Source organism: Desmodus rotundus, chromosome 2, assembly GCF_022682495.2.
Source record: "Desmodus rotundus isolate HL8 chromosome 2, HLdesRot8A.1, whole genome shotgun sequence".
NCBI lineage: Eukaryota > Metazoa > Chordata > Mammalia > Chiroptera > Phyllostomidae > Desmodus > Desmodus rotundus.
The window spans coordinates 90,664,360-90,734,672 of NC_071388.1; the positions used below are offsets into that span (position 1 = coordinate 90,664,360).

General features: G+C 38.3%; 1 protein-coding gene and 1 pseudogene across 1 annotated transcript; one reads left to right on the forward strand and one right to left on the reverse strand.

The window, feature by feature from the left end:
- Positions 1 to 8,018: 8,018 nt before the first annotated feature.
- CD200R1 (CD200 receptor 1) lies at positions 8,019 to 44,764 on the reverse strand. Its single transcript, XM_045186057.3, has 8 exons — positions 44,444 to 44,764; positions 23,156 to 23,236; positions 17,744 to 17,791; positions 14,632 to 14,949; positions 14,266 to 14,514; positions 10,675 to 10,777; positions 10,132 to 10,174; positions 8,019 to 9,428 (listed from the first exon to the last, which is right to left on the reverse strand). The coding sequence occupies exons 1-8, from the start codon at positions 44,505 to 44,507 to the stop codon at positions 9,330 to 9,332; spliced, it is 1,005 nt and encodes a 334-aa protein (XP_045041992.2). The 5' UTR covers positions 44,508 to 44,764; the 3' UTR covers positions 8,019 to 9,329.
- A 17,969-nt stretch (positions 44,765 to 62,733) lies between these two features.
- Positions 62,734 to 63,117, forward strand: LOC112320467 (non-histone chromosomal protein HMG-17 pseudogene; annotated as a pseudogene).
- Positions 63,118 to 70,313: the final 7,196 nt, after the last annotated feature.

The following is a 70,313-nucleotide window of genomic DNA, read 5'->3' on the forward strand; positions in this document are numbered from 1 at the left end:
TTGAGTTCACAGTCCATTTTAATTAACTACCAATATTTGCATCCAGTAAACTTTCAGAAAGCAATGGATCCCAGAACGGTCAGAATACCCAGAGAGAAAGAGACTGGTGCACAGAGTCCAAGGTGAGGAATAAACTGGAGGCTCAAGACCTTTAAATACAAACACAAGTAATGCCTTAGAGGTACATGCCTGATTGACAAGTTAGTCTAATCTACAGTGTACTATTGGTGTTTAATAATGCTTTTTGCTCAAAGCAGCAAAGGAATCTGGAGAAAGTTAGGTGTTCACTTTTCTCTAAAAAACTTTTAAAATTTCTAGTGAAATTTTGCCTAAATTTTCTACAAAAGTTCATTGAAAAAACAGTCTACAAATAAAACATCAAATATTAGCATTCTGATCAAAAAATTTTGACCAAAGTGTCATTTAAAATTCTTTAAAAAGTTTTATTCTTAGTAAATAAATATGATTCTATACAGGGTGGTGCAAAAGTAGATTTACAGTTGTGTGTAAGCAAAAAAGACATGCAAGATGAGATTATTGGAATAGCTTTATCGACTATGTGTTTTCTGTACTTACAACTGTATACCTGCTTTTGCACCCTGTGCAAAAGAACCTCTGAGATATTTTGAAATGTTTCCTGATATGATCCATAATAATTTTTAAAAAGAAAAATATCAAAAGCTACATGAAGATCTTGCCTTCCTCATTACTACATGGGGCCCCTACTGTTCCCACCACGTCGCTAAAATTGCTTTTGTGGCAGTCACCAATGACCCACTGATTGACAATTCAAAAGATATTTTAGATTCTTATTCTACCCGACCATTTTGGGAAAGTTGAAACTTTTGTTGCTTCCTCCCTCAAACTCTTCTCTTAGTTTCCAATAATTTTCTTTCAACATTGACTGCATTGTCTCTTTTATTAGTTTCTCCTGTGGGGCTCACCCCTGAAAAATAGGATGTTCTATCCTGTGCCCATTTCTCTATGCAACTCAGTGCCCTGCCTTGAAAAATTTCATTCATCCCATTGGCTTACTTATTATTTATGGGAAGATGATTTGCAAATCTGAATCCCACTCTCACTTTCTATGTTTCAAACCTGTATTTTCCAACTCATCTCAAAAACAAACCAAATTCAAACAAATCACCTCCACTTTTTTCCTTGCAGTCCTTCTGTAACCAGTGGCATCATCATTTACATTGCCTACCACAAAATACCCAGTTTTCAGTAACTCCTACTTAACTCCTATATTTAATTGATATAAAAATTCTCTTGATCACACAACCAAAATATATTCTAAATATATTACATTTATGCCCAAGTCTATCCCTTATCTCTATCCTAGACTATAAAAAATAGCGTCCAAACTGATCTCCCTGCCACTAATTTGTTTTAATCCTAGTTCACAAAAACCATATAAAATCTCTTTCTGATCATGTCATTCCCTTATTTGAGATTCTCCATTGCCTTTTTGTTACCTATTAGATAAAATAAAAACTCCTTAGAATGGCGTAGGAGGCTTTTTACAATTGGGCGTTGGTTTATTTTTCAAGCTTTATATCTAAACTAGAGATTGAAAACACTGGGCAGATCTGAACTACAGATCTTTATATTCGTTTTGAGCTCACACAGTATTTTTTTAAATGAGAAAATTTTACGTCACAACCTGATGTCAAGCGCTTTTGAGAAACTCAAAGATCTGGCCACACTGGGCCTTCATTTTCTAATAGAAATCATCTTCCAGACCTGAAAAGTTAGATTACTCTTGTGCATTCTCTCACCCTTTCTAAGCAGCACGGCTCTAGCTCACGGCAGTGCCTGTGGAGCCCACATGGACACTCGCCCGCGGCAGCTGTCGGGCTCCTCAAGTCCTGAGTGCTGCTGCTGTAGTCACCACTCACTCTCCCCATGCTGATTTCTTCCGAGTAATCTCATGAATCTCTGTTCTGTATATGTAGTCATCTTTATTTAAAATGCCTTCTTTTTACTTTGTTAGCCTAATTAATTCTTATCTATCCTTCAACTCTCGGTCAAATTTCATCTCTTACATAAAGTACTCTCTGGATTCCTTCCACTCCCATTTACCAAATAAGGGTCACTGTCCCCTCTATAATTCCATAATTCCACCACCCCTTTCCCTTGCCTATCCCCACCTCCCACCATTTATCCTACCCCCCTTTGGCTTTGTCCATGTGTCCTTTATACATGTTCCTTGATGACCTCTCCCCTTCTTTCCTACATTATCCTCCTCTCCCCTCCCCTCTGGTTACTGTCAGTTTGTTTTTTATTTCAATGTCTCTGGTTATACAATTTACAATAGCTAAGTGTTGGAAGCAACCTAAGTGCCCATGGGTCAATGAGTGGATCAAAAAACTATGGTACATTTACACGATGGAATTCTACACAGAAGAAAGAAAGAGCTCCTCCCCTTTGCAACAGCATGGATGGAACTGGAGAGCATTATGCTAAGTGAAATAAGCCAAGCAGTGAAAGAAAAATGCCATATGATCTCACCTATAAGTGGAACCTAATCAACAAAACAAACAAGATATAACATTTCTAAAGGTTTTTGTACTTTATAACTAAGCTTTAAAATACATGAAATGAAAACTAATAGAACTGCAAGGAAAAATAGGCAAATCCACAATAGTCAGAGATTCAGTGCCCTTCCTCAACCACAGAGGTAGACAGGAAATCAACAAAAATATAGAGGAGTTGAACAACACTATTACCCAACTTGACCTAATTGACATGTACCCCAACAACAGAATATATATACTCATGGAACATTTACCAAGTTAGTCCTCTGCTAGGGTTATCAATCGTGTCTCAATAAATTTAAAAGTTCTCAACTCATACAAAGTATGTGTTCTGACCACAAAGGAGTGAAACTATAAATCAATTATAAAAAGATCTGGAAAACCCCCAAATATTTGGAAATCAAGTAATACATTTTTTAAACAATTCATAGGTCCCGGAGCAATCTAAAGGATTTTTTACAAGGTGTTTTGAACTGAATGAAAATGAGAACCTTCACAAGAGACTGTAGCACAAATGGCTCCCTTGAATGAAATACTTAAAGAACTATTACCAATTAAACACAAACTCTTCTTCTAGAAAACTAAAAAGGAGGCAATACTCTCTGTTCTAGTCAGCTCAGGCTGCTGTAACAAAATACTATAGACTGTATGACTTAAACAACAGAAATTTACAAATGCTCCCTTGACTTACAGTAGAGTTAGGTCCCAATAAACCTATCATAACCATGGTTTTGTTTGAAACAGCAGCACTGAGGTCAGCATATCTTTCACCAGGTACTAAAGCACATGGAGATAGAATAGAAAGAATACTTCGCCTTCGTTTAAACATTGACCCTACTGAAAGGGTGGAAGAAAAACCCAAAGAGGAACCTAAAGAAACAACAAATGACACCACAGAAAACACAGAGCAAGAAGAAATGGATGCTGAAACAGATGAAGAAGAACTAGAAACAGCAGAGAAATGTACAGCTGAAAAAGATGAATTATAAGTTACACTCACACCATTTGGATCCTATGTGGAGAGGGAATGTGAAATTTAAGTCATTTCTTTTGCGAGAGACTTATTTTGGATGTCCCCGCCACCCAGCTCCCTTCTCCCCTGCACTATAAAATGTTATAATTGTGGATCACAGGAAGAAGAAGGTGTTTTAGTTGATTTTTTAAACATTCCTCATGAATGTAAATTTTTACTATTTAACTGATATTCTTGGTGTAAAATCTTGCCATGTGCATAAAAATATAAAAGATCACAAATTAAAAAAACTATTGTAAGTCAAAAATGCATTTAACCTGCTGAACATTATAGCTTAACCTAGCTGGTTTCTACAGAATGCATATCACTTTTGCACCATTGTAAAGTCTAAAAATCATAAGTTAACCATCATAAGTCAGGGACTGACCATCTGTATTTCTCACAATTCTGGAACCTGAGAAGTCCAAGATCAAGGTGATGAACAATTTGGTTCCTGGAGAAATCTCTTTTTTGGGCGTGTATATGGACTTCTCACTGTGGCCTTACTCTAGTTCCTCTTCCTCTTCTTATAAGGACACTAATTCCATTAAAAATAGCCCACCCTCATGACCTCAGCTAAACTTAAGACATTCCAAAGGCCCCATCTCCTAATACCATTACATTGGGGGATAGAGCTTCAACATATGAATTTTGAGGGGACACAAACATTCAGTCCATAAGACTACCCCAAATCATTCTATGACACCAGCCTTACCCTGATACCATATGAAGCCAGAGAAAAATATTACTAGAACACTACAAATTAGTATCCCTCATGAACATAAATGCAAGTATTCTAAGCAAACTTTTATAATCTAACAATATATAAAAAAGGATGATACAATATGTCCAAGTGGGGTTTGTCCCAGAAACACAAGCTGCATTTAACATTTAAAAAATCAACATTACTCACCATATTAAAACCTAAATAAGAAAAAAAATTTGAGCATTACAACAGATACAAAAATAGCTTTAACAAAATCTAACACCCAGTATTATTAAAAACTTACAAAATTAAGAATAGAAGAAATATTCTTCAACCCAGTAAAGGACATCTACCAAAAAATACTCAACTAATAATATTTTTAATGGTGAAAGTCTGAATGCTTACTTCTAAGACCAGGAATAAAACAAAGATGTTCACTTTCAGTACTTCTAATCAAACTTCTCCTAGAGGTTTTAACCAGTTCAACAGGTAAATGAGATATTGTGATTATAATAAGAAATATATATTTGTTTTCTGGCACAGAAGCTCTAAAACCCTTGTAATTTCCTGAGTGATAGGGACAGAAGAGTGTCTTTTATTATTCATACTAAGTTCCTTTAGGTCATACATGAGTTGATGTTAATGAGGTGACTTTGATTTACCTTACTAGCCTCAGGATGGGAGCTGGTTGACAGGGGAATCAACCATTTGATTACAGGGCTGGAAATTTCAGGCCCACACCCTGACATTCAGGAATGTCAAATGAGGAAACAAAGGAACATGGCCCAAATGAAAGAACAGAACAAAACTCCAGAAAAGAATTAAACAAAATGGGGATAAGCAATCTATCAGATGCAGAGTTCAAAACGCTGCTTATGAGGATGCTCAAGGAACTTATTGAGAACCTCAACAGCATAAAAAAATCCAGTCAGAAATGGAGGACACACTAATTGAAATAAAGAACAATTTACAGAGAATCAACAGTAGAGTGGATGAAGCTGAGAATCAAATCAGCGATTTGAAATATAAGGAGGCAAAAAACAACCAATCAGAACAGCAAAAATAAAAAAAGAATACAAAAAGATGAGGATAATGTATAGGAGCCTCTGGGACAACTTCAGGTTTACCAATATTTGCATCATGGGGGTACTGGAAGGAGGAGAGAGAGAGCACAAACCTGGAAACCTATTTGAAAAAACAATGACAGAAAACTTTCCTAACTTGCTGAAGGACATAGATGTGCAAGCCCAGGAAGTGCAGAGAGCCCCAAACAAGATGAACCCAAAGAGGCCCACACCAAGGCACATCATAATTAAAATGCCAAAGGTTAAAGACAAAGAGACAATCTCAAAGGCAGCAAGAGAAAAGCAGTTAGTTGCTTACAAAGGAGCTCCCATAAGACTTTAAGCTGATTTTTCAAAAGAAATTTTGCAGGCTAGATGGGATTGGCAAGAAATATTCAAAGAGATGAAAAGCAAGAACCTACAACCAAGATTACTCTACCTAGCAGTGCTATCATTTAGAATCGAAAAGCAGATAAAGAGCTTCCCAGACAAGAAAAAGCAAAAGGAGTTCATCACCACCAAACAAGTATTTTATGAAATGTTAAAGGATCTTCTTTAGGAAGAAGGAGAAGATCAAAAATATGAACAATAGAAAAGCATTAGATACTTATCTATCAACAATTGATTCTGAAAAACAAAATAGACAAACAAGCAGAAGAAAAACATAATCATAGATATAGAGAACATTTTGATGGTTGCCAGATGGGAGGTGAGTTGGGGGGATGGGTGAAAAAGGTGAAGGGATTAAGAAGCATAGATAGGTAGTCACAGAACAGTCACGAGGATGTAAAGTACAGCATAGAGAACACAGTAGCCAAAGAACATATATGCATGACCCATGGACATGGACAACAGTGTGGGGATTATGTGAGGGAGAGGGGAGGGCTGGGTGGAGAGTAGCAAAGGGGAAAAACTGGGACAACTGGAATAGCATAAGCAATAAGATATAATTTAAAACATAAAGTGTTAATAAGTAAAATAAGTAAAATGTCACAGGAAAGTTGAAAGTAAAGAGACGGATGATGACATACCAGGTAAATACTAACCAGTAAAAGGCTGCACTGAGCAGCCAAGGTGGTGAGAAAAAAATAACTAACCATTTAGCTGCAAAGAATGTGATTAGATGATGGTCTCAAATTGTTTACACCTTCATTTCGGCTTTTGAGTTGAGGCCAAACACTTTCCAGCCAATGACTAAGCGTGAAGAGGTATCAGATTTGACTGTTTCTGCTCATGAAAGACTCTTCTTAGACTCAATCTTTGCCCCAGGGTTTGTCATTGGTTTGGCTAAGACTTTGACAGTTTCATATGGTGATAGGCTCTCTTTCTTCTATCCTTCTTCTTCCCTTCTTTCCTTTCACAGGCTTCAATCACGTAGCATCATGGCTTTCCCTCTCGTATCCTGCTTTCTGCCCCTTTAATCTCTCACAGGTATAACTTCGCTCCCACAATTAACCTTTATCACTATGGACTCTTTTAGCCTCTGCTAACTGATACACCTGGTCTAATCTCTAGATTTCTCTGATTGAACAAGTCAAAAAGTGGATTTGGGAAATCTACATATAGTAGTCCCCCTTTATCCAAGGTTTTGCTTTCCTCAGTTTTATTTACCTGTGATCATTTGTAGTTCAAAAATATTAAATGGCAGATTCCAGAAATAAACAATCCATAAGTTTAAGTTTCACACTGTTCTGAGTAATGTGATGAAGTTTTGCACTGTCCTCCTCCATCCCTCCCAGGACACCCCTTTTCCCAGTGTCTCCACACTGTATACACTACCCATCTATTAGTCACTTAGTAGTCATCTCAGTTTTCAGATCAACTGCCTTGATGTCACAATGCTTGTGTTTAAGTAACCCTTAGTTTGCTTAATAATGGGTCCGAAGCACAAGAGTAATGATATAGGCAATTTAGGTAAGCCAAGACAAGCTCTAAAGTGCTTCCTTTATGTGAAAAAACATAGCATATATGTGAGTCAGTACTATCCTCAGTTGCAGGCATCCACTGGAGGGTCTTGGAACATGTGCCCCATGGATAAAGAAGACTACTATAATTTTTTATTTTCCCACATGTTTCTGATGTTTAACTGCATTTAGCACCCCTGTAGTGGAAGATTTTAATACATTTTTCCTGTACAATACAATTTAGCATTTAGAAACTATCTTGAAGTCATGGCTGTTTTGACATTATCAAGTTGTATTTTGTTTTTCAGTAATATTTAAACATATTTTGAACCTGTGAGCCTCATCCCAAGTAGGGATGATTTGAGAACTAAGAAAAGGTCAAGGACCTGGTTATGATGTCTACTGTGCATACCGCTTGGTAATATTTATATGGGAAACTTAATGGATTGTGGCGGCGGGAGAGGGGGGTTGGCCAACTCAAAATGATGTCAAAATAGTTCAGTCAAATATCATGTGCCAAGTGAAATTATATTAGTTTTACATCCAAATAGACTAAAAATTCTTTTAAGGATAAAGCCTGGAGTAATCAAAATGTCTGGAGGGAGGAACATATGTTAATAAAACAAAATAGCTGTCTTAAATATTTCAAATGCATAACTGAAGAACAAATGGATGTTGTTTTAATTTCTGCCATACTGAAAAATGTTAATATTTTTCCTGCTGTAGAGAAACAGACTTAATTTTTTATAAATAAATTTTAATAATGTTAAAAATGATTAATATACATATTCTTAACATTTCATTCCACAGAAAATGGAGGGGAGGGTCATGTCACCCTGCAGCCATTCTCCTAACATGTACAACATGTTACATCGATTTCCAAGTCCTCCGTAATGCATATTTAGCTGCTTACACAGTCGATAAACATGTTACTTGATAAATGCATCACAATAAAATGTATACTATAAATGTATACACATTTCCATTTCATCATATCCGCGAAACTCGTCAGCTTTAGATATTAGACACCAGTACCACCACAGAGATACAATGAGCTGAAGTCCTCATACGTGTTCTCATTTCCTCTTTCTCTCTCTCTTTCTATCTCTCCCTCTTAATCTCTCTTTCATTAATGCAACAGATAATAAGTCTGCTTTTATTAAATGGTATAATTCTTATTATAATTTTACATCATATCAGTAACTGGTTGATTAAAAATACAAAGTGGGAATTTTTCAGATATTATAATAACAGTATAGGGAAAGGAACATTCGAAGACCATTGGAGGGAATGTAAATAGATACAATTTGACATATCAATCAATAATAAAAATGCACAAACCCTTTGACCTGAAATTACTCTATAAAAACACTTGAACAAATTCAAACACATATCCACAAGAAACATTCTGTATGGTATTGTTTATAATAGCAAAACACAAACAAATAAACAAAACTTAAAACAATCTAACTGTCCATCACTAGAGTTGTGATTGATTAAATTACCATACAACTACAACAAAATTTTATGTAGCCATTAAAAAGAATGAGGTAGCTCTTCTTGTGTTAATAAAAGATAAAGATCTCCAAGATATATTATATTATTAGCTTTCTATAAGTACAGAACAGCATTGTAGCATTTTCTCATTTGTGTATTATCAAGAATATATGTATGTATACATATAAATATACACATACCATGAGTATAGAGATATGTCATAGGCACATAGAAATTTTCTGAAAGAATACATGAAACTTGTTAATGATTGCTTCTTCTGTAGAATTATTTCTCGAGGAAGCCAGTTTTTATTATTTACTGTTCTGAACAATTTGAATATTTTATCATAAGCATGTGCTTTCTTTGTAACAATGTCAGTTCTTCAGAGAACTAGCTGGTCACAGCTAAGATTCTAAAATTTCAATTGTATAAGGATATGAAAGCAAATCCTTTAGAACTTTTATGTCTTCTAAGAATCTTTGAAAAGCTGATCTTCCTTTCTAGAACTCTAAGAAAATCAAAACAGTAACTGTATTGTATTGTATCTTGATTCATTTCTCCTGGTGCCGGATTCCAGCAACTTATGAAGTGTGGAGATTCGTCCTATCAACTTTGTAACACCTGAGATGTCTTCAGAACCCTGTCTGTGGTATCGTAGAGTGGATTGCTCTTCTCCGTATAGCTCTCATAGGGCTGCATTTCATCCTAAGAAAAATCTCAAAGTCAAAATCAATTCAAAAAACCAAAAATCATTGTAGAAATTACCTATCTTTTTGTAACAGGTGCCCACAGCTTTGGTATCTACCAATAGTGTTTATATTTGCGTCTCTGGGCTTATATGACTATAGAGCACGTTTTTTAATGTTTTATCAAAAAACATTTATTGATTATATAACACTGACTTGGTGTTACATCTGACTTGGTGTCACATGATAAAGGTTGTGTGAAAGTAGGGATGATGAAGAATGAAATGAGATGAGAAGTATTTCACAGGAGAGGATCAAAGACTTAGTAACTCCTGATTGTAAGAGAGTAGGGAGTAGAATAGGTTTTAAACTTGGGCAAGAGGGAAATGATGGTGTTTAAAAAGGAAAATCAAGAATTAGAGGTGGTTTCATAAGGGATAAAACATCAATTCAGTTTCTCCAAAGATTAAAGTCCAAATGAAGCAAACATTATGCAATTGTAAGATGCAGTTCATGAAGTGAAAATATGGATTTAGGGGTTATGTAAATACAGTAATACTTGGTAGATAATTACAAAATAAGCACACCTAACTATTTGCATTGTAAAATGAGAATTTTTGCTTTTAAACTAAAACAATAATATTAATGAAAATTACAAACTATGTAGATTTTCACACTATGTGGCTTAAAATTTGCAAATATTCATTTAAATCTTATCTTACCTCCTCAACTGGAATAGGTTCTGTTTTTTTCAATTTACATTTTCTGTAAAAATAAAAATAAGTTGAATTAAATTACAGTAAATATTATTATTTAGATTGAATATGGAAAAACAAAACAGCATACTATTGATGTTTATGGTTCATTTTGATAGAAGTCATAATGAATTGGAAATGAATGGAGAATACTGCTTGTAGTTAACACACCCAAACAAGATAATTCTGGATTTTGGAAAAGGAAGTGATAGAACACATGTGACAACTCCTCTTTGGTACATGAAATGAATTATGATGATCCTTTTCCCAAATAGTAAATTAGCAGGCACTGTTTTTTCCAAAATCCTGCCCTGAATGGCCTAATTCACTGTGCTTTCATGCCTAGGTAAACTGGCAAAGTCCCTCTCGTCACTCACAGTAGTCCAAGTCTAACACCTGCAGAATATGGGGAAAATGATGTTAACATCTTAATTTTACACAGTCAAATCCCTAATCACAACCACTTCCTAGACGAATAAAGCTGAAGAAGAAAAATCTATCAGTCCATACCTGCAGCCAATGATTTTCAAAAGCCAAATGGATCCCACGATGACCAAGAAAAAAATAGAGAGGGTGATACATATAATACTTAAGTTCTCTGGTGTTTTGGCACCTGTATATATGGACACAAAAATAAATGTTTTAATATTACTTAGCACTAAAAAGAAATGAGCTATTAAGCCATGAAAAAAAAAACATGGAGGAAGCTTAAAAGCATGTGACTAAGTGCAAGAAGCCAGTCTGAAAATGTTACATATAGTATGATCCCAAACATATCACAAAAAAGCAAAAGAATAAGACAGTAAAAAAGATCAGGGGTTGCTAGCAGGGGTGTCCAATCTTTTGGAGTCTCTGCACCACACTGGAAGAAGAAGAGTTGTTTTGGGCCACACATTAAATACATGGCAACACGTAATCACAAAAACAAATCTCATACTGTTTTAAGTAAATTTACAATTTTGTGTTCAGCCACATTCATAGCTACCCTGCCTCATGCAGCCTGCGGGCTGCAGGTTGGATATCCCTGGTTAGGGTGAAGAGAGAAATGAACAGGTGGAGCACAGAGGATTTTTAGGGCAGTGAAACTACTCTGTATTATACTATAATGGTGAATACATGTCATTCATACATTTTTTTAAACTCATAGAATGTACACCTAGACTAAACCCTAATGTAAACTATGGACTTTGGGTGACAATGATGTGTTAATATAGCTTCATCTATTATAACAAACGCACCACTGTGGTGGAGGGGGTGTAGATGGAGGGCATGCTGTGCACGTGTGGGGCAGGGGGTGTATAGGAAGAGTTCTCAGTATTTTTTACTCAATTTTGCTGTGAATCTAAAACTTCTCTAAAAAAATTTAAAAAGAAAATAAAGTTCATATACATGTGCATATACATGGTTAAGTATGTTGCACTGGACATGAAATTCACTTCCGTAATTTTATTTCAAACACTTCTGACCCATTAATCATTAAAATAATTGTTACAAGAAAATTGCTTTATCAATCGAGACTACAGTTTCCAGCAAGACATCATCTTATTGTCAGGATTTTGTTGCTCTCTGTTATAGTAATAGCAGTATTTCTCATCTTCAGAAATAAATAGAAAGTTGTAAGGGGGGTAGCTGGAAAAATAACCCTAATTTTGAAGGCAGCAGAGGGAGATAGGGGGGGGGCTGGGCAGGCTGACATCCAATCCCTCTACCTTCCTTTAACATTTTGTTTTTAAACACTGGATTTCGTGGTATTTCATTAGAAAAGAAACACGTGGTTTTACAGCTTAAAATAACAACATCGTTTTGAAACCCTCTCCCTCATTGTGCTCTCTTTCGTTGGAAGTACACCAGCAGAGGCTGAAGATCCCCCCACAGGGAAGACAGAGGAGATCCCTGCGTTGTGTGGGAGTGGACTAGCCAGCCCCTTGAATTCTGAGATTCTATGAATATGACATCATATTTTCCTAGTGGGTGGTCGGATTCCATACATAACCAGGGCTTTTACTCTTCTCAGTAAATTACTCTTCTCAGTAAATACTGCTAAACTCCTTAAAAACAAAAACAAGTAGCGATTTAAGAAAGAATATTGGAAAACGGCAGTTCAAACACATGGGTTTGTCGCTTCTCCATTCTTAAAACTTATTAAAATATCAGTAAAGAAATTTTTAAAGTGTACACTTGCAAAGACAAACCAAACATGGATGAAGTCAAGAACAGATGACATATTTCAAATTGTTTTTAGATGAAAAATGAACAGAAGAATGGCAAATTCAGAGTGAAATAAGTAAAAACCTTAGTGCCCACAAAACTTCAGGAATACTCTAGAGTAGGAAAGACTCAATAGAGAAAAAGAGGGATGTGGGAAGGGAAAGCATGGGCTAAAAGATGGAGGCTTCTTTGAAGGTCTGCATTAATAACAGACCTGAATGTAGCTTCCTGAAATGTAGCTGCCAAGTCTCCTCCCACCCTGGCAGCCAGATCACTACCCCTTCCGACCAAGTGAAAGCAGGAAGTTTAACCCAGAGAAGATGAACTGGGGAGACTCCAGAGTCAGGGATCCAGACCAAATGGAGGGTGGAGATGAGGTGCCATACTGAAAAGAGGTATTAAAGGAAAGTCAGAGTTCTGAAGAGCCAAAAACATACACACACAGCCCTTTTTTTCCCTGCTCTCAGAACACTGACAGCAGTCAGACTTACTCCTCTAAAAAAAAGAGACTGGAGTTATTTTCTGCAGAACCTGAACAGCCTCAGAGAAAAGACCTACAGATAATTAAGGAATCCCCAATTATTTTTTAAAATTTGTTTACCACCTTTCACCCTATTGAAATTAACTATTTGACAAGCCTAACCACAGATAACATAGGTTCCAATCAGCTCACTTTTGAATGTTCCTTCGCGTTGAAATGAATAGATAGCAAAGGATTAGCAACGAGTTGGAAAGTCTCACTTATGAAAGAAAGAGATTAAAACTAGCAAATGTCTGGAAGGCAGAAGGAACTCAGATTAAATAGACGCGAATCAAGCAGAGGATCCAGGAAAAGAAAACGTCCAGGACAACAGCTGTGCAGCAGGTCTAGTGGCCAGTCAGGCCAAACTGGAACAAGAAAACGTAAACACTCAAGAAGGGAAGCCTTCAAGCAAAAGAATGGGACTGATGGACTGCCTAATAATCAAAAAAGAAAGTATGAACTTATCTCTTGATTTAGCACTCAACAAAGTTAAATATTCAAAACAATGCAAACTATGGCCCTTTAATTTAACAAAAATTGCTGTATATTAATATAAAGATGAGGGAAGGAAGGTAAAGTGAAATCTTCATTTACCATTAGAAAATAGGCACATAATGTCTAAATTTACTATTTTAAGAACTATCAGTAGGGGCCCATTATTTAGAAAAATGAAGTTAATTACCAGGAAAAAAAACACCTAAAGATCTTAACATACTTGCTTCTAGCAAGTTGGGTGAAGATGGAGAGGTAGAGGTGGAGAATCAGGGGAAGGGCTCATTTTTTCATTATAAACATTATAGAACAACTTGGCTTTACATGTGTGATGATTAAAATAATATTTAATTTCTTAATAACAAGCAATGGGAGTAGGCTGGAAGGAGAGACTGGAAAAACTGAATAGTGATGAACTAGTCATGGATGTTATATTTAAGAAATTCTATAAAAAGCCTGAAGAAGAAAATTCTACCAGACTAAAATTTTGTGAAGAAAACTTAAGGGTGACTGTATCCTTCTGGTAAAAGTATAACTTTTTGTTCAAAATTATACTCTATTCTTCTACTAAAATCATAAGTATTCATTTAAAAGTATACTACTCAAGCCAACTTACTACTGGATAGAAGTGAACATTAAATTCTTTTTATTTTAATTATTAAAGATTAAACCTCATTCTAAATATGGCTTCTTACAACAAATTTCTGTATTGCTCTTCTAGATACAATCTTACTTGATGTAGGAGAAAGAAATAGCACAGAAGGTGGGGAAAACATGAGAACACCCTTGAGTGAAACTCTCTGCACACTACTTCTTCCTTCTTACCATAAATCATCTGAAAGAGTGGAAAAATCAAATACAAGACTAGAATTACTTACCTTGATTCAGCTCTGTGGACAGACTCCAGTTGCCAGCCTCGTGGGAGACAGAGCAGGACACAGTAGACACATTGCTCTCTGCCCAGTGGCAGGTACTCTGGACAGTCACTGTGCCGTTGTCCCAATACTTATTCTCAGGGACACAATCTCCGTCTGGGGTCCAAGAGATCCGAGCAGCTGGCTTCCCTGCAACTGCCATGCACACCACTGTTCTATTCTTGCTTTGAAACAGGGTCACCTCAGGGGCCACTGCAGAGACAGAGGGGAAAATGCTTCAGTCTTAACACATTACATATGGAACTTAAAGAGACATTTCCTTCAGTCCCAAATCTGGTCATCTGAAACACCACAGTGTATGTTCCTTACCTAACACTTGGAGGTGATATCCATGGTAGAAATTCCCATCAGGTGTTACCACTTCACACCTGTAAAACCCGTCATGAGGGGGGACCACTGGATCAATCTGAAGGGCAGCATTCTGGTCAGGTCTGTAGGGCCAGGTTATTCTCTCGTCAGTACAGTTTACCTCTGTGGTCTCATTCTTCTCTCTCCCGTAGGCTCTGATGCAGGAAGGCTTGTCTGTGAGCATTATTTCCCATGTTGTTACAATCGCATTTGTCAACGGGACAGGAGGGCAGGAGAGCACAGCCTTTGTGTCCACAGGCACAGTTAGGGAACTGTTAACTGGACAACACACACACATGCACACACGTGCACACACACACATGCACAAAGAATGGTAAAAGAAAGCTTGGTAAAGAACTTCATGTGTTAAATTTCCCACAACATATTACGTAAAGTTGTACTAGAACATTCTTTTGCTGGTGGTCTCATTCCACAAATATTAGACATATTAAAAATTAAACATTCATGAAATGCATATAACATATTAAACTGAGTTTAAAGATTAACTCATTTTCTCCTATATTATGTGTTATTAGGTCAACAGTATGTATTAAATGTGTGAGATATTTTTTAAGTATTTTGAAATAAATTCAGGAGTTTTGATATCTATGAAAAACAAGAAAACACAATTCTCAAGTAAAAGAAAAAGACAATGAGTCTTTTGCTCAGAGACTATTATATTTACTTTATAGCTCATGCTCCTTGGGGTAGAATATAGAATAATTAGTGGTGTGGTTATGTCCTTCTAAATTTTGATGAGAGAGAATAAATCAGTAATACCAAGACTAAATGCTTATCCCTACGTATGGTACCTCAGACAAAAATAAATATGGTAAGTAAACAGTATTAGAAATAATTGAGATGGCATACAGGTAGCAAGCTGGACATTTTTTACTTTCTTTTTTATTTGGAGAATCAGAAAGGAAGCAAAATCAACAGACCTTCCTCCCTTCCTTTCTTCCTTCTCAGTTACACACACTCCCGGGAAGTTTATTCATACAGATTTTGTTCCCATACAATCACTCTAATTATGAGGATTAAATATATAGAAGTTGAATCATTTCTCCATCTTTTAAAGTAAAAATTAAACCCTGCAACCTACAAGTAGTTTCCAACACGGAAGTTCACATTTTCCCCATAAATTGACATACTGCGTCCATGACTTGTAGGGGTTGCTGAGAGGTGATTAGCTACCTGCTATGACTCACCTGCAACAGAGGTGAGTGCCCATGATTTCATCACTTTAACATGAGCAGAACCAGCTGTGGCAGGGCAGAATTTTTACAGGAACCGAGCTTGCTTATGCTAAACTCTGCATGTGATATCTATCCTCTCCTCTCCTGGTGTCACCTGCCTCTTCTGTGATAGACTCAGGCCTTTGAATTTCACAGCCAAAGAAAGATCGCTTAACTAGGTGGAGGAAGGGGGAGGACTTTAAAGCAGACCTGAGAGGCAGTTACACCCAAGCTCCTCCCACCACTCCAGGTGGCACCCCTCACAGGGGGAAACTCCAACTTGGCAAAGGTTTAGCAGCAATCAAGAACATGGCTTGTCGGGGAAAACTGAGTGAGATGTAGGTGAGCAGACACGTGCACAAGGGAAAGATGCTGAAGATAAAACCAGAAAGAAAGAGACAGGTGAGGGAGCAAGTTGTGAAAGCTCTCTTATGTTCTCAGGAGTTGGAACTTTAGCTTGTAAACACTACGAGGCTTTAATGTTTTTGCCTAATATTTATAAGTGTTTGACTCTATTTTTTAGAAAGTACTAGCTAATCATTTAAACACATGCATTTTAAGAGGACCGTTGGAGTATCCAAAATAGTAACTCCAATGGTGAGGAATCTAAGCACAGTGGATATTCTACATTCTTTCACCTTCCTCTATTCCATAACTTTCAGTCAATCACCCAATCACCCTTTTCCTTTATGATAGTTCTTACAGAATTGCTATTGTTTTCACCCTTTCTTCACCCTCCTTTTTCCTTTTTAATGCCTGTCATGATCCTTTACAATGGCTCTGCCCTATACTCAGTGGGTTTGGCACCTGTCTACACAACTATTCTCCACCCCTCAGATCAGCTAGAATGATTTCACCTCCTGCTTCACTGGGGATAGAGGGTGGATTCTCATGTTTGCTCCAGCACCAGCAGTCATAGCCTGTCTTTTCTGGATCCTTTGTCTAAATACCTCCCACTCTCATCCAGCCTTTTACACACAGACAAAATCCAATTGGCTTTCAGAATTCTTTTCTCACTACCATCCTCTACCTAGTTTAAATCCCCATCATTATGCACCTACATACTGACTACAAAAGCCTCCTCACTTCTGTCTCTGTCTCAAAACTCTCCTGTCCTCAACTCATACCTGACATTGCAACCAGGCCCATTGTTCTATAACACAGATGTGACTCACTCAACCCAAAGACCCTTCAGAGATCTCTTCCTCCCTGAAGAAAACATGTAAGTGCCTTTGTATTGGCTTTGAAAGTCCTTTTCCAAATTGACTCGCCTTTCTAATCCTGTCACTCCCTACATTGCTCCCACACTTCAGAAAGAAAACACCAAGCACAAGAGCTTTTATCTGTCTTTCCTCACATTGTTCTTGTGGTCTGGCTGGCCCTGTACAGCAGTCTTTGCCTCTTCCTCTAAGGCCCGGTTCACGTGATGCCTTCTCTGTGAAGCCTTCTCTGAGCCTTGGTGCCAACAGCTCCCTCCTCCAGACTCCTGGTGCCCTTGACATGACCGCTGTGTGCATGTCTGTGTGCCCCCATAAAACTCAGCTCCCTGAGGTCTCTCTCACAGTCTTGCTCATCTTCCTCATCCTTGTGTTCCCTGTAAAGCCCAGCACAGTGCCTGACGAGAAAGCTCCATGATTTCCAAATGGAATTCAACTGTTTGGGGGAGGAGGGGAGGGTCATTCAGGGTCCCTCCCCCACAGCATTCAGATCACCACATTCCTACACTGGGCACAAGGCTGGCTGGCCCTCAGACCAGACCATCGGCTGTGTTTCTAAGAAAGTCCAACACTCTATTACTTCAGTACAGCCATAGGGAAAAAACACAAAAAGTATATTACCTTCTGTAGGAACTTTTGCATGGTTCTGCTTTCTGTCCACAGATGAAGCTAGAAAAATATTCAGAGAAAGTAAATGAAATCAATTTTAGGTAGGTAAGTGAAGGAGAAGCCACTGTTTCTCCACAAAATCTTATGTATAACTTGATAGGAAATCAGTTAACCATAAATAAATTACATTAAATGCCTTACAAAAACATATGAAGTTATTTCATCATTTAATGGAATAATATGTTAACAAGTGAAAATTATATTCAGAAGCCATTAATCAATGATTTCTCATTTGTAAGATGCCTTGTTTAGTACTTGACTACTATTTTGTATGAGGTAATCCCTACATCCCTTCCCTAGCCACAGTGGATTGGACCATCATGGACACCTCACATTAGCTGATTACAGTCCTGATTTCAGTTGTTTGGTCCAGTCATGGGCCCCTTACCCAATCATCAAATCAAAGACTTTCTTGAGAATTTTGAAACCAGAACTGACAAGAATAGTTCATTCTTCTTCCTTCACCACTTTTCCTATTGCAATGGATAACTTTATGTCAACTTGACTAGGCCAAAGTTCCAAGATATTGAGTTAAACATTATTCTAGATGTTTTTATGAATATATTGTAGATGAGATTGACATTTAATCAGCAGGCTTTAAGTAAAGCAAATTAGTGCTTTACCATAATGTGGGTGAGTGTCATCTAATCAGTTGAAGGCCTTAATTTAAAAAAAATTTGACCTCCTGGAAAGGGAATTCTGACAGACAACTGCCTTCACACTTGAACTGCAACTCTTTCCTGGGTCTCCCGGCTGTTGGCCCAACCTGCAGATTTTAGACTTGCCAAGCTTTTATAATCCCATGAGCCAATTCCTTAACTCTCTCTCTCTCTCTCTCTCCATCTCTCTTCTCTCTCTCTCTCCATTTCTTTCTCTCTCTCTCTCTCTCTCTCACACCCCACACACACACATCCTGTTATCCTGTTATTCAGTTTCTTTGAGAAATTCTGACTAATACATCTATGTTGGGAAGACGGAAACAGAAGCAAAGTGTGGTGGGGAGATGGTAGATAAAGAGAGAAAAAAATGGCAGTCTTCACCTAGCTCAAATTTCTTATTCCATCATTCTCATCATCCCCATGCATTCCTTTCTTTGGGTTTTACAGTATTTCTGATGTCAAAGTAGTCTTAATCTACTAGAAATTTGATCTCTGAAAAGCTTCTCTTTTGTAGCATTGTTTTTTAAAACAACAATGATTTTTTTAAATTCCTTATGATTTAAGGGCTTAAAAGATTTCTTCCTCTGGGTTGAACCTTTCAATAAGCATTTATGAGACTTCTGGTTATAAGAATATACTCTTGCTCCCCATTCTAATTTTGTACCCAGTTCTACCACATTAAAAAATAAACAAAGAAATTCAGTAAGGGTCTTAGAAATGAACAGCAAACAGGCCTCTGAAATAATTGGGCTTTTCTAGGCAGCTGTTATTGGCTTTGGATAGAAGGAAGGCAAAGAATGAGATTCTAACTATTGCATTTAGTTTATATGAAACTCAGGAATCTATTCCAGAAACAGATAAGAAGTCAGAGCTGACCTCAGAGGGCTTACAAGGATCAAGCTCTAACTTAGAAGTTCTAGATTCTAAAGCTCTAAAATTCTTAGCATGAAATACAGCTTAGCCTTTCCAGTCATCTCCCATCCTACCACACACCCAGCTTCCAAGGCTTCTGGGGTGTGTCAATTTCTTCCATTGTCAAATTCACCACCACAAGACTGTGTGTTTGTAATAGAAGAAAATTTACAATGTGGGTACCTTTGATTACGGTATTGTTTGAGTTTCCATTGGGAAGCATCAAGAGGAAAATGTGAAGATTTATTAAGAAAAAGGGGAATAGCCCTGTCCAGGTGGGTAAGTGGTATACATTATGCTGTACACAAAAAGGCTGCAGGTTCTATCCCAGGTCACAGCATATTCATAGTATACCCAGGTTATGGGTTTGATTCTCATTTGGGTTGCCTACAGGAGGCACCTGATGGATGTTCTCTCTCCCTCTCTCTCCCCCTCTCCCTTTCCCCCTCCATCTTCCTCTCTCTCTAAAATCAATGAATACACGTATATCCTCAGGTGAGGAAAAAAGAATCAGGAGTATAAGTAAGATGGGATAGGAGTACTGGAAGAGAAAAATCAAGATCTGCAAATATTTTCCATAAAGAACTGAAAAATAAACATTTGAGTCTTTGCAGTTCCTATATTCTCTGTTGTAAGTATTCGTCTCTGCTGTTTCATAAAACAGGAAGCTACACATAATATTTAAATAACTTAAATACTTAAATAAGCATGGCCTTGTTCCAATAAATTGTTTTATCTTAACCTGAGGACAGTTTTCACTGATTTTAGAGAGAGAGAAGGGGGAGAGAAAGAGAGAAAGAGACATTGATGTAAGAGAGAAATATCAATGGTTGGCCCTTCTATGCATCCCAACTGGGGATGGAACCTGAAACCAATCAGGTATGTGCCCTGATTGGGAATTGAACCTGCAACCTTCTGGTGTACAGAAGATGCTCCAACCAACTGAGACACCCAGCCAGGGCCAATAAAATTTTATTTACAAAAATACGTGGCTGGCTGGATTTTGCCCATGGGCCTTAGTTTGCTAACTCTTGATTTAGAATATAGTGTTTTGTTAATTCTAATTTCTTACATTTACCACAATTTAAAACAACAAACATCTATTGAGCATTCTGTTTTATCCTGCTTACTTTGCCTTCTAAAAATTAAATAAATCTCTCCTAACATCTCTAACTTCTCCCTCAACTTAAATAAATTGCCTATTCTATTTTTACTATAAACAGCAGCCAACTTCCTTCCTTCCTTCCTTCCTTCCTTCCTTCCTTCCTTCCTTCCTTCCTTCCTTCCTTTCTTCCTTCCTTCCTTCCTTTTTTTACCCAATGTGAATTGCATCAAGTATTGAGGGCACCCAATTGCATTCTGAAGAATAAGAAATTATTTTTCTGCTTATTTAGTACTGTTTCAAGAATGTGATCACTAGACAAACCAATATTCATAATATTTTTCATCCAACTTTTGAAAGAAAGAAGGTAAATGGATTAGCCAAAGAACACGTATGCATAACCCATAGACACAGACAACAGCGTGGTGATGGTCAGGGCAGAGGGGGTTGAGGGCTGCATGGAGGTGAGCAAAGGGGGTGCAATGGGAACACCAGCTGAGGTAGCTCCCCGGTGACCAAGAGATGGCAGCCAGGACAGGCAAAGGCTACTGCAGTAGATGAGGGTTTTCTCTTGTGGGCATTCAGCCTCTACTGCCCTGAGGCTGCTCTCTGTTTTAATAATATAAGCTTCTGTCAATGGAAAGTTCAAAAACACAGCCTTTGTTGATGTCTTCATAGGGATGTTTAAAGGCTTTTCTTCTATCCTTTGAATTTTATATTATATGCCTCATAGAAATTGTTATTTTAGTGACAATGCAAGTATTTTTCATGCTGTAGACTGTTAAGTGTTCCCCTCTCAGTGAATTCCCATTTTAGCAAGATTGTCTGAGAATATTGGCAATTTGGCCACAATAGTTCTTAGCAGATACACTAATAAGTGTCCAGAAACTACCAGAAGGATTCTTTTAGAGGAGCCTAGTCTTGCATTAAGTGATGTCTTCATAATTGACTTGAATGAAGTCTTCAAGCATTTTGAGTTTCAATGATTTCCCAATGGGCTGCATTGTGGATAAGGCCTGCTTAATAAAGATTTTCCATTGTGGTTTTAATTTGCATCTCTCTGATGGCTAATGATGCTGAGCATCTTTTCATATGTCCCTGGGCCCTCTGTATGTCTTACTTGGAGAAGTGTCTGTTCAAGTCCTTTGCCCATTTTTTAATTGAGTTGTCTTCCTGGAGTGGAGTCATGTGAGTTTTTTATATATTTTGGAGATCAGGCCCTTGTATGAGGTATCATTGGCATGTATGTTTTCCCATACTGTTGGTTCTTTTTTCATTTTAATGCTGTTTTCTTCAGTCATGCAGAAGTGCCCATCAGCAAATGAGTGGATCAAAAAACTATGGTACATTTACACCATGCAATTCTATGCAGCAGAGAGAAAGAAGGAGCTTATATCTTTTGTGACAGCTTGGATGGAACTGGAGAGCATTACGCTAAGTGAACTAAGCCAGGCAGTGAGGGACAAATACCATATGATCTCACCTTTAACTGGAACAAAATCAACAAGAGAAAAAAGCAAACAAAATATAACCAGAGACATTGAAGTTAAGAACACTCTAACAACAGCCAAAAGGGAGTGGTGAGGGGACAGTGGGGAGAGGGGTTTATAGGAAGTACTGTAAAGGACACATGGACAAAATCGGGGGGAGGGTGGAGGTGGGGGAGGGAGGTGGGTTTGGCTGGGGTGGGGTGGAGGGGCGGGGAGAAAATGCAGACAACTGTAATGGAACAACAATAAAAATTAAAAAATTAAAATTAAGATTAAAAAATAAAATAAAATAAAGGTTTTCCAGTGAATGGAGACCCATAGCAAAATCTGCCTCTCAAATCAGGTACTAAATCCCTCTATAATCAGGCGATATTCACCTCCTTCCAAACAATACCCTGTGAAGAAAAATCAGTGTTATCCCTGTAACTTCTCATACTAGAGATAAAACTCACAAGTTGAAATGTACTCTTAAGTGTTTTTAGAATAGAAAACAATTATGTTTATTTTCACAAATGTTCATCTGATTGTTTTTATAATATTGGATAAGCTTTTTAAACTTTGCTGATTGTTAATATATGAGTCCCTTCATTTTATTGTCTTGATTGGCAGCTCGTTGCTATAGAATGCCAATTTCATATCCAGTATCATGATTTCATCAAAAATAGAAAGAGTCCTTCTTACTCAGTCTGGCTTGATGCTTTGTATACAGTAACAAAGAAGTACATCTAACATTTAAAGCATCTAATCAACACTCCTGTGTTCTTTAATTTCTTCATATGAACCCAACTTGTCTTTTTTAACTTTAGTTTTTATTGTTTACAATATCACAGATATCCCCATTGCCCCCCTACCCATGCTCACCTCCAGGCAGCCCTCAACCCCCTCTGCCCTGGCCATCACCACACTGCTGTCGGTGTCTATGGGTTATGCATATATGTTCTTTGGCTAACCCCTTCACCTTCTTTCTCTCAAAAGTTGAATGAAAAATATTTTGAATATTGGTGTGGTAAGTTATCACATTCCTGAAATAGTACTAAATAAGCAGAGAAATAATTGCAGAATAAAAAATTTACCAACAATCTTAAGCATAAATAGTATTTTTCCACAATAAAATCTGTAAATGCATATACAACAATTCAACATCCTAAAGTGTAAAAACTGTGCAATCCTATTAGAATTATCATTAAAAGATGAGTATTACCCGAACCATTATTGTTCTGGCCCATTTGCTGCGTCGAGTTGCCTGATGTAGCAAAACCCTCCATTCCTGCACTTATATACCCTGAAATGGGGTAGAAAGAGAAATATATATTAATATTTCCCACTCCTAGTCAAAACCACATTTTTTTCACATTCTTGAAGCCATTTTTGGATTGCAGTTGACAATGAAAACACAGAAGAGCAAATGTCTCAAAAAAAATTTGTCCCAGTATGAACTTTTGGCCTGATCTCCCTGCCTATTTGTTATCCTCTTACTTCAAGCCCAGCATGCCTCTCACTCCCTTCCTGTCTTAATACTCAAATCAAAGTATTTCTTCTCCCCGGCTTATATACAATTACTCTATCTCTGTGGAAGAAAGGGTTTTACTATCTGTTACAGATTTTTAGGAACTAGTGACTAGGTAGAAAAGGATTAGTAGTGTTGTATTGATTAGATGCTGGCATGGAACAAAAAAAAGGATTTTCCTAACGTTAAAATCACATTATGTGAATGACTATCTATCAACTTCAAATTTCATAAAGCAAACTCTAAGTGGCAATCTCTATAAACGTATTTTGAGCAACAACTACTGGCAAAGTACTTGCTAGGCACAGAAACACTATAGCAAACAACACCTCTTCTCTCCAAGAGCTTAGGTTCCAGGCCAGGAAGCAGCTATGTAAAACATGATAATGTAAAGTTCTCAGTGTAATGATAAAAGTATACATAATGTCCAGGAGTAAGAAAGACAAGATGTTTCATCTAAGATAGTATGGGTGAGAGATTGCGGAAAACTCCCTACAACAAAAGATATTTGAGCTGGAGGTATTTTAGTAGATGAAGAGTTTTCCAGGAAGATGCAAGAAAAAAGATGATTGCACACAGAAAGAATGGCATTTAGAAGAAGGCATAAAATCACACGGGATTTTCAAAGAACTACAAATATTTCAGTATTGCCAGAACGTGAGAAAACTGGATGTGTGATTAGAGTTGAGGCTGGATATCGGCAGGCTGTCACTGTGGAAGGCACACACCTCCTAGAAAGTGGTCATAATGAAGTGATGCACTCCTAGTGCATCTGCAGTGAGTGTATCTGACCAGCAAAGGCAAACATCTTAGGATAAAATTTAACACACAGTGTTTTTATGGAGAAATTCTGAATCCAGTACCCCTCTGGGTTGCCACTTTCTTTAATAAAACATTCTTTTAAAATAATTTTTGAGAACTTATAGTTAAAAATAGATGTTTTTGGTAATTTGCTTATTTTGTTATTTCAGTCTCTCTATCCTGACAGGTATTATTATCTTCATTTTACACGTAAATGTAGACTCACAGCAATGAAACAACTTGACCAAGGTCACCCCGCTTGTAAGCTGCTGCAGGTGCCCCATTGTTCTCTCACAAGCAGGCCTTAGTGCAGTGACTAGAAACCAAGGTTTGGATCCTAAGAAATGCACTAGGACACATAGACTCTCCAAGTCAACATAAACTGAGAGTTAAGGAAGCAAGTCCAAGCTATGTTTTTATGGGAACATTAAGACACAAAAAATCTGAAAAAGTACATCAAATAGCAAGTCCATACAATCAGAAGTTATTATGGCCTGTGGACTCGAGCACATGAATTTTAGACCAGAACTGAAATAGTTAAGGGGAAGAATTTGAGAAAATTGTTCAAATTCATGGATCAAACCCATCATCCCCTTTTCACTAGACTGTGAGCTCCAGGAGGGCAGGGATTTTCACCTGTGTGTTCATTCTGCATTCTCAATGCTTAGTAGAGTAGCTCGCACAGCTTCCTTGTGTGTGACTGTCTCAGCTTGGTTAAAAATAAAGGTCAGCACAACCCTATAGCAAACTGGACTAAAGATATCGGCAGTTACTTTATAGAAAAAAGTGCAAATACTTCTTACTCATATAGGAAGACAATACCATTCATGGTAGTAAGAGAAATACAATTTACAAATATATAGAAATACCATTTTCACTAAAAGATTGTCAAAATATAAAATTTTGACAACATACTCTATTTGCAAAGCCGTGGAGAGATAGGCATGTCTACAGACTGATGATGAGAATGTACAAAGTTACCACTTAAGTCAAGGAAAATTTGACAGTACATAGAAAAGTTACATATTCATTTTCCTTTGGATCCCACAATATTACCTCTTGGAATCTATCCCAAAGATGAACTGGCAACCGTATGAAAAGATTATGTACATAAGATTATTCATTCAACGTGGTGATGGCAAGACTTTTAGAAATAACCCAATACCCACTCATAGGAGATTCGTTGTCTAAACCACGGTACATCCACAAAAGGAAGTACAGTGAAACTCTTTACAAGAATGAAGGATAGCTCCATAAACAATCACAAAGTGACCTCCAGGATCCATTGTTAAGTTAAAGAAGTGGGATAGATGAAAGTGCATATAGCATGCTACTGTTAATCTAGGACATGAAGGGAGAAATATAAGTCTATATGTTTTGTTTCTTTTTCTCCTTATAATTTCAAAACTAAAAAAAAATAAAATGGGGACAAGAATAGAAATAAGAAGTCTCCAACTGTACCTAACTTTATAGAATTGACTTTGGAACCATTTTACATAATTAGAAAACATAATCAAACCTTTTGTAAACACAAAAACTATAAAGCAAAACGATGCAAATGAACCTAACTGCATGTAGACCTGGTTGCACAACCACATACGGAGGAGCTACTACCCAAGTGACTTTTAAAACATAGTAACTTCACTGTATGTGTCTATGGAACATAACTTAATGACAGAAATGCAAAACAGAAACTATTTTCAATGATCATATTGTTGGTGATAGTAGGGTTTGCTATTTTTATTCTCAAACTCTTCTATATGTTTTGAGGGATAAATCAAAGGAATTATGTTGGCATCATTCAGTCTTTCAGCGTGAGAGAAAAGATATAGATGTAAAAATGAATACATTTCAGTAAAAACCCTGAGTCCTAAATTGGAATCAAAAGTATTAGTATCAACTCATAATGTATTTTATCTTTTAAAATACAGGTTCCCACCCTGGCTGGTGTGACTCACTTGGTTGGGCATCATCCAGCAAAGCCAAAGTTTGCTGGTTCAATACCCGGTCAGCGCTCATGCCTGGGTTATGGGTTCAGTCCCCAGTCAGGGCATGTATGAGAAGCAATCAATTGATGTCTCTCTCTCCCATTGATGTTTCTCTCCCCCTCTTTCTCCCTCACTTCCTCTCTCTCTAAAAACAAATAAATATATTCTTTAAAATACATATTCTCTAGCTACTTTCAAGTTTGGGGGGAATTCATTACATCACAATAGATAATTACCAACATGGCTACCCATTGCACTAACCTAAATGATATTTTTAGAACTCTGTACCCAACATCTGCAGAATACGCATTCCTTGCAAGTGCACATGGTATATTCACCGACTTTAACCACATTCTGGGCCATAAAGCAAGGCTCAAAAAAATTTTTAAAACTGAAATTGTACCAAAAATGTCCTATTAAAACAGAGCAAGTTGGAAAATAATAAGAATAAGATATTTAAGGAAGCCCCAATTATTTGTAAATTAAATATGTTTTTAAGTAATTTGGTCAAAGAAGAAATTTAAAAGGAAATTACAGACTATTTTGAATGAATGATAGTAAAAATAGGAGGTCCGTCTGGAAAAAGCCCAGGCATTGTTAATATCATGAGAACGGTTTGTGCCACATCAAATTCACTGCACTCATCAGTGCGGGTGGTAGATGCTGGTAAGTGAGCATGTGTACTGTGCAGCTGTCCCATTCAAAATGACTGAGCAAGGAGAGCACCAAACATGCATCAAATTTTGCGTTAAGCTTGAACATTCCTCTGCAGACACTATTCGGATGATTCGGGAAGCCACAGCTATGGGCAACTGGAATTGGCAGCTTTATCACAACAGTGCACCCTCTCATGCATCATGTCTCATACAGAGCTTTTTGGTTAAACATCAAATCACCCAGGTGACTCAGCACCCCGTACAGTCCAGATATGGTGGACTTCTGGCTTTTCCTCAAAATAAAATTACCTTTTGAAGGGAAGAGATTTCAAGCAGTCGATGACATTCAGGAAAATAAGACAGGGCAGCTGATGGTGACTGGGAGAACTGCCTGAGGTCCCAAGGTGCCTACTTTGAAGGGAACTGAGGCATCATTGTCCTATGTACAGTGTTTCTTGTATCTTCTTCAATAAATGTCTCTATTTTTCATATTACTAGGCTGGATACATTCTGGACAGACCTTGTATAACACATAAAATTTGTGATTTGCAGCTAAAGCAATGCTTACAGGAAAATTAATAATTTTATTTTTTTAAGATTTTATTTATTTATTTTTAGACAGGGAAAGGGAAGGAGAAAGAGAGGAACAGAAATATCAATGTGTGGTTCCCTCTTACACACCACCTACTGGGGACCTGGCCCACAACCCAGGCATGTGCTGTAACTGGGAATCAAACCAGCAACCCTTTGGTTCACAGGCCGGCACTCAATCCAGTGAACCACACCAGCCAGGGCAAAAATTAATAATTTTCAATGTTATTTTAAAAAAGTGATTAATGCAGACAATTGTAATTGAATAATAATAAAAATTAATTAATTAATTTAAAAAAGAGAAAGGTTATTTTGAAAAAAAAGTGATAAAATCCATCTAAAGAACCTAAAAACAAAATAGAAAAGAAGCAATACGTACCTTAACAAAATTAAAAGCTGGTGTTTTGAAAAGTTCTTCAACATTTACAAACTAATAGGTAGACTTATTACAAAAAAAAACAGAGACAACACAATTCTCTAATATGAAGAATGAAATAAAGAACATTAATATAGATAATATTATACACTCATGAAAAATAATAAAAGAATATTAATTACTTTATGCTAATAAATCCAATTAAGGAAGAAGTAATATCATTTCTACAAACAAACGCTTTTTTGTAGAAAAAAATAGAAAATAGAGGGAACACTTCCCTCCTCACCTTATGAGGGTAGAATTAATCATACATCAAAAGCAGATAAACACATTACAAATAAAAAAAAACAGACCCATAACCTTGATAACCACAAGACACAAAAAATTCTCACAAAATAATAGTAAATAAAACCTAGCACTATATAAAAAGAGTAATACAACATAATCATATGAAGGATCTCCCACAAATGCAGGTTGATTGAACAGTCAGAAATCAATGACATTCACAATGTTAGGGGAATAAAAGAGAAAAACACATAAGAGCCATTCAACAGATGTAGAAAAACACTTGACAAAATTTAGCATTCATTCATGATTTTCATGATTTTTAAAACTCTAGGAATGGAAGGAAACTTCTTCACACTGTTAAAGGGCATCTGTGAAAATCCTACAGCTAATATCATTTTTAATAATGAAATATTTCCCCTCTGAAATCAGAAACAAGCAAGAATGCCTGCTCTTAGTACCTCTTTTCATTATTGTACTAGAGCTCCTAGCCATTGCAATAAAGCAAGGAGAAAAAGGTTATGTAGATCAGAAGCAAAGACACAAAACTCTATTTGCAGATGACATGATTCTCAGGAATCTATAAAATAACTGGCAGAACTAATCATATATAGCAAGGTCATAGTATAAAATGCTAATAATATTTTAAAGCAATTATGTTTTTATGTGCTGGCAGCAAACAACTGGAAAATGAAATTTTAAAAGTAAATTTCACTTACAATATGCAATAAAACCTTAGGAATAAATTTAACAGCAGATGTTCATGGCCTGTATATTGAAATCTATAAAACATTACTGAGTAAACTAAAGAATACCTATATAGATGGAGGTAAACACCTTGTTCCTGGGCAGAACAACTCAATATTGATAAGAGGTTAGTTCTCTGCAAATTGTTGTATAGATTCAACACAGTCTTAATCAAAATCTAGTAGTCATTTCTGTAAAAATTGAGAAGAGACGATTCTGAAATTTACATGGAAATGTGAACTTAGAATAACCAAAGCAATGTTTAAAACACAAATAAGATTGCAAGGCTTATACTACCTAGTTTCAGTTTTACTATGAAGCTGCAATAGTCAAGGCTGTCTGGCATTGGCTAAAGGATAGACACATACTTCAAGAGAACAAAGCAGAGAGCCTAGAAACAGACTCACATATATGGTCTACCAATTTTCAACAAAGCAATTTAAGAGAAAGCAAAGTCTTCTCAACATCTGATCATGGAATAATTGGATATCCATAAGCAAAAAAGAACCCCAAGCCTTACTTAATACTATACACACAAAAAAATTACCTTAAACTGAATTATTGACTTTAATGTAAAAGCTAAGACTGTAATCCTTCTAGAAGAAAACGTAGGAGATAATCTCTGTGACTTTGACATATACAAAAAGAGTTCTTAGGATTCAGAAAGAACAAACTACGAAACAAAATTTGATAAAATGGACATAAACATCAGATTTTAACACACATAACATTAGAACATGTATCCACATAAATACAAACAAAACAAAACACAAACAAAAAAAAACCCTTAACACTGAAAAAAGAAAATTTTTCCATGTAAGTCAAAATCATCAGCAGAAGTAAGACTGTCTTGTGATTTTACTACTAACGAAACCTCTCACCCACTTTGAGCACCATAAATTTCCTTTCCCAATCATCCCTGTCAGACGCCTGAGCAAGCCTGTACCGCCCACACAACAGACATCATCTAGGCGTGACTGTGCAAACCCATGCTCCCAGGGCTCCCTCCGGGAAGGGAAAAAACCGCTCTCAGAACCAGCACATGGTTTCCTAGTGGTGTGAAACAGTTTCTGTCTAGTGTAAAATCTTGTGCTCTGCTGTGCTCTGCTGCCTAAAACACTTATGGATAGGCATTCTGATATTTCACACTTTCCAATAAAAACCAGTAACAGTTTTTAACCAAAACAGAACATAGATTATGCCATACTTTAAAAGTTTTTATACTTGCTTAGATTTATTTATTATTTCTAATGCATAGAGGTGGGAAACAAAAAAGTTTAAGATTTCCTGCCCTTTTACTCACATTTGGGGGCAATACAAACAAAGGAGTAAGGAGCCTGATAAATAAATTCTAACCAAAAGAATCCTTAAATTGGGGCAAAACTGTAGCAGAAAATATTTGGCTATGCTCTTATAAGATGACCGTATAGCTGTAAAAGAGAATAATGTGGAATAGTTTTATTTCTACATTTCTTTTGATATATCTCTCCAGGACTTAAGGCCTCTATGCTAGCACTGAACTAATGAGAAGTCATTCTTATTGCTTCTTATGATCTTCACATCTTCATTTATCATCTTTATTGTTATTTAACTTTTAATGAACTTACTACTTTTAAAAAACAATACAGAATCCATTGAAATACATTTCAATATGTTGAAATCTGTGGAAATATCTTGATATTTTACATGAGGAAAACCAAATGATAGAATTATTTCATTCTTCATTTGGTGTTTCAAGCTTTCCAACTTCAAAATTGTGCGAGTTATTATAAAAAATACAGAACCAGACCACAGTGGATTAGGTAATGGCTGGAAAATATAAGAGATATGGGTTTTACTTCTTGCTCTGCTTCTTTTTTTCCTGAATCAGTTTAGATAATTAAATGAATTTATACTTTCTAGTTCTGCTCTTTACAAAACACAGATGGTGAAGAATAACTCATGAAACATATTCAAAAAACATTACAAGCCAAGGTTTTAAACCCAGTAAAAATGAGAAGCAGTACAATTCTCCTAAAGATTCAAGGTTTTATTTAAAATGAATACAACTTTGAGACCCAGATCTGAATCACACAAAGACCCAGAAATTGAAGTTACATTGCCAGAACCACTTGTATTTGACTACATTGAGCACATAACTTTTTCTATGCACCAGTGCGGCAAAGTCAATACAGAGCAAAACCTTTCCTATAAATTTCTGACCCCAGAAAGCTTAAAATATCGACCTTAGCATTTTAGTTAGAGAATGTACTGTAACCCCTAAAGCTGCATACTGTGGATGCAGGGTAGACATAAAATTATTATTTCCTAAAAGTTTTTTGAGTTATGAATGGATTCAGTCAAGAAATTATGAAAATAATTTTTTTCAGAGGTCCCAGAAATAAGATGAATTGTAATCTGGATAGGCTAATTCCATTTCTGCCTCTAATGCAGTGATTTTCACATTGTAATCTGGAAACTAGTGGAAGTCTATCATAGCCAGAATCCATGAACTTTCTAGCTTTAGGGGAAGGGGGTCTAATTTATCATTTTGTTTCTGCTACATAAGTAAAAAAGAAGTATCACCCTGTAGGAATAATTGAAGGCAACACCAATTTTCCCCAAATTTTGTTATTTTCTAAATAGCAAATGAGAATGTCAGTTGGAATAAGAGACATATGTAACCTTTTTCTCTGCTAAACCTACCTGAAGACTAACACATTAATTTAATGGTAAATATTGGAAGTAAAGGAAATGTTTTCTTTCCTGCCTTCTAAGATGATGATCAGTCTCTCACTAGTAGTTTTCCTTCTTATGGCACTTGAGCGAAGATCTATCACATATACTAGAGCATTTTAAATAATGTTTGTTATTTCTGTGTCACAATTTCTCCAGGGGAAAAAACTGTTTTGAAAACATCTGAAATTCTAGGATAAAAATTATCTATATTGATGAACTACAACTACAAACTTAAAAATGGATAAATCTTAAACATAATGCTTAGTAAATAAAAGCAGTTATTAAATAATACACACAACATGATTTCATTTATGTACAATACAAAATAGTCAAAACTAATTTTATTGTTAGGGGCTACACACGTGCATACTTAGTAAAATGTAAAGAATAACAGGGAATGATTACCGCCCAAAGAGAACCATTGTCCCAAAGATAATGGCTGCCTTTAGAGCAAAGGCTGAGGTTATATTGGGGGAGGAATGGCAATAGTGTATTTTTAATTTACATAGGTAGTCACTGCATAATTATTCTTTGGAATGTACGAATATCATATACTCAGCAATATGTATTATTTATGTTAATGTAAAAGCTTAAAATAATAAGTACAAAGAAACTCAAGAAATACAATTAATACTCACTTCTTAAACATAATGTCTCAACAACTGATTCTGGAATGATGGCATGTATTTCATGGCCTTACACTTTAAATTATGAAAGTGACTTACATTTTGAAAGACATTAATTTAGGAGCAGACAACACCTAATTAGGTGTTCAGTAAGCAAAATATTGTTTGGAAACCCAAACTTTCAGCAGAGACAAAAATTTTTTAAAAACACCAAAATTTTTAGAGTAAGAAAGTGAATGTTTTGGCCCTTCCATTTATTACTTCTCTAATCTTGACTATGTTACTTTCTGAACCTCAGTTGCTTCATCTACACATACTGAAATTTAGTATCTGATAAAAGTGGCCATTCAAGTTCACGATAGGAACGAAGGATGGTGATTTACATCAGTGATGCATGGTATTAGGAGAACTAGCCAGCCATTTGAAAAAAAATTACATACAACCAGATTCCTGTCTCATTTCTCAGATAAACATTTTTTTTAAAAAAAGGAATCAAACATCTGAATATAATAAATAAGTAAATAAGTACTGGAAGAAAATATAGGTAATTCTCTTTTACATTAAACACTGATAGGGTGAAAACATCTCTGTTTGTTTGGGACTGAGGGGTCTCTCGGGATGCAGGGCATTGAGTCCTGGAAACCAGGAAAACCAAGACAGTTGTCACCTTAAACGAAGAAAACTTTGTAACCCCGACATAAAATATAGAAACTATAAAGAAAAATACTGAGAAATTTGACTGTAGAAAGAATTTTAAACTTTTGTAGTATAAGAAAAAATTCATAAAATGAGGTTGACAAGCAAAAATTTGTGGAATATTTGCAACAGTTATGATAAACAAAAGGTTGCTTTCCCCAAAAAGCATACAGAAAACATGTAAATCAATAAAAAGTAGAGAGATGGACAACCCAATTTTAAAAATGAGCAAAAGATATGAAAGGCTGACAAAAGATGAGCCTAATAACGTGGTGAAGGGTGACTTAGCTAGTAATTATAATCCTACTCTTCAGATACGACATAGAAAGAGAAATAAACACTCAACTGGTTATAAAAGGGAAAAAGGAGAAATGCTTAAGAAAAGTAACAAGTTCTAAAACACAAAAATTCAATAAAAATCAGTGGATGGATAAAATTTAGAACTCAAAAAGAATTATGATAAAAATAAATTTCATCTTAGTTTCCAAAGCAGTATAATCAGAGTCGATATAAATTGGTCAGGACGCAGTGCTAATAAAAAGCATATTGCTGGGCCTAAATTTTCTTAGGATAATCACAAAGTCTGTATCAGTTTGTTAGGACGCAGGGCTAATTAAAGTCATATTGTTGGGCTAGATTTTTTAATATTGGTTTTCTGAGGTTTTTTTTAAGGCCGTTACTATCATATAGCCCAAAACTAATTGTTGGGGACCAATTTTTCCCCTGGTTCATGGCATATTTTTTTGTACATATATGTATCAGTGATAACAAGAAACAAGGTGTTTAATGGATAGTGAATATATATGAGGTCTGTCCAGAAGGTATCCAGCTATGTAATAAGAAAAATAGAGACATTTATTGAAGAAGGTACAAGAAACATTGCACATAGGACAAGGACACCTCAGTCCCCTTCAAAGTAGGCACCTTGGGACCTCACACAATTCTCCCAATCACTATCAGCTGTCCCGTCATATTTTCTTGAATCTCATCAACAGTCTGAAATCTCTTCCCTTTCAAAGGGGATTTAGTTTGGGGAAAAGTCAGAAGTCGCAGGGTGTCAAATCTGGGCTCTATTGGGACTGAGTCACCTGGGTGATTTGATCTTTCACCAAAAAGTTCTGCATGAGACACGATGCATGAGCAGACACGTTGTCCCCTGATGAAGCTGCCAATCACCAGTTGCCCACATCTGGTGATCTTCTGAATCATCCGAATAGTTTCCATGGAGGAATGTTCAAGCTTGATGCATAATTTGACGCGGGTTCATTGTTCTCTTTGCTCAGTGATTTTGAATGCGATGGCCACGCAGTACACATGCTCACTCAACAGCCCCAAGAAGCCTACTTTGAAGGGGACTGAGGTGTCACTGTCCCATGTACAATGTTTCTTATATCTTGTATCTTCTTCAATAAATGTCTCTATTTTTCCTATGACATGGCTTGATACCTTCTGGACAGATCTCATATGTACTAGGATATTAATTCCAGCATAGTTTGTAATTCTCAAAAACTGAAAGCAACCAAAAAGCCAAACTGTAGGGGCAAATCGAATACAAGGGTAGGAAAAAATAGGTTCACAGTTGCTTGTATGGAAAAACACATGCAGGTTATGATTATTATGATAGCTTTATTAACTATGTTTCATTTACTCACAACTGTAAACCTATTTGTGCCCACCCCAGTATTATGAAATAATATCTATAAAAGACCGTTGAAAACTGCAAAATGATAATTAAGTTACCATTTTTTGAATGCTTGTAAAATTAAGACAGCGCTAAATGGTTTATATATTTCATTTAATTCAATCCTCACAGGAACCCTAGACACTAAGTGAAGGCTTTGGGGTAAAATCTCCCAATTTTAAAATATTAGCAACTAATTCAAATTTTTTAAAATATTATATGAGCCAACTAAAAAGTGTCTGCAAGTCAGATCTAACCTATGGGCTGCCAAATTGTACTCTCCAGCATGGAAATTAGAGAAAAGGCCAAAACCAGAACCTTAACATTTAAAATTAGGAAAATGTGCTGGAGGAAATGGATTTAGCAAAAAGTGATGAAAAACGTAGACAGTCAATGCAGTTCCTTAAACAGGGAAAGAGGAGATTTTAGCAAAGGCATCATCATATGGGGCAAGTCTTAAAGTAAGGATGAACGGTTTTATGGTTTGCTAACAGGAAGGTGGTCAGAGACCTGTGGGTGCTGTAAAGACGGAGTTAGTGCGGAGACAGGAGTGGGAAGAGAGCACAAGGAGCCAAGCAGAAGCTATTGTCTAGAAACATAGACTATCTCTTTCAGGAATTTTGACCTTAAAAGTACTGTAGAATGAGACGATGGCTTTTTCCTTTCATGACAAACCTGAAAGAGATGGGACAAATCTGGAACCATAAAGACTGTGAGGGTGTTTGAGAATAAAGAACACAGCTTATATGCAGACAGAAAGAGGATGAGCTCGGTTACGAGAATGAAGGAGGCAAACTGGGGAAGCAGGACCCTAGAGGTACTGGGAGAAGATGAGAAAAATGCAAAGTGGATGTTTGCTTTTGAGAAGACTGATACTCAGTCTCTGAAAGAGGAGCAGAGAGGGAAAGAGTGATTTAGACACAACAGACATTTTGAAGTTCAGGTTGACAAACATTTTCTGAGTATTTCTACCCAGCATCAGGTAGCTGTGCAGAGCTTTGGGAAAGGTAAGATGAATGAGGCAAGGCCTCTGCCCTTGGAAATCTCATCTGGGATAAAGATGTCCATGTTGGATGATGGATAAATCAGAAGGTGAGCAGCCATGTGCTGAGTATAAGGAACAACAGGGACAGTTTGGGTGATAAAGACCTAGGACAGTATTGTTTTTGTTTTGTCTTGTTTTAATCCTCACCTGACGGTTAAAGAGAGAGAGAGAGAGAGAGAGAGGGAGAGAGAGAGAGGAACATCTATGAGAGAGAGAAGCATCGATTGGTTACCTCCCCTACATGCCCAAACCAGACAGGGGATATTACACGCCCAGACTAGGGATCAAACCCATAACCAAGGTATGAACCCTGACTGGGAATTGAACCCTACAACACTTTGGTTACAGGACAAGGCTCCACCCAACTGAACCACACCTGCCAGGGCTGGACAGCGTTCGTAACTCTGGCTTTCATTACAGTCATCTGCAAAGATTTGTAAAAGCCCAGATACCCAGACTCTATACCCTGAAAAGTGCAATTAAATAGACTTGAGCAGGCACCATAGTAAAATAGTTTAGTCTCTACAGGCAACTCTGTCTCTCAATCTACTTAAAATTACTGGTTTAAAACAACCCCTGGGGAGGGAGCCAATAAAGGATAAGTTAGAATGATTTTCTGGAGATTCACGGTTTTGAATCTACCAATATTTACTACTTGAATATTTTCTCAAAAATTTGTCAGTACCACAAAATGCACTACACAATGAGATATTCTTATATTACATAATTGATAAACATTTGGGAAAAGATAGCATTTCATGGTAAATTAGCAAAATGACAAGAACAAAGAAAAGAACACTAAACAATTTAAAGCTATATACGTACACACCCAGTTTGGGAAAATGCCTCTCCCAAATCACTGAATGTTCTCAGATGATACTCTTTGAAACAGAGCCAGGTTTCCCATATGTTGATGGGGTGGGGGGCGGGATTAGATCTGCTTTCTCCTTCTAGCTACCCTTTATTCTTTCTTTGCTGCCAAATTTCTAGAATGAGTGGTCTGTGCCCACAGCCTCAGTTTCCTCCCACCTGCCCTCTCCTTGATACCAGCAATCTTGTGGCTCACACACCCTTCCATTCAAACCACAATTTTAAGGGGGTGTAGTCAAAGATTTGGTCTCTCTTCAGTGCTTGTGCTCCTGGATTCCTTGGCATATTCTGATGCTATTAACTACTTTCCTCTCTTAAAACCCCTTCCTTCACAACTACAACTACCCTGTTCTTTTCCCTGTTTGTCTCCTTCTCTGCAAGCCTGCTTGTTTCCTCAGGCACCTTAGTGTAATATTCACCAAAGTCTCACCTGCTCTTCTCTCTCTTCATGCCTTCTTTCGTCATTCTCCCTCATCCCCAGAATTTCAACTGGGCCTCCACATAGTTGGTTTATCCTTGTTTTACCACTTCAGTCACAATTTAACTCCCTCTGCCCTTCCCACAGGCTGTGTGACTTGTCTGGAATATTCCTCTCCCCAACTCTTCTTGTTAGCTGCTTTCTGTTCATCTTCATCATAAACATCATTTCCACAAGGAAGTCTTCCTTAGCCCTCAGGGAAGATCAGATATGCCAATTATGCATTTCTGTCACCCTCTATTTCTCTTTATACACTTTTTTATACTTAATAATTTGCAATGATTTATTTAATATATATTTTTCTACCAGAATCAGAGCCCATGAGAGCAGAATCTCTGTCTCTTGTTCAAGTATCCCCAGCATGAAGAACAGTGTCTGATACATGGCAGACACTCCCATACTTATTAACTAACAGAACAATTGACCCACATTTAACTTCGACTTGTTTTTCATAAAAAAGAATCTCAACCCTATAGCTGCTACTTTTTTCCATTCCAATGCCTGCTGTATGTCAAGTGTATCCCATCTAAAAATCATAGATTTTCCCACATATATTTGCCACATCTCTTTTCCCTGCTATTTTTGGTGCTATGGAGAAGTTTCAAGCTCAGCTCACCCACTAAAAAGTTCAGTGATATCTTTAGTAATTTCTCAAATATTCCTGGGCTTTATTTGCCCATGTATAAAATGAAAGAGTAATTTGAAGGTTTCTAAACTCTGTCTTTTCTGAAAGCTCTATACTCCTCACTGGTTTCATACATTTCATTCCCTTCACAAATGGGGAAATTACTGTCTAAAGAGAGGAGGCAATTTCTTAATGGTGACACAGCTAGTAGTTAGAATTATATCTCATGACATAACTTTAAAGCCAACAAAGACATATATAAGAATTGGGGAGTTGGGGAAGGAAATTGAGATTTCCTTGGGGAAGTGAAAAACACCCAAACATTCAATGCACGAATGAAATGTAAAAAGCAAAAAGACATTTAATGATATAATACATTCAATCTCAATGTCCAAGAGACAGTATAACCAACCAAATCAATATCAATTTGTAAAAGCAGATTGATATTAAAAATACATGGATTTGAAGAAAGTTCCACTTCCTTAATGGCAAAATCAGCTATTTCATATAACAACTATAAGTTGTGGACAAAATATAAAAACAACTCTCTGAAGCCACTGGAGAGTGGAAAAAGCAAGAAGGTTCTTGAAGAGTGCCAATCCTTGGAAGAAGGAAGGGATTTAAGGGTGAAGGTGTGGGTTCTCATTTTTCCCCGTTTTTACCATTTTCAGTCTCAACAAAGGCTGCAACTGGAACCACCCTGGACAGCTAAAACTCTAATATAAAACCCACAGTTTCTGAAGAAAAACTTTGGTGCAACCAAAATTCTCTCTGAAAATTGAGAGAGATGGAAAGAAAAAGAGTTCCATATCCTATGTGTAAATTCTAGCAACACCTCTGTGGCTGACCCTAAGCCACACATGGGAGGGCACCCCTGAAGCCCATAGCTGAAGGCTGCACCACTGAGATGTAAGACACTGTCCAAGAGGAAGAGCTGGCTGTTTGAATCCAACCAAGTTAAATGTTTTCTGGGGGGGGGAAAAATCAACAAAGCAATATAACAAAATCCAGAGTTTCGGTGATGCAATATTCATTACCCAAATAAAATTGTTCAGTATACAGAGAACTAGGGAAATGTGTCTCATTCTCAGGAGAAAAAAACCATTAAAGGAAGACTAACCTTAAGGTGACCCAGATGTTGGAATTACCAGACAAAGATCTTAAACTATACTCAGTGATATGATATATATATATAAAAATACATATACATATATATATACATATATATACATACATACACACACACACAATGATGGAAAAGAGAAAAAACAACAAAGAAAAATAAACTAATTAAAAATAAGTGAAAATTCTAAAATTTAAAGAACAATATCTAAAATAAAATATTCCTTGGATGGGCTTAACAGATGAATCGAGGTGAGACAGGAAATTGTTGGCAAAATTGAAATATATCAATAGAAATTATCCAATCCAAATAAAAGATAAAAAAGAGATTAAAAAATATAATAGCCACTGGGACCAGTGACAAAGTAGCAAAATTTCTTTAAACATATGCGTGATTTAAGTTCTAGAAGAAGAGAGACAAAGTTGGCAGAAAATATACTTGAAGAAATAGTGATTGCAAGTTTCTCAAAATTTTCTGAAAAGCGTAAGTGTACAGATTCAAGAATCTCAGCAATCCCACAGCAGGATAAATATAAAATAACCACACACAGACACACACTGTGTGCACAGAAACAACAACAAAGAGACAATCTTGAAAGCAGCCAGAGAACTCTGACATTATTTTCAGAGATACAGTAATTTGAGTGTCTGCTGACTTCTCATCAAAAATGGTAAAAGAACATTTTTAAGGTGCTAGAAAATAAGTCAACCCAGAATACCCAGATTTCTATATCCAGCAAAAATGCGCTTTAAGAATGAGGCATATTTAGATAAAAGGAAACTAAAAGAACTCCTCACCCACAGGCCTACACTAGTAAAAATAATCAAAGAAATTAGGCTGAAGGGAAATAGTAACAGACAGACTCAGAAATTCAGGAAGGAATGAAGACCATGGAAATAGCAGCTATCATGGGCATAGTGCTCAGAATCTCCTCCAAGGAATGACTCCTTGCTGTTACTGCCCGGGCACTGTCGACAGACAGCCTTCAGTTCTCAGCATCTTCAGAGATCAACTCAATTACTTTGCCCAAAGTCAGACCCTTCCCAGGGCATCCCGCATTCAACGACTGGTTGAGACGAAGGTATAAAGGCCCAGCCATGTTGATTCAATGTAAGACCTCTCTAAGGCCATTCTATCTAACTCCACAGCTCCCCATGGGGATCAGGGGAGGGGGTCAAAGGTTGAGATTGCTGATTGACTTCTCCCTCTGCAAACCTGCCCTTCCTCCCGGGTGTTTCTTCCAACTGTCCTCCCTAATAAACATCCTCTACTCAAAGCTCTCTCTCAGAGTCTGATCCCGGGAGAGCCTGCAACAGCATCAACAACTCAAAGGAACCGATATTTTTAAATAAAATGGTTTGCTTCTAACACCTTCCAGTGCTGTTTCTGGTACTTTTTTATACTGCTTTCCTTAAACACAAATGAGATTTTGTTCTTAAGATTGTTTCTAGTGTTTTTGGACAGATAAGGCATATACACTCTAGCTAAGAAAACTTCTTAATTGTTTGCTCCGTGTTCATGTATGAACAGTGTTGTTTCTTCCTGCAAATAATTAACTGGTTGTGACTCTTACGTGAGTTTCATTACAACATCCAAAGCTATTTCTTAACAACAGGTCTTCTCCCTAATCTTAGTCGGAAATTACCAAATGTATGTCAGTGATAACAAGGAAGAAAAGCGTATCAATTGTTACTAAATTTTAATCACTGTTCAGATTGATTTTTCAGATACGATATAAAACCAAATAACAACTGAGTTATTTTATTAACTAGCACCAATTACCAAAATACTCATGACCTTATTAGGAGGCAACTTACCTACTGTGGAACTGTCTCATCTCTTTATTTCTATTCTCAACCAATTAGCGTCCTTATATCTAATTTCTCATCTTACTCCTCAATTTTAGAAGAGTTTTTCTCCTCTTACTCAAGGTTAAAAACTCCCTTCCCTTCTCTTCTCAGATCTTGCTCTCTGTTATTGAGAGGACAGAGATAATTATCACTTTTAGGACCCAAACACAAAAATATTTAATGCCTATTCTATGGTATTTGTCTCTATGAGGACTCCTTTGTGGAATCCCCCAGTCCACCAATGGATTGTGTTATATTTCCAGGTACCTTTGGAATTTTCCTCCTAGTCCTCCTCTTTCCCTGTACTGAATTTAACATCTTCCTCTGCAAAGGGACCTCCCTTCTCGGCCACCAATATATTGCAGCAGAACCATGGGCTTTCTAAAATGGAAATTCAAGGTAGGAGCTCTTGACTCCCGATGCAAAATAATTTTTTATCAAGTGCCACTCGCACTGAATGAGACTGTGCTGCCACACTATTCTCTGAAACTATTGCTTTATTTTATTATTTTCCTGTTCACAAAACAACAGATGGCTCCTCAGTGCTTACTGCACAGTATCCAAGTTCCTCTGTTTAGCTATCAAGGTCCCCTAAAATGCAGCCTTATTTCCTATGACCATATAACACACAGTCTCCACTCCATCAGGCAAGAGTTCTTTCCCTCCCCAAACCGCCTTGCCTTTGCTCATGCTGCACATCCATGCCTGCCTACTTGTAGCTCTCCCCTTCCCCACCGATCCAAACCTCTCATTCAAGGCCCAGCTCAAGACCCATCTCCTCCATAAAGCCTTGGACAAGTCCATCCCACTATAATTTCTCCCATCTTTGCATTTTTACTAGTTTCATAGACAATTTCAAGATGAACTGATTTTTTTAAATGTTGTCTTAAATTGTCATCTTAGCTTGATTTTTCCCTAATTTAGCTTGCTGATAACTTTTAGACACTATTCAGAGACACACACACACCTTCCATATACACCATTTTTAACAATGACTTTTGATTAATTTATTAATTGCTTAAGCATGAATGTTTAGAGAAAACACATCTAAAATTCTATATGTAAATTCGCAACTAAGAGAAACTAGAAAAGGAAGACAGAATTGAAATTAATGAGGACAAACCCTTTTTTTTTCCACAATTGCTTTTGTAAAACACCATATGATTTCGCAATTGCTTTTAATCTCAAGTTCCATCTTTTGCAAACCTGCTAAAACTACCAAACAGCCCTGTCTTGGTTTTCTCTCTCTTATTATTACTGCCTGTCCCCTAGTGGAGCATAATGATAAATGGTCAAAATTAGCCCAAGGGTGGAAAAAAGTGGAGAATTCCTGTTCAGTAATTCATAATCTCAGCATCAGTGACTTTTATAAAGGGTAGAATCATATTAATTGGAATAGCAAAATATAATTTCAACTCAAGGAAAACATGGAAGATAATTGGGTAAAATAAGGAGGAAGAAGAGGTGTGGGGTGAAGGGAACACAAAGAAAGGAGACCAGAGGCAGAACTGCAAGAGCTCTGCAGTGGACCCACCGCTTGGACGGTTTAATCTTTGCCCTCAGGCATCTTCTGAATAAGCTTTTCTACCAACTCCCACATTGCTCGAATTTACAAGCAAATGAGTAAAGATAAGAATAAATAGATTTTTTAATGCTGTGCTTTACATTGAAGTCCTTAGCTCCCTTGCTCCTTTGTGCATTTATCTTGTATATTAATTAAAGTAAGTTATTTATGTTTGGCAGTATTAATAACAAAACAGTACTAGTAATAAAGACGAATTCATGCCCCAGGTGGCTTGCTTCTCATTTACTCTGAATTATTTCATGGTAAATTTATCATGCCAAGTCACTGCACATAATTTGCTTTCCTGCATCTTGATTCTAAACCTTTTGATAACTTTATAATTATATAAGCGCAGACACTAGTATTTGATATATGTAGTATCCCCTAGTTGGGCTTAGAAATAGTTTTAAAATTCAAACCTTTAAAGCATTAAAATTTAAACTTATCAATTATGTTTTAATCTTTCAAGGGGAATGAAATATTCATTTATTTAACGTATAGTGGGCATACAAGGTTGTATTAGCTTCAGGTGTATGACATAGCGATTTGGCATTTATACATCTCACAGTGTGTTCACCACACTAAATGGAGTAACCATCTATCACCGTGCAAAGTTATCGCGCTATTTTATATATATGTGTGTATATGTATGTACATATGTACATATTCATGTATATATATATTCACACACACACACACACACACACACATATGGTCATTTTTATGTATGGTCTTAATCTTGATTTTGTTCTTCCTTTACCCAAGTCAGTGCAACTTGACCTCAGTGGCTTCCCTGCCAAGTTTGGTCCTCCACGGATTTCTGTACAAGGTTTCTCCAACAAAATCTCAACTATTGAAAATGTCAGATCTCTTGGGTTTTTTTATGAGTAAATATTCCACTAAGTTTATAACCAATACTGGCTTAATTTTTTTTTCTACTGGTGCTGTCAATAGTGGTGCTTTCTAGTGAAAAGCATAATGCTAAATATTGAGGGAAGTTGCCTATTCAAATGTTCAGTGATGCATACAGATGTGCCCGGGTGTGACTCTGCCACATCCTAGTAATGTCAGGCAAATCATTTCGCCTCTCTAAGCCTCAGTCGCTACCTTCGTAAAATGGAGACATGTCTTCCGTGCCTTTTTCACTGCAGATCAAAGGAGGAAAAGTGTGTGCAAAGTCTGCACAGAAAGGTACAGTAGTGCAGTGGGGTTATTTTGTGTGTGCACACCAGTAAGGTTATCATGTGGAAACAGATTTTGCTGGAGGACAGTTAATATTTTTAAGTCATCCATATGAGAAAAAATACTTTTTCTTCTTTTAATCATCAAATTATGAAATTTAAAACCAACTACACTGTTTCCTTGCAACTGCTCCCATTTACTAAAAGTGAAACCTGAAAACTCCCTCCCACATCAACTCCTACCAACCCTCTATAGTGAAACCAGGACACCCCCACATAGTTCCAGGTTCTCTACAACACCTACAGGAACCTAGGCGCCAAAGAGTGTGTCCTCCAGCACAGAAAATGTCTTTTTTCTTTTTATTGAATTTATCGGGGTGACACTAGTTAACAAATTATACAGATTTCAGATGCACAATCCTACCACCCCAAGTCAAGTCTCTGTCCATCACCATTTACCCCTCTTATACCCTCCTCCACCTCCCTCACCCCCCAAAAAATGTCTCTTACAGCCTACACATGTTGAAACTAAATACAGACATGCATCACAGATGCACCACCAATGAGTATATTATATATATACAATGAGTATATCATATTTTCTACAACCAGGTGCTTTTTTAAAGCACCTGGTCATAGAAAGTGATAGAAACCAATAAAAGTTTCTAATTTATACTGTTAATAATATGGACCTAAAAGAGTTGGGATTATTATTTAATTTTTTTGAAAGGGAAAAGAAGATAAAGATAACCCAGATGAGTTGGATTGCTACTAGAAATTATTTAGTTTATTCTGCCTCGTTCAAAAGAAGGAGGGCAGGGGGAAATAAGGAAGTGGGGAGTGAGGCAAATCATATAGATGAGCATACTGTAGTTGGATACAAAGTAAAATTAGTATGGCAAAGAGGAAAATAAGGTTAATAAAGTGAAACAAATCTGGGAGTAACCCCATCCCCCACATCTATGACTGAGTTTATCTTGTATTGCTCTGTGAGAAAGGCAAAGAAAGCTCAGGAAAAGCTGACACCAGGTTTCTCACCAGCCATTCTCCTGTCACTCTTCCAAAGACCATTCAAACTTACCAGCCACTAAGAAGACAGTCAGTATCCATAGTAGCTGTAGGTGAGTTCTCCCAAAGCAGGGCATTTCTGTTCTCTTATTTTCTGCCCTTCACTCAGTCCTTCTCCTCCACATAAGTGTGAAAGGGACTGTGGACATGGTGAGGTTCTTTCTACTCAACTTCTCCGTGTTCAATCCTCTCAGCCCATCAGCAGCAGGGCACTCCTGTCCTGGTCCCTTTCTTCAGCTCTGGGTTTTAGACTGAGAAAACTCTTGGAACAGAAGAAACTCTTCTTTGGAACTTGACACAGCAATAGATTTCCTGTATGAAGCACTGAAGCAAGGACGGAGGAAGCAGATTGATTATCTTTCAGCTCATTGGTCCTCCTCTCACTTCTGCTCTACACATAAATTTTACAGTCAGGCCTTGAATGTGCCCAAAATAAACGGATTTGTCTAAACTTGCATTAGAGAGCAAAACAGACTATTTATCTATTTTTGGCCCATCCCTTTAAACTTCTCAGTCCTGAGAAATTTTTAGAAGCTTTCTCCAGGTTGAAGAGGTGGACAGCCTCAGAAATAAAGTGTGTAATAAAATATTTTTCCTTGAAAATTCTTGCCTGAAATTACTGTCTATAATATTTACAAATCTAAATGCATCATAAGTGTATTACTTTCCTATTGCTACTCTAATAAACTACCATAAACTGAGTGATCTGAAACATCAAACATGAACCTTACAGTTCTAGAGGTCAGGCGTTCACAATGGACCCCATGGGGCTAAAATCAGCATGTGGGCAGGCTCTGTTCTTTCTGGACACATGGGGAGATTCTGTTCATTGGCTTTTCCAGCTTCTAGAGACCACCAGCGTTCCTAGGTTTGTAGCTGCATCATTCCCATCTCCTGTTCCCATGGCACATTCTCTGATTATAACCTTCCTACCTCCCTCTTGTAAAGACCCTGTGATTATATCAGACCACCCACATAATCCAGAATAATGTCCCTATCTCAAAATCCTTCACTTAATCACATCTGCAAATTCCCTTTTCCCATGTAAGTTTGCCTATTCAGAAGTTTCAGAGGTTAAGTCATAGACGCTTGATGGGGGGTGGGGGAAGCAATCACGATTTTGTACTTATTTCCATTCATTTTCACTTTGAAGAGCTAGGCTGATCATTTGAACCAAATTACAAAGAAACACCCATCTTTAGTTGTCACAGGGTTGTAATCAAGATTTACAAAAACAAAAACAAAAACAAAAAAACTCTGCCTTAATGTACTAGTTCATGTGCATTTAGATTATGTTTGAAGGGATGAAATTCTCTATGGGCTAAGAACTTCTTACCCTGAGGCTAAACTCGCCAGGAAGGGGAAGAAAGCTTTACAAACAGGAAAAAGACTAAACAACATGCATTTTTTTCTTTTAAGTTAGCAGTTTTATCTTTCCTCTTGCCAAACAGTAAGTAGACTATATATATATCACACCCCCCCTCCGCCCCCTCCAGCTTTCCTTTCAGTGAATTAATTTGATTCACCCAGAGAAATCAGGTTCTGGAGGGCATGTGATATTTGAAGACATGAGGTATGTGACAATGCTTTTGCTGCCACATGAGGTGGAAACAAAAATGACTTCCCTTCTGTCTAATATTGTACCAGATGCCAGAAAATCCATGATGAACTGTCACCTGAAATATAACATTCTAGCTTCCACCGCATTGACGTTAAGGTTCATGGTAGGTAGGACCATGAGTTTTGATAACAGACAGACCTAAGTCTCTGCTGGGCAATGACTAGCCTGATGATACTAGGCGAGTTTCTTATTCAAGTCAGTAAGCTGTTTTGTTCCACTTATATTGTGAGAGTGTTTTCTTATGTCATCAAAATTTCTTGCTGATTATTTATTTTAATGCTTGTTCAGTGAGAGTCAGAGCTAATGCACAGAAGGACTACATGGCCTGCTTAATGTCTCAAAGTGACTCAGTGACAGAGCTGAAAGTAAAACTCACATTTCATGCTTGCCAGCCCTGTGTTTTTTCCACTCAACTCCTCTCATCTGAAATTTCAGGCAACTACCCATGTACTCATCTCAGGTCAGACCACAGTCTGCAATCAGCAGTTTAAGAATCACATGAATGGTGTCAAAAAACACAGAAATCTCTAAGTAGATCTGGCAGGATGCAACTTCTTCCCCGTCTCCTTTATCCCTCTACCCCACCACCAACCTCTCAGCTCCCACCTTTACTTCTTGAGGAGATGGGTGTTTAGAAGAACAATAGAGGGCCGGAGCATTTGTTAGCATAACCATCCACCCAGATTTGCCATGAAAGTCAACATAATAAAAGAGGAGGTCGCTTGTCTAGTACACGCGCGTCTCTGAAACAACTAAAGGACCCATGTTTTTCTTGTCTGTGTCCCTTGGGCACCAGGCTCAAGAAGCAGAGCAGGAGAGCAGGATAAAATCAGCAAAGAGATACAGCTCAAACCAAAAATCTCAAACTTTTACTCCACCAGTCTTTCAAGCCCCCTTCAATACTGCCAATTAAGAATCAGTGCAGCCAAAAGACTAACAACACAAAGTCACTGCAGTTAACGCTGTGGTGGCCAAAACACAACGACTTGGTAAGTTTTGCTGATCTTCAGTAAGTTATAGAGCTGCTTTAAGACATAATGCCCCCAAATGTGCAAAGTTGATTTAATAAAAAATTATCTGCCTGTGAATGTTTCTGAAGTACACTTTTTTTTTTCTCAGTTAGGTGTATTTCTTTGTCTCCGATGTCAGATTCGGACCCAGCCATACCTCAAACCAGTTAGAAGACGTTGCTCTCTTGCCGCTGGCACACCTCCCCTTTATGTAGAAGCTTGTATGGATCTTGACCACTCACAGCACAGACACCGAGGACCTGCAAGTACTGACCCCTTGTCCTCCAGTGCACGCTCTTTCACCTCCCGAATCTGAGCCCTGACTGGCGAGAACTCAAGGACTGGCCTGCCTCTAACGCCTTAGCTCAATTTTCTAGATGTGTATCTTTGCAAAAATGGGCCAGCATCTACTTGCCTTGTCATTTTTACTTTCTGTAAACTCTCTGAAGTGTGTGGCCTTACATAGTGTGCACACACAGACACTGCTAAACACTTATCACGAGTCCCTCAATCTACCCCATCCTGCCGTTGTCCAAGTACTAATGTAACAATTTCAAAAAGGTGAAAGAAAAATGCCTAATAGTGTGAAGAATTTAAGGAACTCACACTCTGTTCTTTATTTGACTTCCCTCTCTGCCCTCAGAGCACAGTGATCACAGATGCCACGCTAACGATTTGCCTGAGGGACACCATTATTCAGTGGCTGCAAAAACTGGCAGCTCTGCGGGCCATGTCCTCTTTCCCTGTTCTCCAGCTCATTTCTCCTCAACCTTCGTAGGCCCGAGTTCTGAGGACAGCTCATCTGAAATCCTGGATCCCCTTCCATGCACAATCACTAAATGTGCTAGTGAGTAACTTGAAAGAGCCCCACAAAATGACTAGATCTACTTTTACATTCTACTGTATCATTGATGTTCACCTTGAAACTTTTCACTTTCAAAGTACAGTTGATGTTATGTCACCTCCATAATTCTCCTTTAAAAGTTAGATAAAACATATACTAGATGAGAGGTAATCATTATTTTTCAAAATAATTTCACAGAATGGGCAAAGAGAACAATTTAGAAATAGGTGTTTGAAAGCAAAATATGTGCAATATCAAATAAAAAGCAAAACCAGGGCAGAGAAATTGGTAACCACATATTATTTTACCAAAAATCAATGTTAGACCTCAGTGGTCACATCCACAGTAGATAATCAAGGTCAAGCCCTTAGCTTAACACCCAGACTCCGTTCTAAGCACTGTAATAATATGGTCTCATTCAATCCATGAAGTAAATATCTTTGTTATCCCCATTTTACAGTCGAGGAAACTGAAATACAGCCCCATGCGTGCATAAAGTAAATATCCTTGTTATCGCTATTTTACAGTGAGAGGTTAAGTAAATTGTCCAATTGCATCACTAATTAAGTGATGGAGACAGGATTCAAGCCCAAGAAATCTCACTCCAAAATCTGTTTCTTAGTTATATGGCTAATTGCTTTACTGGGTTTTATTTTTATTCTGTCTTGTCTCCAATGCATCTTCCACATTTCTGACCCTTCCTAAATCTAGTCATCTACTCATTCACGCTTTCTTCCAGCTGGGCACTCTTACAACCTCCTAGTTTGTCTGTTTGGAAGAGAGAGAGAGGCAGAGAGAAAGAGAAACTGCACTTCTCTAATTACATTTTCCATAAGAGCATTCTCTGCTGCCCCCTGGAGATAATTCGGTGAAGCCAAAGTTAATGTTTTCATAAATTCATTTAGCAAATTCAGTGACAGCTGCCCTTTGAGAATTTGATCACAAAGCAGGCTGACATGCTAAACATTGAACATTTATTGATGTCTTTTGGAGACTAGTTACACAAAGCAAATGGCTACCTGATGGATAGTATATATATCATAACCTGAAGAAATATTACTGAAAAGAAGAATCATGATTCTTCTGAAATCTCAAGATGGCTTAATAAAAATAGTAAAGAGCTAAGTGGGTGGATGGATGGATGGGTGGATGGATGGATGGGTAGGTGGATAAATGGATGGATTAATGAATGTAAGATAGATTCAAGGACTCATTTCAGAGAAATCTGAAGTCGATTGTCATAGGTTGGGTACGCTGGGAAGCAAACCCTGAAACAGAGGCTAGTGTGAAGAATGGTTATTAAGGAGTAATTTGGATTATCTCTTATAGAACTGAAGAGACAGAAACTGGTGTGGGCAGAGGGAGGCATCAAACTCTAAGGTAAACCCACAACAGGCTCAGCTAACCCCGTGGGGAAATCTGGAGTTTGAGCCCTTTGGAGATGCCCTCTGTTGAGCTAAAATGCCATATCTTAATACTCCTAAATCTATCAGTCATTACATATAGCTCGTGGAAGGAGCATGACCTTGGCTGAGGCAATCCATAAGTCATTCTAAACTGCCAACAACATTGGAACAATAAAGTCCCTCATTGAAGGGTCAGGTGGTACCTCACAGCATCTGCTATGTGGATAAACACTGGAAAATTAGCTACTCTAATTCCTGTCTCAAGTACAGTGGTATCCCAGTCAACCAATTATATTTCATCCCCAAGAAACCAAATTAATGAATAGAAATTTTGTTGAAAACTTAACCTTGGAGCTCTGCATTAAGGTGCATGAGAAACTGGAGACCCCTGCTGCTACTCCCGTGTCCATCCCCCTCCTGGGGCCCATCCACACTACACCCTCTTCCCACATCCCCTTACCCCCCACCCCAAAGAGAAACTGACATGGGGAGGGCAGCAGTGCTGGCAAGAGAAGAACACTTTTCCCATGGCGTTAGAAAGGAGAAGGACATCTAGGAGTCCCACCACCCATTTCCTCTGCCTCCAAACTTATGACCAGCCTCTCAGTCAGTATTTGAGCCTCCTCATTACCCTTCCAGACCACCCCAACCCCGCCTGTGAATCTTTGGTGGTGATTTTGGCAACTTCAGTAATAAATGGAAATTCTCTCCTCCCCTCCTCCCACACACGCTACTTTAGAGGCAGTTCTGTTATTTTCATCTATGAGTGACACCTGGAAAGGGGAAGTCAACAAAAATACAGAAATGAACTGAAACTGATGAAAAGCCAAGTCATATACCTTGGCTAAAAATTAACACACAGTCAGAGTATTCTGAAAAGAGACAGGTTATCATCTGATCTCCCAAATGCCCTAATTACTAAAGTCAACAAAGAAATTTTAAAAATAGCCAAATGGAATCACGGTAAATGTCTCAGGAAGCATCAAATTAACAAAATGGTTTTTGCATAACTTTCTAGTAAAAGAATATGAAACGTTAAAGTTGTCGGTTATAGAAGCTGTCTGTAATTTCATTCAATTCTCAGGGGACATTTTTGAGGGAATGACAAATGTTCTGTTGAATCAATGGTTTCATTACATCAGTGGCCTAAAATTTTTATTCCCAAAATACATATTTAATCATGCTATCTTTTTAAGGCGATGTATGTTTTAATAAAAAACTGGAAATTAATATATATATAATATATACTTCTAAAATGTCTTTGATTCTTTTGTCATTTTTATAATTTCTAGAGTTCCACAACTTTTGTCATTTTAAACATAAAAAAGAATATTTTAAAGTATCTGATAATTCCTATTTTTAAAGTGGCTGTGGGTAAATCTTTATTATCTATTGTTTCTATTGGTTTTCTCTGTGAAGTCTGGTTTTCTCATACCGGGCATCATGTTTTGTTTTTCAAATTATAGAAATAATTTGAGGACTTTATGGTTTTATCTGTCCTGAGAAGATTTTCACTTACTTCTGCCCAGAATCTGTAAATTTTAGCAATCTGGGATCATCTTAATCCAATTTTAAGGACAGATTTCCTAGGCCACCAGGTTGCAGTCCATGTGAAGAATAGTTTTATTTTCTCATCTCTCTTCCTACCTCTGTCCGCCCTGAGAAATTGTAAGAACACCCCTTCACTGCTCTTCTAGATGAACAAATACCCCCAGGGTTAAAGAAGTTTCAAGAGCCAACTTCACCAATCTGTATCTCTTTATTCTTCTGGATCTTGGCCAATTAATTCTTCATTACTTTAAAAGTTCTCTAATATCTTCTAGCAGATGCTGCTGCTGCTGCTGATGATGATGATGATGATGATTTCTAGCTTTTTTCCTTGTCTTCAGTGGGGGAGTTGGTCAAAATTTCCCATTCTTTGATTCTTTACTTTTCCTCACCTCTCACAGTCCATCAACAAGTCATTTGGTTCCTCCTTTAAAATACTTTTAACCTTAATCACTTCATTCATCTCCACTGTTCTGGATTAGGAAAAAAGTTATGATTTCAAAAGCATGGTTTTAAAATAAATCATGATGTCATTTAACTTGTGGGTGGCAGCAGAATATAAAAAGATACTAGAAGCTGAAGAAACTTTGCATTTGGCAACTGCTCCATTTTCTAACAACTTTCGTCCATCTGTTCTATTAAAATCCTTGTTTCTTTTGGTCACTTGTAACACTGATTATGTTCACGAAACATAAATATACTCAGATATTTATATATATACTCAGACATGTATACTCAGATATTCCATACATTGAATTTAAGAATTTTAAAAGTCAGAAGTCCTATATTAATATATTTTTCCTTGAGGTAGTTTATGCTTCATTAATATCTATTTAAATTAACACATTTTTCAGACCATAAGACGCGCCTAGGTTTCAGAGGAAAATAGAAAAACAAATTGAAGCAAAAAATGTGGTAAAATATTTAATAACATAAATAACATAATATTTCACCAATGTAAATGTAGGCTACATTCAGACTATAAGATGCATCCCCCATTTTCCTCCCAAATTTGGGGAGGGGAAGTACATCCTATAATCTGAAAAGTATGGTATCTTTCTCTGACTGCTTTTTTATTAGTGATCTTTCTTCCTTGTGTGCTTTAATTCTCCTTACTTATTTAATATGCTGCTAATTATTTTTGGAGTGGTTTAATATGATTTGAAAGTGAGTCTAGGGAAATTTTTTAAAGAATACTGTTATGAATCAAAAACTATACTTAAAAAAATACCGTTATGATTATTTCACCTTTGGAAAAGAAAAAAAATTATGAGACTGTTGAAAATGTTTAAATGATCAATGCTCTCAATCGAGAAAAGGAAGTAGATATGATCTTTTTGTTATTTAGTGTTTCTATATTTTACTTGGCTGAACATGGTAAAGCAATTAAACCTGTAGGAAGTGGTATCCTGCTTCTAACAAATTTGTCCTAAAAATGGAAAAACATAAGTGAATTTCTGCTGGTGATACAGCAACCTTGGGGAGAATAAACCAGGAATGAGCTTGCACCACAAGCTGATCTAGAAACCCTACTTCTCCTAAAGGAGAACCCCAGAGCCAGTGGCAGTGGGAATACAAGGAGCCATGCCTCCATCTTCAAAAGTAAATCACTCTCACTACCGCAGGACACCTGCATCCTGAGGCCTTCAGGACACCCCAACCATTAGAATGTCATGGGAGATACTTCTGGAAGAAGGGATGTGGGCAGCGGCATGGAGAGTAGGACCCTTTTGTCTTTGTCCATTGGACATGTATTAAATAATCTCTCTTTTAAAATGATGTTTTATGACTCCTTAAATTTGGTTTGCTTGATACAAGAGGATCAGAAAAATAGGGAAATAAATTATTACTACTGCTAAAAGAATTACGTTCTTTCAGGAATGTATCATCAGGTATTTAATTTAATATTTGTCTTAGGTCCATTTGGAAGCAAATAACAACAACCTAACTCCTTGGCCCCTGGGTTATCAGTATTAATGAATAAGGGCCAATGCCCAGATTGGAACTAGTGTTTTAGAAGAGACATAATGAAATACTTCCTGAGCATTTTTTTTGCTTTATTTACAGTTTTATTCCATTGTTATACTTCCAAAAGATTTCCCTTTATTCAAGTACAAATATTAGGTAACATAATTATGCTTTATATACACCAATTTTTATCTCTATTAAATAGGATTATTTAAACAAATGACTTTAAAAGGCCATCAAAATAATGCTTCTACAAGGCAAAGAGGTACATGATATAAAATTTTCTTTCTATGAAAAGAAATAAAAGAAATAAAAAATGACTGAGGACCCTGGCCAGGTAGATAGCTCAGTTGCTAAGGATATGCCAAGGTTGCGGGTTCAATCCCTGGTCAGGGCACATGCAAGAATCAACTTATGAATACATAAATAAGTGGAACAACAAGTCAATGTTTCTCTCTCTCTCTCCCTCTCTCTCTCTCTCTCTCTCTCTCCCCGCCTTCCCTCCCCTCTCTCTCTCTCTAAAAATCAAGAAAAATATTTTAAATGACTGAGGGATCAAAATGTATTTGCAAATAATTATTATAAAAGTTAACACCTTCTTAGCAAGAACAATTAAATGGTAGCACAAAATAATATTTTTAAAAAGTGAAAATATTCTTTCAAGGGCTCTAATTTCCGCCTGCCTTCCCATTCCCATGATTCATTTGTGGTAGCCACAATAATGTCCTCCCCAAAGATATACACATCCTAATCCTTAGAACAATGAATATGATACTTTATATGGCAAAAGGGACTTGACAAATATGATTAAGTCAATGAGCTTGAAATCAGGTTATCTAGGTGGGCCCATTATAATCACAAATGTCCTTGTAAAGGAAAGAAGGAAAAAGAAGAGTCAGAGTCAGAGTCAGAGAGAGTGGAAAGATGCTACACCTCTAGCTTTGAAGAAAGAAGAAGGAGCCATTAACCAAGGAATGTAGGCTGCCTCTAGAAGCTGGAAAAGGCCAGGAAGTTTCTTCTCTTGAGGTTCCAGAAGCTGGGGAAAATAGATTTAGCCCAGTTAAATCTACTTTGGACTTCTGACCTCCAGAACTATGAGACAGTAAATTTGTGTTGTTATAAAGCCACTAAGCTTGTGGTACTCTGTTACAACAGCACTTGGAAATTAATACATCATTTAACCATTGCTGTACTTGTAGATGCACAAAGACAACTCTGTAAATGTTGTCTCCCACAATACGTACAAAGGCCTGCTATGATATTCTTTCATTATTCTTCCACCTTAGTCCTAATATGTGAGGAGCCCCGGTAAGAGTGTAGTTGGAATATGTCTAAATATTTTAAAGTTAACAAGATAACAAACAGTTAGGTAAAATGTGTTCTATCCTCCTACCTTAACAAATATGATTTCAACACAAAAAAATTAATGTAAACCTATGGTTTGTATAAGAACAAATATTGGCAAAATATCAAAGGTAGACAAATTTAATTACTATTACATAAGTGTGGGTGTTCTCCAGACGGTCCACCTGTGTTTGGAAGTCATATGTAATTCATAAGTCATTGTATAAGTATGCCGTCGATCCTTTTCTTTCCCCCCCCCCTCAGTGAATTGACTAATCACATATTTTGCCTAGCCGTTTTTTCTTTTGAGTTAGCTGTACTTTTTGGTATATACTAAAGTTCCTTATACTCTGGATATTTATCTCCTCATCTGCCTCTTGATGACAATAAATAATTTATAGGAAGTTAAAAAGCTAAAATAAAATATTTTTATTTTAAATTTTGCCAGAATGATAACAGACAGAGCTCTCTGATGGATTTGAAACTTGCCCCTTCACTGTCTTATTTGGTTTTGGTTTTTGCCAATATAAGAATCATCATTTTATTCAATATTTGTTAGTTTAAACTATTTACACTTGTTGTACTGTTGTGATAGTAGGTCTCATTTCAGCCATCTTGTTTCCAGTTACCTATTTACCATACTTTTTAAGGTTGTTTAATTATTCATGTCTAATATTCCCATTAGAAGAATTCAGGAACTTCTGGTCAAGATGGCAGCATAGGTAACTGCAGCACTCACGTCCTTCCACAGCCACATCAAAATTACAACCCAACTACAGAACAACCATCACTCAGAACCACCTGGAACCTGGCTTAATGGAAGTCTTACAACTAGGGAATTAAAGAAGAAGTCTCAGGCAGACTGGTAGGAGGAGCAGAGATGCAGAACGAGCTGTTCCCACACCTACATGTGGTGGGTAAAAATTGGGAGGAATACCTTGGCAGGAAAGGCCCCCCTGAGGAGCAAGGGGTCCCAGTCTCAAACCAGGTCCACCAGCCAAGGGTTCCAGTGCCAGGAAGAAAAGTCCCCATAACTTCTGGCTGTGAAAACCATGGGGGATTGAGGCTGAAGGAGACGGAGAGTTTCTGAAGTCCAGGCAATTCCTCTTAAAAGGCCTGTGCACAAACTTACTCGAATTTACTCCCCCTGAGTTCCAGCACTGGGTCAGCAGCTCAAAAGGCACCAGGGACATATGGGGAGGAAATGAACTGTCTTGCATAAGGGTGAGAGTTTGGGGGGCAGCTTTATCCTAGACAAAAGTGCTGGCAAAGGCCATGTTTCCTTTGATGAGCAGCCCCCACCCAACAGAGCCAGTGGGCAAATGAAATATCTGAGACTCCATCAAGTTGGTTCACACTGTTTGCCCTCCTCTGGCGATTCCATGAGGCCCAGACCCCAACTTAGGGCCCCACCTGAGCTGTTTCCAATGGTTTTTTCATACAAATGACATGTCTTGGTTCCTACTTCAGATTTTCTTAAAATCTCTGAAACAAGCAGCACCTGGTCTCACTGCGCCTCATACCTCTCACTAAGTGGCCCCAGGCCCAGAACTAACAACAGCTGGCCTTGGATCACAGCTTGGCCTTGTCTGGTCACCTCCAAGCCCAGCACAAGTAGCAGCCATATACAGATTGCTTTGTAGCTCATGATGGGTGGCCCCAGGAAGAACACAGGTGGCAGCTCACCTTGGCCTGCACCTCCCAGAAGGCCCCAGAGCCAGCACACCCAGTGGACAGCTTCAGGCCACATCAAAGCACCAACACCCAGCCACCTTCACAAATGGCACACCCAAGAGACAGACTCAGCAGGCACCAAAGCCCCTGCACAGCAGATCCTCCATAGTGTTCAGGGGTTGGTGGTCTCAGTCGGTCTTTGCAGCTGATGGGTCTGGGGGTAAATCCCTCCCATTGACATGCCAATAGCAATCAAGGCTCAACCACAAAAGGAGACTATACACAGCCCACACAGGGGGGACATCTCAAGTGCCCAGCTTAGACGATCCAGCAGGCTGTGCCACTGGACTCTACAGAACACCTACTACATTAGGCCACTCTATCAAGTCTAGGAGATATAGCAGCTCTAAATAATACATAGAAACAAACACAGGGAGGCTGCCAAAGCGAGGAGACAAAGAAACATGACCCAAATAAAAGAACAGAATAACACTTCAGAAAGAGAACTGAACAAAATGGAGATGAGCAATCTACTAGATGCAGAGTTCAAAACACTGCTTATAAGGATGCTCAATGAACTTATTGAGAACTTCAACAGCATAAAAAAGGACCAGTCAGAAGCAAAGGATACACTAACTGAAATGAAGAACAATTTACAGGGAATCAACGGTATAGTACATGAAGCTGAGAATCAAAGCAGCAATTTGGAATATAAGGGAGCAAAAAGCATCCAAAAGAACAACAAAAAGAAAAGAAATCCAAAAAAATGAGGATAGGATAAGGATCCTCTGAGACAACTTCAAGCATACCACCACCCACAACATGAGTGTACCAGGAGGAGAAGAGAAAGAGCAAGAATTTGAAAATGTATTTTTTAAAAAATGATGGAAAACTTCTATAACCTTGTGAAGAAAGTAGACATACAAGTCTGGAAGTGAAGAGAATCACAGATAAGATGAACCCAGAGAGGCACACCAAGACATATCATAATTAAAATGCCGAAGATTAAAGATAAAGAGACAATCATAAAAGCAGCAAGAGAAAAGTGGTTAGGTAGTTAATTACCTGCAAGGAAGCTTCCATTAGACTGCCAGCTTATTTCTCAACAGAAACTTTGCAGGCTAGAAGGGATTGGCAAAAAATATTCAAAATCATGAAAAACAAGAACCTATAACAAAAATTATTCTACCCAACAAAGCTATCATTTAGAATCAGAGGACAGATAAAGAGCTTCTCAGACAAGAAAAGCCAAAGGAGTTTATCACCACCAAACCAGTATTTCATAAAATGTTAAAGGGTTGGTCTCCTTTAAGAAGAAAAAAAAAGATAAAAATTATGAACAATAAATTGGCAATAAATGCTTATCTTTCAATAGTTGAATCTAAAAAACAATAAAAATAAACGAACAAGCAAAACAGAAACAGACTCATAGCTACAGAGAACATTTTGATGGTTACCAGATGGGAGGAGGGTTTGGGGGATGGGTGAAAAAGAGGAACAGATTAAGAAGTACAAATTGGTAGTTAGAGAATAGTCATGAGGATGTCAGGTACAGCATAGGGAATAAAGTCAATAATACTCTAATGACTATGTATGGTGTCAGAAAATTAGTAATGTCTAATCACTGGGGTATGGACCTGAAACTAATATAATAATGTATGTCACCTATAATTGAAAAATTTAAAAATGACTTAAAATAAAAAAAGAATTCAATTTTTTGCATGTACTTGTTCTAGTTTTTTTCTTTTGTATAATTTTAAAACAATTAAAATGTCCAAATAGGAATAATTTTCTGCTTTCTGCTTTTGTAACTGTCCTATATTTCAGCTGCAGAATTAAAATTCAGCAAGAAGACTTTCCTTAAAAAATATAGGCAATGGGGTAATATAATCAAACATAAGTAATATATTGGCAAATTCTCAGCTTATAATCAATGGGTATTTTGATTACTATATTTATCTTTATAAATACTGTACAAAGGTTGCTAGCAATTATTATAACCTTTTTTCATCTCTTGGAGACTGGCTCTAAATATTATTGGTAAAGGCTTTTGCAAACTTCCTGCAAAGCTCCTATTGTATCACTAGAACTTTTCAAAGGTTTTACAGAGTTTTCTTCCTCCAGATCTATATAAGGTCCATTCCCTTGCCCTCCTCACCCCACCCCAACACACCCCACCCCACCCCATCCCTGGTTTTCTTTGTACAGAATTAATCCCCCCAAAAGAAGTCCAGGATCTGTCATGAAAGTTTCCTTGTGGGTATCTCAGCTTCTGAGTGAGTGTTTTGGAGGCAAGAATGACAACAGGTGTTAAACTAGTCAGGTGAGACCAGACCTTGGCTCAGCAACCTCTGGCTAGGAAAGAATTTAGAGCCAAGACTCAAACTAAAAGAGAAAATTTATTTAGAAAATTGCAGAGGTAGAAGACATGAGTGGTAGAAGAAGTGGGCTCAGGAAACAAGTTACAGGGGCAAAAGAAAGGCCCTTGCAGTTTAGGAAACCAAAGGGTAAAGGATACACTCCTGGAGGGAAGGTGGAGGAGAACGCGAGAGGTGAGGGTATATTCCCCAAATGGAGAGAGGGCTGGGTCCTCCATCCTAAGGGCTTTTAAGGGTGGGGATTCCAGGGGAGGTCTCAGGGGAGGATCTCAATAGAATATTCATTAGCTTTACAGGTGTATTCCCTCAGGGTTGTGGTTTCCACTGACTGGTCACCCCAGGGCAGGGGGTCATTAGTCAGTGCAGCTGTTCCTGAGGCAGCCCTGGCATCCCCCATCTGGTTTTGCTGCTTTTCTGGGTCTGGAGCTAAAACACACCTGAGGCCTAGATATATTTGATGCTGGGGCAGAACCTTATTTTCCTGGGGGCTTAATGTTTAACCACTACTGTCCATCCCCTTGTTTGTTCCATCTAAAGGAGTCTAACCCTCATGACTAACAACATGCCAGAAAAGGAAAGGTCGGGGTGGGGCCCAACCACATGACCAGCAATATGAAAGGTCAGGGTGTCTAAACCGCATGACCAGCAATATTCTGGGGGAGAAAAGGTCACCCCGGGGACTGAGTCCTTGTCTTCCCAATGCTGCCCATTGCTAGGCCCCTGGGCTTTCCACCTTCTCTCCCTGGCCTGTCGTCCTTGCTCTGCTCATGTCTGTATAACTGTGTTCAGTTTTGCAGACAGATGTCATTTTTTGTGGATGATGAGTTTCTTGTTTGTTTTGGGTACACCTGATTTTTCTGCATGTTGTTACTTTTCTCCTCCCATTTCCTTCTGTTGTTCTTTGAAAATTCCCTCCAGTTCACTTTCTGGCCCTCACGTGTGCCAGAGGGACAGTGTGCTGTTAATGGCCTTGTGGGGCATCAGCTGCTCTGGGAGTGCTGGGACGCGTGAAGTCGGCTGGGGGCTGCCAGCTCACGCACCCCCACGCTGGGGAAGTACATGATGATCCCGCCGGTGGTCCCCAGTTGGGGAGTACACAGTGGAGTGGGAGGAAGAGGTAACCACAGGGGGTCTGGAGCGGGCCTCAGACTTGACCACCAAGCCGCCAGAGCCAAGTGCCATGGCCAGGGTTCCCTGGTGCAAGTGGGACATGCTGTACCTGGGCCAGCCCTTCTTGTGGGTCTGTGAGCAGGTTGTGGAGTTGTACTGCAGGGTGCTCAGGTGGCAGTGGAAGGGGTGCAGAGCATGGGTCCCCTGAAAATAAGGAACAACCCCCACAATCCAGCCTACAGGCAGCATTGGGAGAAGGGAAGAGGGAAAGTGTGGAGTTTAAGACACACTGCATAGCAAAGGCAAAATAATAGCTGTGCTTCCTGAAGGGAAGAGGGCTGCTGCCTGGGACAAATTGTGCAGTGACAGTGAGAACTGCTGTGACTCATGACATAGGGGCAGGGGGGAGCAGATGCGCTCCCCAGGTTCCCATGTGTCGCTGGGAACTGTTACCCTGAAGAAAGATGGCAGCCAAAAGAGGGTCAAAGACACGGGGAACCGACATAAATGGTGGACACTAACGCAGTAAAAGGAAGAGCCGGATATTAGATCACGCAGGAAGTTCTGAGCCGAGCATCTAAATTAGAGAGGGCTGCCATGAGGTCGGTCCGTCTGTGGGTCTGCCCATGAATGAGCCAGCCTCGAGGTCTGCAGAGAGGTCAGCCACGAGGACTGCAGAGAGGTCAGCCGCGAGGACTGCAGAGAGGTCAGCCGCGAGGTCTGCAGAGAGGTCAGCCGCGAGGTCTGCAGAGAGGTCAGCCGCGAGGTCTGCAGAGAAGGCTGCCACGTGGTGGGGAGGTCTGCCTGGAAAGGACGCGCGCGCGTGGCGGAAATGGCAGTTCTGCAGGGGACCCACTTGGCCACCCAGACTCGTGAGAGAAGCCGGGAGCTGAACCGTGACCCGGAATGTTGAGCTGCAGACTTGTACTTTTCTGAAACTCGGTCCCTCTGAGTGGGGTGCTCTGAAACTGGCCTGGTTTGGCAGAGGGAGGCAGGGCTATTGGTTTGGGGGTGTTTTTAAAGGGAGCAGGACTTAATGGCGGAGATCTGCCATTATTCCAAATCTGTATAATCTTTAAATAAACAACCCCTTTCCTTTTTCACCTAACTCTTGCCTTGGAAGTCACACCACTTGGCGTCGTGCAGTCAAACGCCAGGGCTGTTCCGGAGCGCCGTCGGCTGGTTCTGCAACAGCGGGGTGCAGGGGCTGACCGGCCGGATCTGTGCGCCCCGAGGCCCCGGGGCTGGGCAGCGCAGCGGGTCCCGCCTCGCGCGGTGGCTGCCGTTACCGTGTGCGGTTCCACGCGCTACTGCGCCAGCCCCTCGGTCGGTGCCCAGCCCCACCCCGCTCGCCAGGCCGGTGCCCCGTGGGGGGGGGGGGCTGGGGCGCAGCAGGTGCCCCAGGCAGCCTGTGCTCATCCTTCTTCGTGAGCATCTCGGTTTTCTGCGGGCGCTGGTATTTGTCATCTGGTGGCGCCTTCTACGCACCGCTCGCAGCCCCAGACCACTTCCCACTCGGAGCGCAGGCCATTGCCGATCCCCGAGGTGCGGAGCTCTCAGGCTTCCCTCGCGGCCCTCGCACCCACACCGTGAAGGCCTTCAAGGGCCACTGAACAAGGTGCGGGCTGTTCTGGCGGCCGCCACCGCCCGGTAGTTGGCGGCGGCCCCGGGCGGGCGCTGCGAGGCCTGGCGGCGCGGGCCCGCGACCCTCAGCCCAGCGGGGTGCTCGGCCGCGGCGGGGGCGCGGGGCCCGCGGGGAGAATCAGGCGGTGAGTCACTGGAGGGACGAGCAGACGGACACGCTGAAAGGAGCGTCGGAGAAAAGCGCGACCTCCACTCTGGCCGATCCTTGACCGCCTATGACTTTTCGGGCTCAAGCCTGAGGCTCAAACTTCTCCCCCTTCCTCTCTCTCCACCTCTTTCTCTCGGTCCCAGCCTGACGGAGGCAGCAAACTACTGTCCCGCACGGCAAACACCCTCTCCTCCGCCTTGACGACTCCTGAGACTTTTTAAACAAGTCAGTAGATAACCGTCTCTGTGCTATTCTTATACTTAAATGATTATACTTAAATCGAATTCCAGGTTGGAATAACGTTCCCTGAGCTTTCTGAAGAGATCTCTCCATTACCTTCTCGTGTTTGCCGTTCTCGAAAAGTTCAAGGCCATTCCTATTTTTTTAATCAAGAAGAGCAGACTTTATTTTAACGTGAGTTCTATTTTTTTGTGAGTCAGCAACAAGTGTTCAGATACAGGGAAAACATGAATACATAGTAACAATATTCATCACTATTGAAAATGCGGTTTGGCGGAGAGGATTTTGTTAGAAAAATTTTTTAAGACGTTCTAAAAAGATTTACACAGCTTTAACAAAGATGAAAGATGCAGACTTTTTAAAAACATTACATTCAACAGGACTGTATAAATAAAATACGGTCAGGGGCTGCTCTGCTCATGAATTTAGGAAGAGTGAAACTTACGCCTTAAAGTGCAAGCTTAAGGTTAAGGTTAAGTTTTCTCAGCTTTTTTTTTAATGCAAACGCAGCACTTCCATGGGTCTGGTTTTGAGATGTCAAAATCTCAAACATTAAGAAATGAATCTTAACTTTAGAATAGTACAGTAAATTCAGTAGTTACCATCTGTTTATTTCTACTAACAAAAGAAAAGCTTGACAACTCAGTCCTAGTCTTGGACATACAGAAGGCTATATATTCTGCCATTTTTATACCTTCTTCCAGTAAAAGTCAGCCATTGAAAACAAACACACACAAAAAGGCTGTCTCGTCGCCAGCGGTTCCAGTTAGCAATAGCACTTCCGGTACGGTTGCCTTGGCCTGTCATAAGTGTACTTAATATTTTAAACAAAATTAAGAATCTAATTCAAACATAATTTTGGCATCCATCCTCACTATATTAACCACAGTGTCCACAGCTATGTTTTAAACATAATTGCTCACAAAATCCGTGACAAGTAATGGACTTAGTGGTGATCAGAAACAGTAAATTTACATATTTTTATCATCAGAAAGAAGAAATTGCTTAAAGATAAAATATAACTTAAGACTAACATTTTGAATAACCACAGAAAAGCTCTTTTGCCCAAATACACATGCCACCTGTATCTTTCATTTACAGCAATGAAAATAATTTTTTAGAATTTTTTAAATTATATTTCCATTGAAGTTATTCTATTTACCCCTATACAATTTTCTAAAGAGTAATAAGATAATTATGGAATAAATTTTTAGAAAACAATATTATACATTCTACTGAGACCCATCAAAGTATCAATCCCCTGAGCAGTATTAACAGGCAAGAATGACCCCAGGATGACCAAAACCCACGATCCTTTGTATCCCTGCATCTAGCGCCTATATCCCACCATCATTGGCCTTCTTCATCATGCCCAAGAGAAAGGCTGAAGAGGATGCTAAAGAAGACGAAGCCAAGGTAACAGACAAACCACAGAGAAGATCCTCCAGGTTATCTGCCAAACCCGTTCCTCCAAAGCCAGTGTCCCAGCCGAAAAAGGCCCCTGCAAAGAAGGGAGAGAAGGTATCTAATGGGGAAAATGAAGGGGGGAAAGCTGACGGTGGCAAGGATGGGAATAACCCTGCAGAAAATGGAGATGCCAAAACAGAGCAGGCACAGAAAGCTGGAGGTGCTGGAGATACCAATCGAAGTGTGTGCATTTTTGATAGCTCTGTACTTCTGGTGCTGTACAGTTTAAAATACCATTCTTTATCAAGTTTTATGAAAATGCAGAATTTTGTTTTACTTTTTTAAAGCTATGTTATTAGCGCACAGAACACTTTATTATTGTTTTGGGGGGGAAGGACACATAATACTAATAGAATGTTTCCAAAGCTGGATTGGCATAGGACAAAACACCTTTCCCTTCTAGATCTGAGAGACTTCCTCTTCGTTCCCTTGATGTTGACACACATTAGCCACCTTGGCACAGACACCTCGTAGTGTGGAGAAAACTAAGTTCGTTTTTATCCTTTTTCCCCTCTGCACTTTATTGGTTCGACTCCGTTAATCCCAGGGATGTGTTGGGACCTAACGCCCCAAATATTGGTTACCAGTATGTCATGCAATCTGGACTTTCCATTGTCACCACTGAGGGCATCCCTCAAAAGAGCAGCAGTTCCCTTTTTAGACTTTGGGTCTACAGACTGATAATTCTGCCATTTTCATTTCTTTTCCTGCGATCAGGGTTGGCTTGTGAAAAGGTTATAAACAACACGCATAATGTGAAATGTCAACTTTTACTCTAAACTTTCCCTGCTCAGAGTATCAAATGAAGACTTCATTAAGATTTATCGTGGCTTTCTCATTTTGGTAGTCCATTGAAGAAAGAAGTTTGAAAGTTGTACACTGTTAATCATTGTCTGCCCGTGTCCTGCCTGGAATACCGTAACTGTTTCTGAAAAGTACCTTCAATAAAGCTGAGGTGGTTCCAGGGCTTGTGTTGGATCCCGGCACGTGGCTCCCTGCACAGGTTCTGCACCTGTCTCAAGATCCTGTTCCACTTGCTGACATTTTGTTGGATTCCATTTGGGCAGTGACCTGTCTGCTCTCTTTCGATTCTATCCAGGATTCAGGGGGGCTTCTTAGATGCTGGTAACTGTATATAGTAAAGGGGCTCCTGTTCCGTCTCTGTAGGAAAACCCTTGTTGTGGTCTTCTTACCACTGGGTCTGAACCACAAATCCTTTACAAATCCCTCCTGAGGGACTAGTCTCAAAGCTGGGCTCAAACATCTCGAGTTTTGGAGCAGACATTCCCATGGTTGCACTCACTTGCTTTGAGCTCCAGCACTGGGGCAGCAGCTCAAAAGTCACCAGAGACATATGGGGAGGAACTGAATTTTCAGGCATCCAGGCGAGAGCTGGAGGGGCAGCTCTCTCCCAAGTAGAAATACCAGCAGAGGCCATTGTTTCTTTTCTGAGCCCTCCCCACACAGAGCCGGCAGGCAGGTGCCACATCTGAGTCTCCATCATCCTGGCTATGAAAGAATTTAATTTTCTTACTCTATTTTAAAAGATCTACACGTTATTTTTATTCTTATGGTGGATAGCCCAACTTAATAAGATTGATATTGATGCTTACTTTTCATCATATAGTTTTAAAGTTTATCAATGTCTAAATCTTCTCTGTACCACAAAATCAAGACAAATGCCTTAGATCACAGTCATGTTCCTATGGTCTTGTGCACCTCCACCTCACACCTGTCCCATGCTGTTACAATCTACGGCAGTGCTGCTCAAAATGTGGCCCAAAAATTGGTATCAGTTTGTGAGAGAGAGAATAGGAAAGGAGAAGACAGGAGAGGAGGGAGATAAGGCTTTTTCCCAGTAAATCAACTGAATGAGTAGATACACAGTTTAGTCTAGCTGACTCTTTTTTTTCCTTTGCAAGACTTTCTCAATAAAAGCAGCAGTGTATTGATTTACATTCTTGTATAAGCTCTTCATCTCATCTGGAAAAACTACTCTTGGACTGGCACTTTGAGTAGCATTGGTCTAAACTAGAATTTTAGTCTAGATTGTTAGAATGCGCTTTTGTATGTCACTGCTTAGTCGATAATAACATTTACTAACCTTAATGTTTCTTTTCTTCCACACTTTAAAATTCTACTTTATTCTTTTCTTTCATCCAGTGCTGCTACTCAGAAAATTTAGCCTGACATTTATTGCTTGGTAGTTGACCTGCATTTATCCTCTGGAAACTTTTAGTGTTTGCTTTTTGAACTTAGTGCTCTAAAATGTTTATTTAATAGGTCTAGATATCATTTCTCTCATCTCTTCTGTTGTACAAGTCATATGAGTCATTTGAAACTAAGATCTTACATTTTCCATTCTGAAAATTTTCAATAATTACCTTCTTGAAATCTAACTTTATTTTACAGTTACTCCAATAATATTGATATTAACATTCTCTCTCTATCCCCCACAGCTCTTATTTTTTTATCTTTTTACCTTTTCCTAATGCTTTCCTTGAATATTCTCCAACCTGATTATCTAGCTCATCACTTTATTCTTTGACTGTATTAATTCTATTTAATTATTAAACCCATCCATTGAGACCTTTACTTCAACAATAATATATTGATATTTAATATCTCTAATTCTTCTTTGAAGCTTCCTGTTTCATATTTCCCATATTCTCCCTTATGTCTCTGAGGATATTTGTTGTTTTTATTTTAAATTTTTGTCCACTACATCCATTCACTCTGATTACTTCTGTAATGATTTTTTGTTTGTTTTTGTCTTTTTTTAGTGCTCCTAGATTCATAATGTGAGCTTATAAGCTCAATTTATCATTGTAAAATCAGATGGTTACCATGGCAAATAATGGATACTGGGGGAGAAGAGGGAAACTTTAGGCTCTAGCTTGTGCTGGTTTAGGAAGTAGAGGGGTACATCACAGCACGAAGACCATCTGGCATTACACTTTGGACTCAACCCTTCTGTGCCCTGCCTATCAGGTAAACTAATTAATACCGCTAACTCAGGCATTACTCCTTTCTAACAGTAATCCCCCCCAATTTTTTTATAATTTATTGTCCAGCCCATGCGGGAGGGTGAGTAAGGAGGTTGGTGGGAATGCCCCAGTACCTACTTGCACTCAACTCCAGCTAAATATCCCGGGGCTCACCTAGTCAACCCAGGATCTGCTGTTCACACCAACTCGATCACTAACAGTCATTGAATTGCCCTCTAGAGGCCCCGTACTTCATTGCAGGGAGCTGATTCAGCAGCTCTGATTATAACCTTCTTCAGCATGAAGTGTCCTTTGATAGATGATTGGACAAAAAAGATATGGTACATTCATACAAGGGAATACTATTCAGCCCTAAGAAAAGATGATATGCTGCCATTTGCAACAACGTGGATACATCTTGAGAATATGATGCTAAATGAAATAAATCAGATGGAAAAAGTAAAGAACCATATGATTTCGCTCATGTGGAATATAAAACTGAAAGCAACAAGCGAACAAAACAAACGAACAAAATTCCTAGACACAGACAACAGTATGGTGGTTAACAGAGGAAAAGGTGACACTAAAGGGTAAAAGGGGACAAATATGTGGTGACAGAAGGAGAATTGACTTTGGTGGTAAACAACACAATTAAATATACAGATCATGCACCATTGAATTGTACACTTGAAACCTATATAATTTTATTAACCATTGTCCCCCAATACATTTTTAAAGAATTCATTTTTTCCATTTTCCACTAAAATGACTAAATCTTTTGTCCGACTTTTCTCAAAAATCTCCACAGAAATCATTTGTTTTTAGAGCAGAACCTGGAATATAACTTTCAAATAAGTATACAATCTCATACTAAATACAGATTAGAACTTTCCCATTTAAAAAAAAAAATTCTTAACCCTGGCCAGTGTGGCTCACTTGCCTGGAGCATTGTCCTATAAACCAAAAGTTCATGGGTTCAATTCCCAGTCAGAGCACATGACTAGATTGTGGGTTTGCCTGGTCATGGTTGTGTAAGAGGCAACTGATCGATGTTTCTCTCCCTTGTTCTCTCCTTTCCCCTCTCTCTAAAAATCAATAAGCATGTCTTCAGGTGAAATTTTTAAATAAATAATTTGTGAACCTTTTATTTATATAAAGAGTTTACATAGCAGGCCTGCAACTGCTATCCTTAGAAAGCCTTGCTTACAAGAGTGGCCCTTGGCTGGCACCCGAAAACTTGATTAGAAAACCTTCCCTAAATGATAACAGTGGCTCACTGTACCTATACAATTTGTACAAACAATGTGGTTCGTGCTAAACATCTGCTTTCCTCTGTGTGTACAGAATTTCAGTGACTATAGTCAGCCACACAGGCACTTTTTGCTTACATGACCAGCCCACGGTAAAAACTCTGTGAGAGTCCTAGGCTCAGGCCAGTGCTCCTGGTAGACATTTCTCAAATGTTGGTGTCATTTTTTGCTGGCAAAATTGAGTACAGCCTGTGCAACTCCACTGGGAGAAGACTCATAGAAGCTTGTGAGTGGTTTTCTCCAGACTTCACCTTGCGTGCCTTTCCCTTTACCAATTTTGATTTTTATATATTCTTTCAATGTGATAAATGGCCACGTGTATGACCATATGCTGAGACCTGTGAGTTCTAGTGAATTACCAAATTTGGGGAGCAGTGTTGGAGACCCCTGACACAATTTACCTGTGAGCAAATTAAACAACCTGAATATAGCTCAATATCTCTGCCTCTGGAATGCTATCTCATCCATTCAGGGTGCCAGAAAGTACCCTTCCAAGTAAGGCAATAAGTATGTAAATTAGAGGCATACTACAAAGGAAACTTGCCCATCAAAATAACCTTGCCTAATGTGGAATATAAAATTAACCTTGCCTAATGTGGAATACAGAATTAAAATGTTGAAAATGTTATCGGTGGGAACAGCAAAATCCATGCTTTTTTCCTACCGAAAAAAAAAAAAAATCCCCCCACAATAAACAAAACGAACAGAAAAAATAAAAGCACAAGTTGAAAAGTGTTCTAAAATATTTTAATAGAACTAGTATGGCAGTGAGACCAAATACACAATTACAAATGATAAAAATTGACTATATAAAGCAATCATTTTTCTCTCTGTTGAGAAAAACAACCTTGAGGGAAGTAAAGCACTACACTCCTCCTCCTCCAAACCCAAATCATTCTAAGAACTCTCCTCCTACACACGAGCACTGTCTGATATTTAATCTCCAGATCTCTTTTAAAAAATCTGTTGGCAGATCAGGCAAAACCTTAAAAGAAAGCTCAAAAAGCTCTGAAGGAAAAAAAAACCCCAATCCCTCTCTGAAGTTAGAGAATATACTATAAATTGAAACTAGATTATTTAATGAGCTCCCAAAGAAGAGGATAATAGAAAATATATCTCTGTTGTTCCTTAAATGATGGTAAAAAAAATAAATTTTAAGAATAACAATGTCTAATCTAATTAGAACTTACATGGACAAGTCATACATGATGTTGCATACGTGTGCCATAAATTTCTGTCAGCATGTTAGGTGATATCTAATGTAAAACTTTTAAATGAGCTGTTGAACAGAAAATTTGAGAAAGCATAATTAAGTGTATTTTAAATTTAAAGCATTCATTCACACAGCAGTTATTAAAATTTAAGCAATTCAAGTTATCTGTGGAACGTGCTCTCATGGTACTCTCATTCATATAATGCCTCTCCCTCCTACCTCCCTCCCAGTATTTTCTCCCTAATACAAGAGTTTGAGGTCCCAGTTAGATTGTGACCATGATTTTCTCATTTTGTTCCTGGCACCCAGATTAATTCGGGCATAGCAGGCACTCAATAAACATTAATTACTGTTATTAAAATAAGAAAATAGGGTAGGAAAGGGTCTTATGTAAATTACTGAGATCTCATGCATTACCTTTCTACATCTAGAAGAATCTTATTTCTGTCAGAGCATTCAAACCACTTCTAGCAGAGGATGTTGGTTAATCTGTGTACGCTAGTTTCCCGACTCTCTGATGTCCCTGACTCTGCCTGCCTACCTAGACCAACATTTGCTTTCAGGTCTTAGAGTCCATAAACTTAGTTATTGTAGAACTTGGACATATACTGAGATCACTCTGGACCAAATGACCATTCATTATAGAGACAGGCATTACTGAAGGAACAGCTGAGACGATCACATCCTAATGGTAAGATCCCACCACTGTTCTACCTGTGCTCCTTCTATTCTCATCAGATAAACACGACAGAGTCTAACTATGCCATTTAGGTCAGACAGATTTTAGTGTTAAAAATTGATTCTGAAGAATGTGTGTAAAGCATCTTCCTGAGTCATATTAAATGCATTGACTACCAGTTTAGCAAAGTCCATCCTGACCTCAGTGCTGTGGAACTAGACCAAGGGTGGGTTTGCCACGGTGCTCTGGGAGAAGCGCTAAAATGCCCTTAGATCAACGCAAGCCCTATTTCATGTCCTTGTTACGTCTGCACCATCTACATGACTGAACAGCTGCTTGGTTTCCTAATCCATACTCCCTTTTCCCACTAGGACTTAAATCCTATTCAGAATCTCAGCCCTAACACCCAGAAGGCAACGTCCTGATTCCAATGCTTTATTTATATAGATAATTAAAAAATAGACTGAAGGAGGAAAAGGGGATGATTAAATTATGTGGTTTTCCTTGTCATATTTATTTCCAGTGGATTATTTGACCCCTCAAGTTTTGGATGACTATTTTGCAAAAACTGTCCTGTCAAGTGATTCTGGATTCAGACTTTGTAGGATTACAAAATGAGTACTGTGACGTATACCAATCCCTGGCTAGGATAATACTTCACCCACACAGACCACCTGGGACCAAGATGCTGCCAACAATAAATCATAAATTGCCAGAACAGAGAATACTATTGCAGCATCCCATCCACCAGACTGGAACCGCTTCAATACTAATTTTCCTGGACTTGGGCAATTTCCTGTAGACCCCATGATTTCTACTGCAGCCCTGCAACAGAGTCAGCTTCCCTAATTTCTCCCATTTCTAGCTTTTTCCCTTCACTAACAGGCTTCACTGTTCTGCATGCCCCATCTTTGACCTTCTGCTTGCACTGGAAATTACAGAAGAATTTGATCACATTTACTCAGGGAAAGCATAATGTATCACTTACTCTAAACCATCTTTCTGAAGTTGTGTATGTCTTATTTATGTAGATAGTTAAAAAAATTGAGTGAAGGAGAAAAAAAAAGAATGATTAAATAAATTAAGTGGTTTGCCTTTTCACATTTATTTCCAGTGGATTGTTTGACCCTCAAACTTTGGATGACAACATGATTTATTTTGCAAAAATTGTCCCATCAAATGATTCTGGATTCAGACTATGTAGGATTACAAAATGAGTTCTGTAACGTTTACCGATCCCTGAACACCTCTAAAACCCTTCTAAGAACTGTCAAAGTCCTTTATGCTCCAGT

What these genes read in the sequence shown, in the direction of transcription:
- CD200R1 (XM_045186057.3), bottom strand. Translation starts at nt 44,507, where the DNA reads ATGCCCTGCTTTGGGAGAACTCACCTACAGCTACTATGGATACTGACT. An exon ending in ATATCACCTCCAAGTGTTAG is followed by an intron (nt 14,515 to 14,631) that starts GTAAGGAACATA and finishes CTGTCTCTGCAG; the next exon opens with TGGCCCCTGAGGTGACCCTG. An exon ending in AACCTATTCCAGTTGAGGAG is followed by an intron (nt 9,429 to 10,131) that starts GTAAGATAAGAT and finishes GATTTTTCTTAG; the next exon opens with GATGAAATGCAGCCCTATGA.